A 72,089-nucleotide genomic window follows, 5' to 3' on the forward strand; every position below is an offset into this window, starting at 1 on the left:
GGTCAATGACAATGCTCTCACTGATTTTACAATCAAGTGCCTCCAGCTTCTCGACATTCTCAATCATGTGAAAAATGTGTGGGCTAACCGGTTGGCCCTTCTGGAGTTTCGCATCAAAGAAGCGACAGGTATGCTCATAAGTAACGATTCTCGGTGCTTTTGAGAACTCTTTAGTGAGCGTGGTGAAAATCTTGTTTTCACCTTGAGCAATGAAGCGTCTCTGCAAATTGGTTTCCATTACAAAGATGAGTACGTTCTTTATCGCACCCGCTTCCATAACGAAGTCACTATAAGCAATTGACTCGTTGACTCCTGCATTGGGGCCTGGGTTGACCGGTATTGGCTCAGTTAAGTACTTGAGCTTACCGTCAGCAATGGCAGCATTCCGTAGTGCCGCCTCCCAGTCCGCAACGTTGGACCCATCATTCTTCAGTCGCGTGGACTGATTCATGTGGTCCATGAAAGCTTTTAGCCAGGACTCGCGTCCAAGTGTGGCACTAGGCATTGGGATTGCGTTATTTCCAGCCATTTAGTTGTAACAGTATTATCAAAATATACGTGTTCTACACTGCGAGAATAAAAATAATAAGCATGTGCATCGTTTATAATTTTAAGTCTAATGAACTACTGTCATAACGCGAAGACTCAAAACATTTATACAATTGACCTCCCTTAAGAATTATATAAATGATCCCAAGACTCAATTATCTGCAAATTGATAAGCTTAACTTTTAGCTAATTCTACCCTTAGAATTCTTGGTCGACAAATTTCTGTAAATTCTATGTTTAGTCCATCATAATCACGAGAAACTCTTCGGACGATGATGTTGAGGTAAACTAAGTCAACACAACTACTTACCCAACGTAGAAGGGGTCATATTATGCCTACTGACGAAGAAGGGATTCATAGTTGTTTGCCCTTATAAAGACTAGTCTCAATTTCCGTTTTAGAGGAAGATCCCATCAACTTTATTTTAATTCATTTTAAGTGAACTAATATCTAGCATGCGTGAATGAATAAACTAAGATGATGGCTTAAAAACATGTGACATCTGTATGTCTATGAAAACTGACATACAACCTATATGTGTCAATTTTCATGCATTTTAGTAGTAGTTGGTTTGGTTTTAGGAGGAAAATGATGCATTAACTAGCATGTGAATGAATAGCAATAAGAATGAAAACGTAAAAACAATAAAAAGGTCCTAGTGTGGCCTATCCTATCAAAATGCACATAAATACAAGTTTGGAATCCATCCTTGGACCCGAGAATCTTGTCTTGATGTTCCATCTTGATCCATATAGCGGGAGTGAGCTCCAATCTCCATCTTTAGTCGTCTTTGAAAATTACAATAAATAAATTTACATAATAAACCTATTTATTACATTCTAATTTCAAAACCCAAAACTAAAGGAAAAATAAAGGAGATTCGAGATCTCATAATTACATAAAAATTATGTTTCCTTCATTACGAAAATATAATTAACTAAGGCCACACTAAGTATTACAAATTACAACTGATTGCAAAAATACGTAAATTAAATTCATTCAATCGATTCATTCAACTAAAATGAAATGCATCAACTAAAAATAAATTAAACATACATGACACAATTCCTTAATTATGTTGATTAATTTATCCAAACCACCTATTTAAAATTAAATTAAGTGACAATTCCTCAATTAATCACATTAATTTCAATCTCAATTCATATTAAACTTGTAATATGAATTTAATCCGTCAAAATTTTAAACTGCTCTAAAATAATATGGTATCTTTAAATTGTGAACCGTTTCACAATAACTAATTGGCCAAAATCAAAACAAAAAAAAAAAAATCTAGTTTTTTATTTGGTCTCGGCTGAACAAATAAACAAAAAATTTTTTTTTTTTTAAAAATTCCCAGCTGCTCACGGCTGGAATAAAAAAAACAGCCCAATTTGTTTTTTTTTTCAATTCGGCAATTAGGCAAAAAACAAAAAAAAATCCTTTCCAATTTTTTTCTTTCGGCATTTCAGAAAAAAGCAACAAATAAAACACAATTTTTTTTTTCTCACGGCAAACCCTAAAAATTAAGCCGTCAATTTTTTTCCTTTTGCGGCAAAAAGCCCTTATTCAAAGATTTGATGAAGAAAATGTTTACAGTTGCTATTATAACATGATTTAGCAAATGAATTAACAAACATGATTAATCGTATATGCTAAAAATATATAGCAAAAACAAATTCTTATATCATTGACATGACGATTCTATTTGCATTTTAACTTAATCTGCATTAAATCAAAATCTACCAATTCTTCATATGATAATTTTAACTGATTAAAACAATGATATGAAAAATGAAATTGGAAATAAATCATGAAACAAAAGAAAAAAAAAACGAAAAACAGTCCGAAAAAAAAAAACCTCTCAGCAAAAAAAAAAAAAATTCAGCCGAAATTTTTTTTTTTTTTCGAAATTCCATATGTTGTTTACATACAATTTTATGAAAATCATCAAAATAAAAAATCGTTGCCTTTGCTCTGATACCACTTGTGAGAGTTATCTGTATGAATCCCTTTATATTCAAGGATTATAACGAATTTTATGAAGATGATCACTAGTCATAAAATAAAATTACATAAACAAAATTAATGGATTAAGAGATAACCTTCGGTCCTAGCAATTACGGCCTATGAAAAATATCGCAATGATATTCTCCTATCAGTTGCACCCAAGATGATATGAGATATGCCCTTTGATTGTGCTAGAATCGATCCAAATTTTCTGTAAAAATTTAGGTTATTTTTGTGTTTTCTGATGAGAGGAGAGATTAGGTTAAAAGAGAATTAGGTTAAACGAAATGATCTCCCTTTGCCTCTTATTGTAACCGAAAAATGGGAGTGAATAAGGGAGATATTATCTTCCCTAATTCGGCCCATATCACCGAAATAAGGAGTATTATTTCCTTAGTTTCGGTTATTCCAAAAATGTATAAAATGTGTTAAATTGTCATCTAGTGAGGATCGAACCCATGACCTCTTGGTTTGTGTACCCTCACTATTACCACTATGACACATTCATCTTGTTGATATTAAATATAACCGATTACATTTAATTACGAATTAACAGATTAATTCGTCCAAGCTAACATTACATACATTTAATTAAATATAACTTTTTATATTCAATTTACGAATTGACAGTTAATTCGTCTCAACTAATATTATTTAATCTTCATTAAATAATTGTCTCATCAACACATTGACTAACTGTTTAGTCATATTAGGCATCAATGTGATCATATTTCTATAACCACATCTCTCAAACACATCCTATAGGTGTGACCTTTAGGGACCAGTTGATCACCGCCATCTGTATGATAATAACGTCAAACTTTCTAGCAAGGCAACTGTTATTAGGTAATCGTTAATCAACTGATTAAAATACGAAGTATACCCTTGTGAACCTATAAGCGATTTACAAATGTTATCACACTAATTTGTGGAGGACACAAGCTCCAACAGCTTTCACAATACCATCTTATGAATTAACCTGTTATTGACTTATTATGCTCCTAGCATATACTTCATCACGGCGTGTGCGGCATACATGATCATTCTAATGGCGGAATCATTAGCAAATGATTTCATGTGATCAACAACTTAACAGGTTCAGTGAACGACCATGACTCCATCATAGTAATTCCACTTTTATCACCATGAATAACCTATTCAACCTTGTTGATTTTAAACAGATTTAAAATATCTTATTATCATAAGACACTTAACTTTATGCCAATACTCTCTCACATAAATTCAGAAATCTTAGAATATATCGCACCTTTTCCTAGTCTCCCAATCACACTTTCACAGAAGAGAGCATTGGTACATTATTCTCAATAAGTAATATGTTATCAACATATAAGACATGGAAAAATAATTCTAACTCCCACTTAAATTCATGTATAAACATGATTCTTCAATCATGTGAACGATACCATTCTCTATTATCACATGAACGAAAAGTATAATCCTTTAATGATTGCTTAAGACCATTCTGGGATCACTTAAGAAAGCTACACATAATAGGTTAGGATTCTTAGATCTTTATCTAAGGTTTTGTGTTCGAAACACATTCCTTTTCTAAATTCCCATTTCAGAAAAGCGAGTTTTAATTATCACTTGCCATTTATCATCAAATGAAATATGGCAATTCCAACCATAATTTATTTTGATCAACATCTTCATGTCGATCTATGCTAACATTTACTCTAAAGTTCTATTCACTTTAAGGAGACCCTTGCCTTTAAGTAAATCTACTCTTTGAGTAACAATATTTGGATTGTAATGCTATGGCTCGTATGTAACAAAGTCGATTTAGGACAATACCATTACTTTCGCAAAGCAATATTTTAACAAGACATGTGTGCTAAACTCCCACGGAACTATACTCCCACTCTATCTTTATAGATTATAGATCCATTACTTTCACAAAGTAACACATTAACTATAAGACATGTTTGTGATGATCTAATCTTATCCCACTCTATCTCTTATATCTCATAGAAATACCTCTATCTTCTTAAAAGATAGCTTTGTTAGTTATAAACATTCATGTGGTGGAGTATGAGAAGTTTTTCTAGACTAACGCATTAGCTCATAAAAGACCAGCCCTATCACGACAGTTTGATTCATGTGATATGCGAGTCTTATCCATGTCATCTGTTGAATAGACTCTCTATTTCAGGTATCTCCTGGGTGGTTTTCCAAAATAACATGTCCATTTTGGATTGCTAATTCCCAAAAGTGAGTTTGACAACTCAAATCGACTCATGTCCATGTAATGAACAAACTAGAAATCTTAAGCCCTCCCTTAACTCGTATGGAGTCTTATAAATGGTGTGGCAAATTGGTAAATTAAATTATCCTATATAGAGTTCAATAGCTCATCAGAACTTTATAAATGATTTTACATAAGTAAGCTGTTACTTTTAGTAACAATAGCATAAGGAGAATCAAATACATAACTTATGGACTTATAATGATCTAATCATTATAATTGTCAATTTGATCAATTTAACTCGATAATATTACGTTTCTCTATGCAAGTAGTGTATGAAGATAAATTTTAGAACAAACGATATGATAAAGCAAGTGACTTGGGTTGCAAACCAAGTCACCAATATCCAAAATACAACCCTTGTTTAAAGGATACAAACAAATTTCCAAGTCACACGAGGAAATCAAAATAGTCCTAAAATCTCAAAATACAACATGAAAATAATGACAAAGCAATATAAAGCCAAGCTTCCATAGATCTAGCTCCTTGCCTTTATCTTTGCTAGGATGCCCTTATTATAATAAAAAGTGTAATCATCACAACTTGTATCAAAATACCAAAGTTGAGATCGAAACATAAAAGATAGGGATAGTTATATACCTACAGGAATAACCTTTCCAGCCTTAATATCGCCAAGATATTTCGAACAATTTCTCTTCCAATGTCCAACCCCACAACAATAGTGGCACTTGTCCCCGGATGAGACACTGTACTTGGGCTTGGAGGAACTAGCTTCACAAGCTTTTCCATTGTTCTTATAGGGAGTTCGCTTCTTTCCCTTGTTCCCACTTTTCTTGAAAGTTCCCTTGCTCTTATGATTGACATTGAGCACATCCTTGGTGGAGCTAACACTTAGCCCCATGTTCCTTTCGGCTTGCACAAGCATTTTGTGCAACTCATCAAGAGAAACTTTCTTGTCTTGCATATTAAAATTCACCCTGAATTGAACATATGCTTTGACTTTGTTTAGGGAATAAAGAATCCGATCAATGACGAGTTCCTCGGGAATCTCCACCTTATGCATTTTAAGGTCTCAACATGCTCCATCAACTTGAGCACATGAGGGCTAACTTTTTTGGCCCTCCTTAATGTTGATATCCAAGAATGTGGATGCCGCTTCATATTGTATAATCCTAGGAGCTCATGAAAACATGTTCACAAGTATCATGTAGCTCTAATGAGCGGTGCTAATCTTTATCGCACTTCTTTGGAGTTCGCCCTCCATTGCAAAGATCAACACATTTTCGATCGCGGCCGACTCCTTTTGGTAAACCTCGTAGGCTTGTCTAGCGGCGGTGGTGGACCTAACATTAGGTTCGGCTGGAGATGCCTTGGTAAGGTAACGAAGCTTGTCGTCACCTTCCGCGGCCAAGCGAAGTTGCGTGTCCCAATCGGCAAAATTGGACCCATTCTTTTCTAACTTACAACGATCCATGAAGGATCGGAGCCATGATAAATTGGTGAGTGTATTTGAACTAGTGGATGCGGATGTGATTGGAGTTGCCATTGTAATTGAGAAAATGATTTTGACTACAAAATAGGAAGTGAAGTAATTAATGAACATCTAACGTTTTGACAATACTTATAAACATTTTAAACAAGTTTTAAGCATTTATATAGTGACCTCTACCCAACTATTATAAATGATTCCGAGATCCAAATTTATATTAACTTGGGCACGGTGAGCCGATTCATCCCTTATCAATATAACTCAGTCGACTAACTCTTAATCGATTCTACTTCTGGAAATATCGGTCGATAAAATTACTCTAATATTTATCTTTAGCCCGGAACACAAGAGACTACGTTCACGAATACTTCCGTTGAGCTCAATCCAAATTTCGAGGTAATAACATTGTATTACCCACTTACCCAACGTAACAAGTTTAGTACCCCGGTGAGCCGAGCATACATCCTCATGAAATTGGGACTCATGGTTTCTACTATTTGGTAAGGCTAGTTCTCAATTATTATTTAGTGAGAGGTCATGTCAATTTATTATCTATCACGTTTTAAGTGAACTAAAGCGGTGAACTACAATAATTATAATTGACACGGTCGATGATTCGATATGAAATGCATGTGTTGTTATGACGATTTGGCAATGCATGTAACATATTAAAAGAAATGCAAAGCAATAATAATAAATTCGTAGTATGGCCTTCCTGAAATAGAAAATCTAATAATCTATTACATATTCGGAAACCAACACCTTTGGTCCCTTGAATCTTTAAGTGGTTATTCCTATTATACCATAATTACAAATAATAATAAAAAATACAAAGCTATTCCTATTATACATTTGTAATATGAAAAACTAGTAAAGATAAAAGTGATACGAGATCACATTAAATTACAACCGAATCAATGTTCCCTTTCATTACGGGTAATATCGATTAAAACTAAGGCCATACTAAGATAAAATTACATAATTCAAAATTATATAAATAGAAGACATTCAACAATTGGAATATGCATCATTATAGTATGTATCTATCATGCCAAATTATGTGTCAAATCGCCCTATTTAACTTATATCAATTATATAACCCGATTTTATGGAAATGCGTGATAATAACTTCTTAAAATCACAAATTAACACTTAAATCACATTTAAGCGCAAGTTAATTATCCTAACACTCGTAGGACTCAAAAATTAGTCATCACTCAATTTTTGACAATAATTTAACTTGATTTAATTTTATGCTCATTTTTTACCTTAAAATCATAACATTTATGAAATAAATCCAAATTAAATTACAATAATTTTAAAATTTGAATTTTAATTTTTTGAACATTCTGGAATAATTCAATGACACTCATAATGTTAAAAATCATGGTTAAAATTTTCGAATTAATTTCGAGAAAATATAGTTGCAATTTATCGATTTTATCTCATAAAACATCTAAAGTATCCAAAAATTAATTCAATCAATTTTACAACTTTAGAACTGATAAGTGGGATATTTATGAAACGTAAAATAATTTTCTCATGCCATGAAATTCGTTTTAGCTATTTATGCTAAAATAGTAACTATTTATGCCATTTTTACACTAAAACTTCATAAATCATGTTAAATGAGATTATTTCATCTCAAAATTTACATACACTATTTAAATCATACATGTAACAACATATTAAATTCCATGGTCTGGTTCTAAGTTTAACTATTTTTAACCATTTTACCTCTTTTAATCCATTTGTATCTCATAAAACTCATAAATCATGCAATAATAATCAAATTAATTCTAGATTTTACACACAACTTGTAAAATATGCATGTTAGTTCATATAAAATTTTCAAGGTCAGAAACTAAGTTTAGCCATTTTTAGTCATTTAACCTCCATTTATTCCATTTTTATCCCATAAAAATCATAAATCATGAAATATTAATCACATTAATATAAACTTTTACATGCAATATATAAAATATTCATGTGAGGTCATACTAAAAGATCACGGCCATTAGTGATATTTAACTATATTTAGAGAATAAAAGTCCATTTTACTCATAAAAATGCAATAAAATTACTAAAAATCATTAAAATGAGCAATAAATTACCATAAATCATAAAAATGACCTAAAAATATTTTAGGACCAGAATATATAACATGCATTATGATTTCTTTATTACTCTTATAAATCACAAATTTTTAGTTTTATATGTTAACAAATTAACTCGGAAAAATAATAACTGATTATGCATGCAACATCCTATGCTGTGTTACCATTTGTTAGGTTCATATACCTATTATTAGACTCCTCTAATAGTGAACCAATTAACTTCTTAATTATTTGTTTTTTAGATCTAGTGCATGCATAACAAAATAAGAGATTTATAAGAAAAACAATGTCCCTGAGATTGTATATGGGTTCGAAATTATGGGCACAAAATAAGGTCACCTTCCTTATTTGTTCTTAATCTTAAAATGTTGGATGATCCTCCAAAAATCCCAATGTAGAGATTCTCCTTTGATTGCACCCAAGACTTATCCCTTAAAAATAATAAATTAATTAACTAGATTAGTGTATTATTGTTCCTTAAAATGTATTCTAATATTGTTATTATTACTACACTAGTAACCTTATTTTGATATTAGAATTGATGAACAATTACTTGTATTTCTAAAATTTATTTAGAGAAAACTAGAGAGAATAAGGAGCAAAGCTTTTGCATGTAGATATGAATAGTAGTGTATAAAGAGAACAAAGTTCTCTTAATAAAAAGAGGAGGAGCCGGATGGAGCAAGGGCTAGGTGCCAAAAATTGGCGTCTTGCTTTATGCTTTTTCTCTTCACAAGATCATAGGAGTGTAAGCTAGTAGGTATAGGCACCATTATTTATCATTTTATCACATAAAATAAAATAGCCACAACCCACTAATACTCCTTCCATTTCGGTCCTCTTAACATAAAATGGACTACCATTTTATTTTGTCAATTTGTCATTTGTCACACAATTTGTCACATGTAGTATGTTACATGTTATTAATTAATTTAATGCATATTTATCAAATAAATATCATTTTATAACTTAATTAAATTATATACAACAAATTGACTAGTGATACTTGATCAAATAAATAAAATGGGTCATATAATTATAATTCACAACATCTTGTAATTATAATTAACCATTCATTCTTATCTTTATTGTTTTATAAACAATAAACAATTTTAGTAATAAAGCATTTCAATTACTAAAATAAATCTTATATAATCCCATTACAATAAGATATAAATATTTTCTCTCACCAATTGAATTGTTCATTTTTAAGGAATTGATTAACTTGTATCATAATACAATTAATTAATTTGTCTATTAAGGGAATTGTCATTTAGGTGTGACCTTAAGGGATCAACTGACCACCACCGTCAAACGACAGTAATGTCAAACTCTAGTTAGCCAATCATTACCGATTAATGATGATCAGTTGGCTATATAATGAATCATCCCTTACGTATTCTTAATATGAGATTTAAACATGTGATCGCACTATTGTTGAGGACACATATTCCAACATTTTGCCAGGTATATACACTCCTAGTCGGTGGGCCGGCTGGGAGACACCTCTCCTTAAATTTGCAATTTCTTTCTCAATCTTCCAGGAACTTCCCAGCCGGTCTGGGGACCGGCGGCCGGCACCCCGGCTGGGAGTACACTTCTTCTTTCTTTTCCCAAATTTCTTCTAAAAGTTACAGCTAACTCCCAGCTGGTACATGGAACGGCTGTCGGTACCCCGGTTGGGAGTGCACTTACTCACATTTTCTACAAAATGCCCCTAATTTCATTTCACTTCATCAATTGGCCTCGATTTGCGTGTTTCCGTCTTTCTAAACCGACTCATCAAGTCGGGAAAAGGCCACTTGAAGGTTATACACTTGTTCATCATCAAATCCCAATTCCTTCACGATGACACCCCGTCATCAACCAAATTTCCATGTACAATGGATCCAAAATTCTCATTTACCTATCTAAATGAATGCTATGTACAATTGGTGGTTATTGTGGAACTCCACCAAACCATTTCTTGTGCAAATTTGAGATTACTCATCCCCCAAGGATGTGGGGTTTTCCCATTTAAACTCACCTCGGGTCTCGATGGTTTAAACCTCATAAAAGTACTTCACCCGGTGTCCATTTACCTTGAAGCATTCACCCTTGCTATTCTTTAATTCAAATGATCCATATGGAAACACGGTCACTACTTCAAAGGGTCCCGACCATCGGGACCTCAACTTCCCGTGAAATAATTGGATCCGAGAGTTGAAGAGTAGTACCTTGTCTCCTACAACGATTTCCTTCCTTGTGATCTTCGAGTCATGTCATTGCTTGTTCCGCTTCTTGTAGAGCTCGGAAATTTTATAGGCATCCATCCTCAACTCGTCAAGTTCATTGAGTTGAAGGAACCGCTTGTTCCCCGCGGCATCCAAATCATAGTTGAGCTCCTTGAGTGCCGATCTTGTTCGATGCTCCAACTTAAGAGGTAAATGGCAAGACTTGCCATAGACTAAACGGTAAGGAGTAGTGCCAATTGGGGTCTTGTAAGAGGTTCTTATAGCCCATAACAAGTCATTGAGTTTAGCACTCGAATCTTTTCTAGACTTGTTCACAACCCGCTCCAAAAGAGCCTTGCTTTGACGATTTGATACTTCTACTTGTCCGTTGGTTTGGGGGTGGTAAGCAAGAGCTACTTTGTGTCGGACGCCGTACTTTTTGAGTAGAGAGTAGATGGTGCGGTTGATGAAATGGGACCCACCATCATTTATAACGGCCCGAGGCACTCCGAAGCGGGGGAAAATGTAGTCCTTGAATAGCTTGGTCACCACTTTTGAATCATTGGTAGGGGAGGCTATAGCTTCTATCCATTTGGAAACGTAATCCACCGCAATCAATATATATTGGTTGCCAAATGATGATGGAAACAATCCCATGAAATCCACGCCCCATACATCGAAGAGCTCTACTTCCAAAATGTTGTTCAAAAGCATTTCATCTCCCCTTCCAATATTACCCCTTCTTTGACAAGAATTGCATGAGTGAACCATGGCATAGGAATCTTTGAATAGGGAGGGCCAATAGAATCCACAATTAAGGACCCGGGCTTGGGTCCTTGAGGTGGACAAATACCCTCCATATTTTGTGGAATGGCAAGCTTGGAGGATTGCTTGACCTTCTTCTTTAGTGACACATCTTCGATAAATCCCATCATTGCATCTTCTATATAGGAAAGGATCTTCCCATACATATCTCCTAGACTCATATCTTTGCTTATTCCTAGCTTGGTTGTCAAGTTCTTCCGGGATAAAATTAGAGCTAAAATATTTAGCAATATCCGCATACCAAGGGTGGGAGCGCGTGATAGCTAAGATAGTGTCATCGGGCAACCACTCATCACTGGGGATTCCAACATCAATATCCCCTCGGTATTCTCTAGTCAACCTTGATAGGTCATCCGCAACAAGATTCTCGGACCCCGGTTTATCCTTGATTGTGACAAGAAACTCTTGCAACAACAATACCCAACGGATCAATCTCGGCTTAGCATCCTTCTTGATCATAAGTTGCTTGATGGCGGTGTGATTCGTGTAGACAATGACTTTCGAACACAAGAGGTAAGGCCGGAACTTCTCAAAAGCATCCACCACCGCCAACATTTATTTCACCGTGGTGGTGTAGTTGCATTGAGCATTGTATAAGGTCTTGCTTATATATGCGATCACATGGAGCTTCTTATCATGTCTTTGGCCCAAGACCGCCCCCAATGCAAAGAAAATTGGATCACACATCAATTCGAAGGGGAGGTCCCAATTGGGTGGTTGCACTATTTGAGCCGACACCAAGGCTTGCTTGAACCTACAAAAACTTTCAACAAAAGATTGATCAAATATGAAGGGAGTGTCCTTAGCCAAAAGTGAGGTTAGGGGTTTAGCGATTTTTGCAAAATCTTTGATAAAACCTCGATAAAACCCCGCATGGCCTAAGAAACTCCTCACACCCTTGACATTGGTGGGTGGGGAAATTTCTCAATCACCTATACTTTTGCTTTTTCCACTTGGATCCCCTCCTTAGAAATCACATGTCCTAGAACTACTCCCTTTTGTACCATAAAATGGCACTTCTCCCAATTCAATTTCAAGTTATATCGGATGCAAGTTTGGAGAACAAGGGAGAGATTCTTTAGGCAATCATCAAATAAGGTGCCATGGACACTAAAATCATCCATGAACACCTCCATAGACTTCTTAATAAACTCAGAAAAGATAGACGTCATGGCACGTTGAAATGTCCCGGGAGCATTGCAAAGGCCAAACGGCATTCTCTGATATGCGAAGACACCGTAAGGACAAGTAAAAGTAGTCTTTGCTTGATCATCCGGGTTGATGGGTATTTGGAAAAACCCGGAATAACCGTCAAGAAAGAAAAAATACTCATGGTTTTCAAGTCTCTCGAGCATTTGGTCAATGAAAGGTAAGGGGAAATGATCTTTGATTGAGGCGGAATTAAGCTTCCTATAATCAATACACATTCTCCATCCCGTGACCGGTCGGGTGGAGATGAGTTCACCATCCTCATTCTTAACCACGGTCATACGGCCATTTTTGGGGATGATTTGAACCTGTCTAACCCAATCGCCCCCGGAGATTGAGTAGATAATTCTAGCCTCAAGCAACTTATCAACTTCCTTCCTTACCACCTCCTTCAATTTCTCATTTAAACATCTCATAGGTTGGGCGGAAGGAGTGAATCCATCCTCAAGTGTGATGCGGTGCATGCACACTCGGGGATCGATTCCCGTGAGATCATCAAGTCTATACCCAATGGCTTTCTTGTTTTCCGTAAGAACTTTCAAGAGTTTTTCTTTTTTCTGAAGCAAATAGGTCTGCATTGATGGGGAAGGAGTGTGCCTTATTGAGATAGGCATACTCAAGGGAAGGGGGCAAAGGTTTGAGATCTTCCTGAGGAGGGTTCGGACCCTCAACTTCATCCAAGATAGTTGGTAGAACTTCATAGTCTTCCTCCAAATGCTCCCCCCGAGCACTTGTCCTTAGATTCTTCAATAACTTCTTCAAACATGTCTATGGAATAGACACTTTCAAACATAGATTGTGACATGGCCCCGGTCAAAGGGAATTCAACAACATTTTCTCCCATCTTGAAGGTGAGTTTCCCCTCCTTGACACTAATATTAACATCTCCGGTTTCTAGGAAAGGTCTTCCTAGTATGATTAGTGTTTGTCGATCCTCCAGAATGTCAAGTACAATGAAATCCGCCGGGATATAGAAGTTGCCAATCTTGACCGGCACATCCTCAATCACACCCATCGGTCTTTGTACCGATCTATCGACAAGTTGCAATGTCATGGAGGTGGGAATCATGTCATGTAACCCAACTTTCCTTGCGATGAGAAGAAGTAAAATGCTAACACTAGCACCAAGATCACAAAGGGCCCTTTTAATGCTCATATTACCCACCGTGCACGGGATGGAAAAACTACCCGGATCTTGTAATTTCTCTGGCATGGGATTGAGTAAGATTGCTGGTCGTGTTCCCTCGTGGGGTTTAGTTTTCAGTACATGTCGTTAGGAGCACCTAGACCAAAACATAATTTATAACTTCACCAACAACTCTACAATTAGTAAAGAGGCAAGTAAAGGTCGGATCCCAAGGGACGGGAATTGAGATGAGATTTCTATTGCAACTAGTGGTGTCTAAGGGTGTCATAATTGGGGTTTGAAGTAGAAGATCACTAAACTAAATAGCAATGAAAGTAAACAAGCAAGATGGATTAAAAGGGATGTAAACAATTGATAAAAGGCACTAGGGTGTCATGGGGTCATAGGGGATTCATGGGAATCAATCATACAAAGATATTCTCAAGTTATAAGCAAGCAATTATTGTTGGGATGGATCGAGTTGGTTTATATCTTACAATCCTAGGAAAGTTTGGGTCCCGGAGCCGAATCGATTAGATTGTACAACACCTACAAGTCGACTTAATCTTCCCAACTCAACAATATGCATGGTCAAATGAGACTCGAGTTGGTTTATGTCTTACAAGTCTCATTGAAAAGATAGGTGATGGGTAAAAAATGCAAGGATTCATAGGCTCACATTTCACCAAACATAACATGTGCATAAGTTGAGATCACAACAAGCAAGCAAATAAACTATGAAAACATATTAATTTAAGCATGAATCATTCCCCATGTTTCTTTCCCCTAATTACCCATTAACCCTAGCTAAGGAAACTACTCACTCATTATCATGTTGAACATGCTAGCAAGATTGTCAATCATACCAACAAAGTGAAACATGATGAATAAATGAAAGTGATTAACAATAATTAAAAAGAGATTAAGAGAATTATACCTACTAATGATTCCAATAATAAAGCAAAGAATAAAAGAAGTACTTGATGCTTGATTGGAAGGTTGTCAATCTCCCAATAATAACCCAAATAATCTTCAATTACCCAAAATAAAGGATGAACAAGAGAGAGATTAAGGAAATAAAACTTGTATTAAAACTTGATTAAATGTTGATTACAAGATTCAAGAGAGATTTGATTGATATTAACTACTCTAAAGATTGCTAAGAAGAACATGCTCTTCTAATTAGACTAATGAGGTATTTATAGCGGGGATTAGGTGCATGAATTAGGGTTAACTAAGGGCTTAAATGACGATTAAGTCCCTTGTTGAGGAATCGCCGGTCTCTAGAAAAAGATGTGCATCCTTCCTTGAAGCTTGTAGAAGACAAAATGGGACTGTCTGGGAATCCGGGCGTCTGTAGCACGGGACGGGCGGATTTGGCAGCTCCTGGACGAGTGTCCAAAGGGTGAAGACGGGCGTCTTCTGGAGGTTTTGCCCGGGCGTCTTCAGGGGAAGACGCTCGGATTGTGGGGTGGTGGACGGGCGTCTTCTAGGCAATCCGTACGAATTGTCAGGCAGTCTCGTTCCTTCTTCTTTTCTTCCTTTTTCTTCATTAAATCCTTGAGGATTTCCTCGGGGATGCAAGGATCTTTTCTCATCATTGCCCATCTACTATAGTATGTTCAAAGGCCTTCTAATCTTGTCTCTCCTTGATGCTTGGTCATTGAATTCAATCAATTTAGCCTCATTTTGCCATGAAAATGCAAGGTTTGCACTCCTTTCCTACCAAGGACACAAAACCTCAAAGAATATGCAAAACAAAGAACTAAAGACAATAAATGACCCAAATATGCACTAAAAAGCATGGGAACAAGGCTAATTCAGGGACTAAATATTCTCTAATTATGGTCACATCAAATATCCCAAAAGCGAACCTTTGCTCGTCCCGAGTAAAGAGGTGACAAAGACTAGGACCATTATTTAAACTAACCTAATAACATAGCCGATATGAGACAATTAGCGGGTCTCACTCCGCCCCTTCAACTCACAACAAGACAACCATGAGGTAGGATGCCTTCTTGCAAGGCAAGCTGGGTCTTGCCAAAATGGCGACACATCCAAACATTAATCACACAAAACAAGTAATGGATGCATCTACAAAAGAATAGCCACTTTCCTCATCTAAGTGGCGGAAATTATCTACAAGGGAGGCAATACAAGGGTACACACTCTTTCATAGATGCAATTTCTTCAAACTAATAAGCCTAGAAGGATACCAATAAATCACCTCTAAATTGTGTCAAGCTAGGGTACCTTTGTCCTCAATCGTTAAATGCTTTTGTCAAGAATATACTCCCTATGGCGTTAGAAACACTGGAGGATCGCGGAATTCCCCCTCTTGCCTAGACAAGAAGAAGGGTCATCCCCTCTCTACCATGCACAAAAGTGGATACGATGGATAAAGGGATCGATAGTATTTGAGTTTCATTTGGGAGTTTGCTTTTGTTGTTGTTTTTCCCCCCAATTTCTTGTGGCATTTGACATTTGAGAACACTTTCTTGCCATTTCTTTTTGATTGTTGGCATTTCAACACTTGACAACTTTCAACTTTTCTTTGTATTTCTTTTGAACATTTCCAAAGTCACTCCATATGTAGTGAGGGTGGCTTATATTTGAAACTTTAGGAGTTCTATTTTTGCTCCTCTTTTCATTTGATGCATTTTTTTGCAAACTTTCTTTCACTTTTCATTTCATTGAACTCAAATTGATTTCTTTTTGTGCCCATTCCCTTTGATGACAAAAATGTGGTAGAACATGGATGATGGATGGATGCATGGTTTCAAGGGTCACCTTGGAATAAACGGTAGCCAAGGAGTTATCACACCACAAGGTACTCTTGACTAGGCCTTAATCCATGGGTCAAAGGATACTAGCATGACACATCCTAGGGTGTTTTACAAGTATTCTAACAAGCAAAGTTTTAAGAAGAAAAAGCATGTACTAGGGCCTATATACACTTGTCAAGCTTCCCAAGTAGACGGTTTCACAAAATTTTTCTAACATGCAAACTACATGCCATGATGCAACTAACATATATACATCATAATGCAAATGATTCTACCAACTAATATGCCATATAAACTAAATGCAAGTCCTAAATTCACATTGTTATACCGCATCAATAAAAATAAAGCCACATAGTCATTAACATAAAGAGGAAAAAGGAGATTGGAAAGATCATACCATGCGGTCTTCATTATCCTCATGTCTCGGATGAGGCATAGTCAATAAATGTGAACAAGGATAGAACAAACACAATATATACAACAATATATACATGATTATACTACAAAGGAAATGAACTTGTTTTTGGATTTTCAAATTTTTGTGGTTTTTCGAATTTTTTTTATTTTTTTGGATTTTTGAATAAAAGTTCAGTTAGAATTCCCCATCCCCACACTAATATGGGCATTGTCCTCAATGGCCAAAATGATGGGAAATTATGCAAACATGATGCATGATTTCTACACTAAATGCAAGCTACAGTAATCTACACTACATGATGCATGGGTTTTTGTTTATGACGGAGAGCGTAATTTAGATTACCTCCCGTTGCGTATGCATGTACTTACCCAAACCAAGATAGACATTATTTCTAATGTCCTAAAGTTGGGGTAGTTCATGCACACAAGATGCAATGCATGAAACTAAATTGTTATTTTGGATTTTCAAAAGTGGGAACAATGAAATAAGAACACCTCCACTACTACAAATCCCTTACATTGATGACGCATTTGCATTGACGCTTTCATAGAGCGTCGACCTCATAATTAACCCTCTTATTTAATATTTTGGAAGACCGCCTATATACGAGTAAAGAAAGGCGCAATTTTCTAAATTTCACTTAAAATCCCACTAATAACCCGTCCACTAGTCAGTATACACTACATTATTTGGTCATTTTTCTCAAAGAAAATACCTTAACCTTGAAAATTCTTCTTCGATCATCATCAAAGATGACTAAATCTATCAATCAATTCTAGTTCTTCAACTCACAAAGTTACAATCTTTCTATAACATATCATAGGTACGGTTCTACTTTTCATTCATTTTCTAAATCGTTTTTGTTTTGATTGTATGTATTCTTCTATAATTTGTTAGTGTATTAATCCAAGATTTGTGAATATGTGTAGTCTTTCCTAATCAATCGATTGGTTTATTTTGCTATTCGATTTATTAAGTTGTTCTTTAAATTGGAATTGTCTTGTATAATTGACTTTTTATCACTGATAAGATCGTAGCTTTATCAATAATAGTGTTTCGACTATTATTTTCAATTGGGGGATTTGTTTCGTTTAGGTTTTTCTAATTTTTGCATTCGTAATGGTTTTGATTGCACACAAACAATTAATCAGGTGAGGGTGGCGTTAATGGATATTTGAAGCTTTTGATGAGGTTTGTCTAATACTTCTTGTCTGAAAATGGATGATCTTGTTAATGAAAACAAATTTACCTTATATTTTGGTGCACAGCTACTGCTTATGAAACGTGGAAGACGAATGATGTACGGAGGAAAGCTTGGACTTCACTCACCCACCAAGATAAAATACTTTCAGGTCATATTTCTTTCAATTTTTAGGCCCTTTTCCATTATATAGTTTAGTGTTTAGTGGGTTTATGACCGGAAAGTGGCGTGATATCAATTGCTATCAAACCTTACTTCTGACCATGGCTTAACTAAATTGTTCCTTCTATCTAAAGGTTGCTCAATACTTTCCTTGATGTAATTTTCGGGCTAAATTCGAAATGGCCTTATTATTGATTCAAGTCCGCCGACACCAAATCATTTTGAGAACAAGGTTATGTTGTTTTGAAATGGTCTCTTTGTTTTCGTTATATGGAAATAACATAGGGCAAGGCTCCTACAATGTGAGCAATATGCTGAAAATTTGGTCTAACTTTGTGATTCTCAAGGAATAAATGGAGTTCCTCCAATACGTAATGGCTATAATCCCAGCACTTGAATGCTTGGGTTACTATCCCTGCCATTGAAGCGAAAATTGGTGATGACTTCGCAAAAATCTATATAAACTCCAACTAGTTCAGGTAATTTCTATTGAGTTTGCCTCCGAGATATTATTGCAGTTTTTACGAAATGTTATGTTTGCTTATAAGTTATAACCAATATGTTTCATGTTAATCGTTCATGAACCTGAAGAGATGTAGAAGCTTCGATAGAGGAATTGAGTATACCACCACCTGGAACACAACCTCTACAATTTGATACCAAATTCTCTCAGGATATTGTATCGCAGTTTCAGCTTTGCCTTAAGAAACAAACTCTTGTGCACTGCCGATGTCCACAATACAATGCTGTGATATTCTTTTTAGCTACCATCTGTGCATTACTTGTTTGCTTCATATTTTGGAACATCGGCTTTAAAAGGTACCTTCCTCACTCAAATATTACATGTGCATATAAATTTCATTTTCGACCATACTTTTGTGCTTTCATTGAGATTTTATAGATAACAGTTTATTTGCGTTAACTTGTTAAGTTTGTTCCTTTACGAAGGGACACAATCATTAGCGTAGTTACGATAGTGGGAGCTCTTCATTCTGCTTGCTTGTTTTTGGGAGTCAGCATTGTTTCTTCGGTTCGACCTGTAGTTTCTATTGAGAGAACATGTTTTTACAGAGAAAAGGCAGCTGGAATGTATTCTCCATTTGCCTATGCTACAGCTCAGGTATACATCTACTCTAATAATCAATTTCTGTGATTTTGCGTGTCCATGTAAGTATGATGACTAGTTCAGCATCATTTTTATGTAATTTGAAAGTCTCTGTTTGATAGATAAGTGCGAATGTCGGAACTTATGATTAAGACATATTCATTATGTTGTTTGTAACAAGCTCTTATTGAAATTCCATACATAGTCGTCCAAAGTCCAAATTTCCTGTATGGCATCATTACATATTTCATGATCGGTTTTGAGAGGACTATAAGTAAGTTCACTAGTTATTCATATGTCTGCCATGTCACTCCTCTCAGTCTATCAAGAATGTAACTGGTGCTTCTCATTGACATTCAACTTTTTAGTTTAACAAAGTTCATCAAATATTTTGTAGGAAAATTTCTGATGTATGTTCTCTTCATGTTTCTTACATTCATCTACTTCACCTTTTACGGAATGATGGCGGGTGGTTTCACTCCTAATCAACCTTTTGCTGCCGTAGTTTCTTCTGCAATTTACTCACTTTGGAATCTTCTATCGAGTTTCCTCCTTCCTAAGAGGGTAAGTCCCTTATCTGTTACTACTAGTACAACTGCTACAACATAATCTGCTTCAGTTGTTTTCTGAATTATTCTGAATTATTCTGAATTTTTAAGTACTGTAAGCTCTATCTTTGCACACAAACAAAAACAAATCCAATTTGGAGAGAATCTTCAATTAGACCATCAGTGGGCCAGACTACTATTTCTCCCCAAACCAATAATTTGAAGTCAAAATCTTCATTATTGCCCTTTGCAATTGTTAAAAGTCATTATAGATTTCACACTCTTCTTATTTACTAAATTTGGATTCTTGTTTTTTGTCTTAATTAACAAGATAATAATTCTGAATTGTTTATTTGACTATCTTCTTTACTTATCATTTTCAAGGATCATTTTGTGATACCTGATGGAGAATTATTTGACCAAGCAATTCTCAAGCACATGGGTAAATCCGTGAGGTAATATAGACAACACTTGAAGAAGATGCTTTCTAAACCAACGACTAAGACCAAAGAACAGATATATGAAGCAGTGTCTGGTGGACATCCTCATCCTAGTTGGATTCATTTGGTTGGTTATTGGTATTCCGACAAGGGAACGGTACACCTCAAATTTAAAACATGAAACAAAGTGTTATTCTCGCATGCTTAATTTCAAATTTTATACTTTTTTAGTGAAAATGTCTATAATATTTCATACAGAGATTGTCTGAATGCGAAACATGTCTATAATATTTCATACGAACTGATTTCCTATAATTTCCATCTTTTAAACAACTTCTCATGTATATTCATTTTGAAATGTATTATATGCTAACCTTTTTAATATTGTTGTCTGACCAACAGGAAGAAAAGAATAAAAGAGAAGCAAGTGTTTTTGAGATTTTCAAGCAAACTCATCGTAAGAATAATGGAACATTTGTAAAAGACCCGGTGACAGAGGATTTCTTGGTAAGCATGTCCTCTTTCCTTGTTTTCTTTTATCCTTTCTATACAACCTGTAGTGCGATGAGTGTAACGACCTATTGAAAAAATCCAAGTGCGATGAGAGTAACGTCCGATTGAAAAAAATGACAGCACAATTTGCTCAAATACTGGACGTCTTTAGTACTGGAAAAGCTACGACTGAATTTATAGACATGTCAAAATCAGTCTTGAACATGAACATGGCTAGTACACATGTATGCTTGTTTTTGTTACTTCCCTGTTATATTTGATAGGGGTTTTATTACTTGTGTCATCTATTGCTATTTTCCTGTATCGTGTTGGATTGATTGGGATCATTTGTAGAGCTATTCTGTCTGTTTGTTGAACTCACCCAACCTCTAGGAATCGATGTTGAATCACCAGGCCATCTAATGGTGTCAAGGCTAACAACTGAAGTAGCATGTTTGCCACTGTCAGCTGGCTTAACTAGTGCGCTGGATTGTGTCCAATATCCGATTCCATGCTTTCCACCATTCCTAATGTTTATGAACTGAAAAGTCGAGTCTTGAATCTCCCCATCGGAAAGAGTGAAACTACCACTCAAACCTCTAAATCTCAAGTGTAACAGTTTCTTCAACAACTTAGGGGGTGGGGCCAACCTGTGAGACTCCCATTGTAGCAATATAAGAAGTTAGCTTCAGTGCCAGCTCTCTAATAGGTAAAATTAATATTATCAACTCATTCGATAACTCTAACTAGAGCAATAGTAGCATCATAAGCCCAAAATCCATAAACATTTAGCGTTGCTTCCATCAAAGTTGGGTTATTTTTCTGCTGGAATTTTGATTTCCATGTGACGGTATAATTTTGGAGCTAATCAAATATATTCATGTAAATTATTGTTTTATGATATTCCTGCCTTCAGTGTAAATGCATGTACTAATCAAATATATTCATATAAATTATATTATGTTTTCCCTGTTATAGGTTTCAGATTCGTCAGATGGTGAAGATGAGCCTTCATTTGTTGATTGAAGCCCCTTTGGCAATGCGCCTACATGATTGAAGCCCCTTTGGCAATGCGCCTACTTGATTGAAGCCTCTACGACGTTCAAACTATTAAGTGTCCTAGTTTAGCTAGTTACTATAATTATTTACGGTTTTTTTGGACAACTTTATGTTGGATTTTACTATCATCCAGATCCATATTGCTTTTTTGATTTTGTCGTACTAGAGTACTAGTTTATATTAGTTAAATTGTCAATGCTAGTATTTGTGACGGAGACGATATATGTATCAGGTGTATGATTATTTATAAAAGTACGTGGGTACTATTTCATTATATATATATATATATATTTCATTATGTTTGTTCATGATTTAGTAATAGCTAGTACGTAGTACTACTAGCTTATAGGTCTATTTATTCTCTACGATTTTATCAAGAAATCAAATTCATAAAAATATAAAAGCCGAAATTATACTGTGACAATAAGAAGCGTTAATATATAAATTATTGACGCCAGATTCTGTCTCATCAAGTGACACATAAAAGCGTCAATAATCACTGAAGACGCTTAAAAGCGTCAAATTTGTTGACAAAAAAAGCGCCAATAGTCACTGAAGACGCTTAAAAGCGTCAAATTTGTTGACAAAAAAAAAGAATCAATAGTCCATGAAGACGCTAAAAAGCGTCATATTTGTCGACCAAAAAAAGCATCAATAAACAAAAAACTGACGCTTTAAAGTGTCGAAAAACGTTTGAAAAAGCGTCATAAATGCACGGTATGTGTAGTACTTCTCAATGGGGCCGAGGTGTTAGTCCTCTTTGTTTCTAGGACTCTCCAACCATGATTAAGATAAAATAAATAAAACAAAGAAAGAAGTAGACAAACCTCAAGAGGGTAGGAGCCTCCAAAGCTTGCTAATCTTCCACCATATCATCATTGTCATCATCTTCCTCAATCGAAGTGGACTCATCTCCACTTCCCTCTTCACTTCCTTGCTCACTTCCTTCCTTCATCATCATCTTCTTCTTCTTCATTAGCCTCTTCATCAATGCTATCATCAACAACCTCATCACCGACAACCTCATCGTTACCCGAAAACTCACCCTTAGATGCACTTGGAAAGAAGACTTCCCTATCTGCCCAACTAGGCAAAGGACATGAAGGATCAAGTAGTCCTTGCCTAGCTAAATGAAGGAGGGGTGGATATTGGGCTAAGTATGCATCTTCCCGATCCTTAAAAGCTTGTTTGTGCATCTCTTGCATAAGTAGAGTCATGTAGTCATTGCTTGCTTTAACACCTTCGGGTTTGAACTCTTGATACTTGAATGGATAGGGTGGTGTGACAATGGAGGAGGAGGGCATTTCAATTTAACCCCTTTGTTGACGGATGATGTATTCGGCTTCTTTTGAGAGGAGAAGAAGGTAGTTGGTCCGATGGACACTCAAACGGCATTTCTTGGAAGGCAAAGTGAAAGATCTAGCCTCATTGGTGAGCCACCCATATTTGGTGTCAAGCGGGTTATGAGTGACCCACTTGTACTTGTTAATCATGGCATCCATGTCAATGAGATGACCCCCCTTTTTCGCCACATACTTGCTATCCTTGTTGAAATTCGGATCAAAGTACTTAGCCAAAAGAGTGACTAGACCTCCTGATACCCGTCGTTGTGAGTACCAAAAATAAAATTTATAATTCCTATTAAAACTAACCTAGGCTAGTGGTAACAGGGTCGAACCACAAGGAGGCGAATGTAATTAAAAGTTGTCTAAATTTAGTCTAAGGTAACAAGTGTGGGGGTTGATTTGATTTGGTCTATAGCTAATAACAATAAAGATAATAAACTAAAGAAATATATTAAATCAAATATAAATAAGGGTACTAGGATGGTCGGTTCACTATAGTTTTCGGCAAAGAAACTAAGTCGGTCTAAATCAAACACATGAGGCGGGAAAACAAGAGGTACTCTCGGTCCACTCTTTACAGATAGCATCTTTCGATCTCGCTATAAGTCCCTAATATCACTAATACTGACTCTCGTCCTGAAAAGTGACTAATAATCTAAACTTTACCTATCTTTCGATCTCAGCATAGTTTACTCATTTTAATTGGTGATCTAACAACTGCCCCTATCTCTCGATCTAATGGGTCAGTCACATCCAAAACATTCAGCTAGTCGTGTGCACTCGATTCGTCGAATAAAGAATTAAAACAATTAGAACGAAGGTAAAACCTCACGTGGCTAGTCGATCGACCAGGTATGGCGGTCGATCGACTGACACGCGATTTTAGTCCATATTAATTCTACGCCGCCTAATCCTACAGTTCCCCTACATCCTAGCACAAGAAATTTAGCTACTCATACTGAAATTAAAGGCAACAATGAAATTGGCTAAATAAACTACAGAATTCATGATTAATACGGTAAAATAAACAATTAACATAAGACGGCAATTCGGCTTTGGGGAAACTGATCTAGCAATTCTACAACTACGAATGAATGCAAAATAACTGAATAAAACCAGAGAATACCGAGTGTATTGCGAAGGAAAAGAACAAAGTCGAATGCCAAAGTGAATTGTATTTAATACCGAAATAATCCTTGAACCCTAATTAATATTCTAAAAACTGATGAAACTGAATGTAAAACTTGATGATTTTTCTGAATGTTCTAGGTTACGTTATATAGAAAATATACGTAACACTTATTATCAAAACCTAAACACAATGGGCTTGTTTTTCCTCGATCTTCTTATTCACGTCTGATTAGCGTCTTGGTCGATCGATCATTGGGATCGGTCGATCGATCGCTTCTTCAAAGGTGTCTGAGCTTCGTAGTCGTGGGTTGGTCGATCGACTAAGGGGGCCAGTCGATCGACTGCTTTAGCTGGTAATCTGCTTTTAACTTCTCGTGGATTTGTCTTTTGGGCCTTGGAATGCGCACCAAGCTCGTTCCTTGAGTAAGTACTTCACGTCAAATTCAATGCAGGATACTCGGGGACGGTTTTAGCTCGATTTCTGCTGGATTCTTCACATTTCTGCAATAATGTACAAAAACACGAAAGTAGACGGAAATAGGGGAAATGGTAGCTTAAACTACACAAATGAGCTCTGAAATGCGTGTAAAACAGGATGTAAAACATCATATAAAAGACACACATCAAACTTCCCCAAACCAAATCCTTGCTTGTCCCCAAGCAAGAACTAGACTCGATCTAATTACCTAATGGAACGAGTTCAATCTCAGAGCGAATTACAACATGTAAAACCTAAACCATTTTAATGCAATAACCAACAATCAATTAGCAATTATGAATCATGCAACCGAGTTATGAAGTCGTTAAAAACTGCTGAACCATCAACTATAGAGACTTATCAAATTGGAATCTCACGGGTCGCTCATATCACACATAAGCACAGGTGAATATATGTAAAAAGATAGAAAGAATTAATTTTGTAGAGACTCTCACCTAACTACGACCTATAAGAACATGCCTGCAATATAATATGAAAGTAATCTCTATGACCGTACATATGCATTCCATCCAACAAATGACCATGACACATGCCGAGGAAATATGGATATGTGAGGTATGGGTAAGAAGAGGCAAAACATTTACGGGAAAGTGGAGGTACAGGTGATCAAGCTAGTACCAAAACGGAACCATATGACAACATCCTTCTTCTTGCTCAAAATTCAATCGATACGGTGCTATAGCAAGCACAAAACTCACAATCTCCATTATAACAGTAATCAACCAACTCCTCATAAGATACTAATGCAACATGGGAGCAAAAATCGCAATAAGATAAGGATTTGAATATGTGAATTGATTCCTTTCTTCTTTTTCTCGGATCCCAGTCGATCGACCAGAATTGGCAGTCGATCGACCGTTTTGAACAGTACAGAACTCTTTTTTTCTTTCTTTCTCGAATCATTTTTTTTTCTCTTTTTTTTCTTTCTTCTTTTCTATTTCTTTCTTTCCTTCTTTTCATTTTCCCAACAACATCTCGATCGAGCAAATACCACCAAAAACGAAGTAACAATCCCAAAAACGTAAACTACTAGCTTGACAAGGGCAGGCTATATGTAGGATGTAGTTAACGGGACAAAAAAGGTTGTTTTGGCAGTGTGAAACTTATGGGTAAAATGAGAAAAGGAGACCTCTACCACATGTGTCAACTAACCACGAACCCGAATGCATACAGGTATTAAGCAGATCAAATTTATATTTATGCATATTTGTGTAACATGTCTCATAAGGAGTACTACTCACATTCCTAGATAAACTGGTCATAGATGACACCAGTTATAAGCTCTAAACCTTAGAAAATATGATGTAGCTTGCCAAAATTCTAAGTCAAGTCTCAAGTTCAGCAAATAATTTACCGAAAACTCGTCGATATGCATTTATGATTCTACTAATAACATGTTAATCAGCAAGGCTTAGGCAAAAACAGATGCAAAAGCAATGTCATCATTGAAATACTACCGTTCCAACTCAACCTATATGCTAAAATAAACGTGCAAATTTTTGAATTTTGATAAAAATTTTCAATTTTTTTTGGAATTTTCTTTATATATGAGAGAAATTAAATAAACAATGCAAAACAAAATGTAAACGTGAATGCAAGCAAATGATATGCGATGCAAAACCCTTCCCCAAACCAAATCGCACAATGTCCCCATTGTGCAAAATCATGTAATGAAAGAAAAGGAAAAACGGGAATTTGCGAGAAAATAGATAAATATGACAAGAAGTATAACTTGGGAACTCACAAGACTTAAACGCAGCAAAAGGAAACCTCCCCAAACCAGCGTGAGCTAGGAGGTTTCAGTAGCTAGCAGTGCTACCAATAAGGACCTGAAAAGACAAAAGAATCACGCATAAGTCCGAGAAAACAATTTAGAAGCGATATTTTGTGCATAATTGAGAAAAATAGAAGAAATAAATAATGACGGAAGATAATGGTGGAGTAGAAAACTCCCTCAATTCCGCAAATCGACCAAACATAGCAGGGGAGAGATCGTTAACCAAAGATAACAAAGGCAGGCGGTCGATCGACCACATCACTCAGTCGATCGACCAAGGTGAAAGGAACAGTAGCTCCTGGAAACTGCAGACCAGTCGATCGACTGGAAATACTGCTGTAACTTCTGATTTCTTCGTATTTGCTCAATCACTTGAGCTAATGAGGTCTACAAACCTGCAATTGCACAATAATACGCGCCCAAAAATTGCGCAAAACCCAAAGTAACCATCTAAGGAGTTTAAAAACCTAAGCAAACGTAAACGGCGAAGTTTCGCGCACACAAAACAATAAATAAAAAGGTTCAATGAAAGCAAATAAAATGTAAATGTTTTAAAGAAGTTTCAATCAATTAATAGTTGATCAAGAACGGCCATGGAATGGCCCATTTGACTGGCTTCTGGCTACAAGAAGTAGCCTGAATAGTGCTCATCTTCTCAGCTGCACTCTCACTTCCATCGTCTGCAAGACTTAACGGGTCAACATGTCGGACATCATCCCAAGCAATCACCTCTTCGGACTCGTCGGAATCCAGATCAGACTCCGTTGCTTTGACCGGCTCATCTTTAACCTCCTCATCAGTGCCATAGCTAAGGCAACCAAGACCGCCTCGTGAAATGATCGGCTCCTTCACAGCTGGAGCAACATACGACCCTTTCTTCCCCAAACCAACTCCTGCAATATCAGAAATAGACAAATCTTCCTCCAATTTTCTCCCAATCTGGGGCGGAGGGGTTACGATAGGAATAGGAATAGAGACAGGCATATCAGGAAGCACAAAGTAGGATTTCTTTTCAGAAACCGTATTGCAAGTCACAGGCCACATGGCGTCTTTCTTCTTAGCAGGATGGGCAAAAACAATGGAATGTTTTCCTACTTTGAAGGTCAAGGTTCCCGAGCTTACATCTATGACTGCACCAGCAGTGTGCAGAATGGTCGACCTAGTATGATAGGAATATGGGCATCCTCAGGCATATCAAGTACAACGAAGTCTACAGGGAAGAAGAACTTCCTTATTTGCACGGGAATGTCTTCTAAGACTCCTATAGGCTAGACCGCAGATCGGTCAGCCATCTGTACTGTCATGTCGGTCACTGCGAACCTTGTTAATTTGAGCTTTCTAGCAAGACTCAAGGGCATTACACTTATACTGGCTCCTAAGTCACATAATGCCTTCTCAATCGAAAAGGTACCAATGCTACAAGGAACGGAGAAGCTACCTGGGTCTTCTAGTTTGTGGGGTGCAGTGTGGGTTAGATAAGAACACGACTCTTTAGTAAGTGCGACAGTATGCACAGTTTCAAGTGACCGCTTTTTAGATAAAATTTGTTTCATGAATTTAGTATAAGCGGGTACTTGGTTTACTAATTCGAGAAAAGGAACTTGTACATTCAATCTACGAATAACTTTTTCAAATTTATTGAAAGATACCTGTTCCTTCGTTGGCACTAGTTGCTCTGGATATGGGGCTGTAAGAAGTAACTTAGCCCTCTCCTCTAAATCTCGCATGCCGACATCCGTGGACTTAGGCTGGAAGTCCACTACCTTCTCCTTATCAAGCTTGACCCTCTTCGACCGTCTCAAATATGAACCATTGATCGACATTGGGTCGCATTTGAACCGGAATGCACCCATCAGCAGTCGGGTCCGGCCTCAATATTTTGGGGATCAGAATTCGAAACAAATGATCCCTCAAGTTATCGGGTATTGGAGGACGAAAAGGTTCACTATCAACAGCAATCTCAGTCGATCGACCGGTTAGGGGGCCGATCGACCGCTTCAACAGCAGAAGCAATCGTTTGTTGCACCTCGCCGATCGACCAGGGTATATCATCGATCGATCGACATACCCGCAGACGCCTTTTTCTTTCCTTTGTTCGTTCCAGCTTTGTTTTGACTTGTTCCGCTTATCTTTTCGTGGGCATCCTCAATCATTGCAGGCCCCTCCAGGGTGGACCCGCTCCTCAAAGTGATGGCATTAATGGTCTCTTTTTGGTCCGTCTTAGTCGGTAAGTGTCCCAGAGCTCGAGTGGTATTCTTGCTAGCAAATTGAGCAATTTGGCTCTCTAACAGTTTTATTCCGGCCTCTCTAGCTTGGGACTCCTTTTGCAGCATATTCTTCAACTCAGCAAACTCGGAATTTTGGGTTTATTGCTGCTGCGGCACATAGGGAGGTTTTTGGTACTGTTGTTGCTTATGAGGAGGCACATAAGTCTGCTGCTGCTGCTGTGGAGGTTGAGTCAGATTCAGGACATTCTGGCTACTCCACCTCAAGTTGGGATGGACATTTAGCTCATAGTACGTGTTTGTCTGCCTGTAATGTTTAAAGGCAGCACAAGACTCAAAGGGACTAGGACAATTTTCTGAGACATGTCCCTCAGCTCCACATCTTCTACAGACGAAAGGACCATCTGAAACAGCATTCACATGATACATCCCTCCTTTAGAAGCTCCTCCCAACTCGTATTTGTCAAACCTCGCCGTGAGAGCCTCTAATACAGCTACAAAAGGGGATTCAACACTCCTCTTCTGATTGCCTCTCGAATTCCCATATTCATCTTTATGGGTGGCTAAGTCATCAATGATCTTACACCCCTTAGTCTCTTCCATATTCTCAGCAAATTGGCCATTGGCTGCAGCATCCAAGATAGCCCTCTGATCGTCACACAGCCCGTTATAGAACTGATTGCAAAGACTCCATTTTTCGAACCCATGGTGCGGAATGGTTCGCACCAGCTTCTTGAAACGGACCCATGCTTCATGAAAGTTCTCATCAGGTCCATGTTTAAATCTCGTGATCTGAGCTCTAATGGCATTCGTCTTCGAGGCAGAGAAGTATTTCTTATAGAATGCCAAGGCCAAAGATTTCCAGTCGGTGATCCCATGAGCAGCTCGATCTAGATCTCTGTACCACTCCCTTGCAGCATCACGGAGTGAGAATATAAACATAGTCTCCTTTATCTGGTCCTGGGTCACACCGGTCGGCGGGGGTATAGAGCAGCAATAATAGATAAATATCTCCATATGCTTGGCTGCATCTTCATTTGCAGCTCCCCCGAACTGGTTCCTCTCAACTAAGTTGATATAGGAAGGCTTCGGTTCGAATTTCCTATCATCTACAGGTAATTCGAACCCCTTTTATAGATTTGCAGTTGTCGGCTCAGAATGACTTGCTATAGTTGCTTCTTCAGCCATGATTGGAATGTCTGGAGAAGTGACTGTCTCAGCTGAAGAAGTAGAAGCAGGAGATTTAGGTGGATCTTCTTCGAACAGTTCGTTCTCGTAGTAACTAGACAGAGTACTCAGCTCTTCCTCTGTCGGTAATACCCTTGATGATCGTCTCAACTCACGCAAGGTCTTCTCAATCTCAGGATTGAAAGGTACTAATTCACCACCCTGTGACCTGAGCATAAGAAGAAACTACAAAAAGAATATGAGAATAGTTTAAGGAACGAATGTCGCTTAAACTAAGAAACATACTAAATAAAACAACTAAAAATTAGAAAATTGCCTCCCCGGCAAAGGCACCAAATTTGATACCCGTCGTTGTGAGTACCAAAAATAAAATTTATAATTCCTATTAAAACTAACCTAGGCTAGTGGTAACAGGGTCGAACCACAAGGAGGCGAATGTAATTAAAAGTTGTCTAAATTTAGTCTAAGGTAAAAAGTGTGGGGGTTGGTTTGATTTGGTCTATAGCTAATAACAACAAAGATAATAAACTAAAGAAATATATTAAATCAAATATAAAGAAGGGTACTAGGATGGTCGGTTCACTATAGTTTCAAATGGGCAAAAGAAACTAAGTCGGTCTAAATCAAACACATGAGGCGGGAAAACAAGAGGTCCTCTCGGTCCACTCTTTACAGATAGCATCTTTCGATCTCGCTATAAGTCCCTAATATCACTAATACTGACTCTCGTCCTGAAAAGTGACTAATAATCTAAACTTTACCTATCTTTCGATCTCAGCATAGTTTAGTCATTTTGATTGGTGATCTAACAACTGCCCCTATCTCTCGATCTAATGGGCAGTCACATCCTAAACATTCAACTAGTCGTGTGCACTCGATTCGTCGAATAAAGAATTAAAACAATTAAAACGAAGGTAAAACCTCACGTGGCGATCGATCGACTGTATGGCGGTCGATCGACTGACACGCGATTTCTGTCCATATTAATTCTACGCCGCCTAATCCTACAGTTCCCCTACATCCTAGCATAAGCAATTTAGCTACTCATACTGAAATTAAAGGCAACAATGAAATTGGCTAAATAAACTACAGAATTCATGATTAATACGGTAAAATAAACAATTAACATAAGACGGCAATTTGGCTTTGGGGAAACTGATCTAGCAATTCAACAACTACGAATGAATGCAAAATAACTGAATAAAACCAGAGAATACCGTGTGAATTGCGAAGGAAAAGAACAAAGTCGAATGCCAAAGTGAATTGTATTTAATACTGAAATAATCCTTGAACCCTAATTAATATTCTAAAAACTGATGAAACTGAATGTAAAACTTTATGATTTTTCTGAGTGTTCTAGGTTACGTTATATAGAAAATATACGTAACACTTATTATCAAAACCTAAACACAATGGGCTTGTTTTTCCTCGATCTTCTTATTCACGTCTGATTAGCGTCTTGGTCGATCGACTGCTGGGACCGGTCGATCGACTGCTCTTCAGTTTACAGTAGCTTCTGTAGTCGTGGGTTGGTCGATCTACTAAGGGGGCCAGTCGATCGACTGCTTTAGCTGGTAATCCGCTTTTAACTTCTCGTGGATTTGTCTTTTGGGCCTTGGAATGCGCACCAAGCTCGTTCCTTGAGTAAGTACTTCACGTCAAATGCAATGCAGGATACTCGGGGACGGTTTTAGCTAGATTTCGGCTGGATTCTTCAGATTTCTGCAATAATGCACAAAAAGACGAAAGTAGACGGAAATAGGGGAAATGGTAGCTTAAGCTACACAAATGAGCTCTGAAATGCGTGTAAAACAGGATGTAAAACATCATATAGAAGACACGCATCACTTCCATTTACAATAAAAGTGGTGCCTTGCTTTCCATAATCAACGTTTAGCCATCTTTCCACCAAAAGCCTTAGAGAATTGTAAGGCTTGGTGAATTCCCTTCCAATATTTAAGGCCGACTCAAGTAGAACACAATCGAGCTTGGTAAAGTGGTTAGTGTCTTTTCTTGCAATGATAGTATTTCCGATGACCTTGTGCCCCACTCTAATGCCCGGATGGTGGACTAATAGAGCGCGACTAGCATGATAGTTCTCAAATTTCCTCCCGGAAATCGCCTCCCAAAGAGGAGCGGGGTCATACTTTTCGGGATTCTTGTAATAACTAGGTGAATCACTAAGACCCAATGCTTCACCCAATTCATCAAAGGTGATGCGCCTACTCACATTGGCAAGGCAGAACTCAATGTTTTCTCTTGTTTCTACCTTAGTAACATTCAAAGAACTCAAGAATTCTAAGGTAAGTGAGGGGTATGTCAATTCTCTTGTAGCAAACAATTTTCCCAACCCCATGGCTTCTAAGAAGGCTTTCGTTTGTTCAAGGACACCCAATTTGTTTAAGGCATCTTCACATATGAATTTGCTGGATAGAAAGGATATTCTAGCATACTTGGAAAATGTATCCCTATGGGAGTTAGAAATGAAAATTACCTCCAGATAGTTTGATAATTGAGCAATTTCCGGATTTGTTGATGTTGTTGCTTCCAAGGGAGGTTGTTGTTGTTGAACTTCCAAGTTTGAACTAGCTACCACCATAGTCAATGAGGCTTTCTTTGCTTGAAGTCATTTTTGTCTTGTTGAGAGTGCCTTTGCCTTAGGTGCCTTTGTTGATCCTTTTGTCCTTGCCATTGATGAAAATACAAAGAAAAGAGTGAAAATCTTCAATTTCCATGTATACCCAAATCGATTTTAAGATGAAAGGCTTTGCCTTTATAATTCAAAAATCGACTCAAAGGTTGAAGATTTTGGTGCTTGGTTTGATTTTTGTTGGAAGAGGAGTGATTAATTGTTGTAAAAAGGAAGTTTGGATTTGATTTTGTTGAATTTGGTTGAGGAAATCTTGTTTTGGTGATGGAGAGGATGAGGGTTTTGAGTTTTGGGGCTTATGGGTAGTGTTTTGGATGAAGGAATGAAGAAATGAATGTGGGATGGGGTATTTAAAATACCCGAAAATTTCAAAAACTGCAGGGGAAGACGGGCGTCTTTCCTTCGGGACGCTCGGATTCTGGCTTTTTTTTGGTTCAGGATTCTCGCCTAAAGATAGGCGTCTTTCAGCAAAGACGATCGGATTCTTTGATTGCAGGACGAGCGTCTTCTGCTGAAGACGGGCGGATTCTCAGACAGTGAGCTTTCTTGTTTTTCACAGCCAAAAAGACGGGCGTCTTTCCTTCGAAGACGGGCGGATATCTGAAGACGAGTGTCTTCTCTACCAGGACGCTCGGATTCTTCAACAGTCCCAAAATTTCAAATTTTCAGCTCAGATGGACGGGTGAATTTTGACAAAGACGGGCGTCTTTCCTGAACATGAGCGGATTCCCATGAAGACGCTCGGATTCTCCCTGTTTTACCCGGATTTAGTTCCATCCGTGCACTTGCATATCCCGTGTCATTTTTTAATTTTCAAATCCCGTGTTCTTCATTGTAGGGGCACTACTAAGGCATGAATAGCCTAGGCAATTGCTATCCCCACACTAAGCTAAAGCATTACACATCAATTAAATAATTAGTCCCTCCCTCACTTCTCTCAAAAATGTTAATTATCTTGATCAAAGCATAAAAATCCAAAAATGACAAAAAATGCAATGTAAGAATTAAATGTGAGTTAAGGAGTTAGAAATATTTACAAATGGTGGTTTAGGGAGGACTCCACCAAACTCTCATCCTTAGTGAGATGTCATGGGGGCATGTCTAAGGTGTTGTTGATGTTGCTCAACACCTTGAAAAAGTAGTCAAAAGCTTGTTCATTATCATGATAAAGATCTTCAATAGACCTTTGCCCTTGTTGTCCTTCATGTCGGTCTTTATCGATAGCATTACCAATATAGGGATTGAAAATCCTTTCAAACTCATCGTCCCAAAGACCACAAACTTGATATACTTGATCACTAAAGATCTCTTGAGTTGATAGAGACAACTCTCCCACTTTCTTGTCTTGGCCAATGAGGCCATCCTCTTCATTGCTTGACTTTGGTGAGCTTTTCAAGCTCTCTTTGTTATATAATTCACTTGCTCTTTGAATGGAGCATCTTCAATTTTCTTCTTCCATTGGAATTCCGACTTCTTTCTATCATCCTTCCGGCTATAATGATCAACCATAAAACATGGTTCATGCAAACGGGGAGCTCTCATGGTCTTGTCAAGATTGAAAGTTATGCTCTCATCTCCCACTTCTAGAGTGAGCTCTCCCTGCTTCACATCAATCACCGCACCCGCGGTGTGTAAGAAAGGTCTTCCTAGAATGATTAGAATGTTGGAGTCTTCTTCCATGTCAACAATGACAAAGTCCACCGGGATGAAAAATTTCCCAACTCTTACGGGAACATCTTCCCATATCCCTAATGGTGTCTTCGTCGATCTATCGGCCATTTGGAGTGTGATATTGGTGCATTTAAGCTCTCCCATCCCCAACCTTTTACTCACCGAGTACGGCATAACACTCATACTAGCCCCTAGATCACATAAGGCTTTGTTGATCGTGGTTTCGCCAATGGTACACGGTATTGAGAAGCTTCCCGGATCTTTGAGTTTTGGAGGTGAACTCCCTTGAACTATTGCACTACTCACCTTAGTGAAGGCGATAGTCTCAAGCTTACGGATCGACTTCTTCTTTGTGAGGATGTCTTTCATGTATTTTGCATAGGCCGACATGTGATTGATTAATTCCGTGAAAGGAATCGAGACTTCCAAATTCTTCACAATTTCAATAAATTTTCCAAGTTGGTCATCAAATTTGGGCATGGCTTGACGACTCGGAAAAGGAAGTCTAATCACAATGGGCTCCTTCTCCTTGACCTTGTCTTCATTTTTCTTTAAAATTTCTTCTTTTGATGGTTCTCCATCCTTGTAATTTTGCACAATTTCTTCCTTATCACTAGCTTCCACAACTTCATCCTCAACTTGCTTCTTCGGTGCTTCATACTTTGTACCACTCCTCAAGTGAATGGCACTAACCGTTTCATGTCTTGGGGGATTACTTTGAGGTGGTAATTGGCCCCTTTTGTCTTTGTGAGCTTGAAGATGCTAGTTGATTCAATTGGGTTTCCAACATTTTGGTGTGAGCTAGGATGTTATTGATGGTGATTTCCTTTGCTTGACTATCTTTTTGCATTTGAGTGAAAAACTCTTGTTGATTATTTTTCATTTGGAGGACCTCTTTTTGAACATCAAAACCTTGGTCATTTTGTTGATTGTATGGAGTTTGATTTTGGTAACCTTGGTTTTGGTTGTAAAAGGGTCTTTGATTTTGGTTTCTCATGGGAGGTGGGGTGTATGTTGGTTGAGGGTTTTGAACATTTTGGCTTTTGTATGAGAGATTTGGATGGAATTTAGTGTTTTCATTGTAATAGTTTGAATAAGGGGTGCCACTCTTGTATGCTTGGAAAGCATTCACTTGGTCATTTGTTCCCCTACATTCACTTTGGTCATGTCCCAAAGTTCCACAATTCTCACATATCCCACTTGGGATTGATGAAGATGCCGTCATGGCATTAACATGATGCTTTGGTGATTTTGAGGCTTCGTCAAGTCTAGACATAGCTTTTTCAAACTTCAAATTGATGGTATCAATGTGAGCACTAAGTTGAGCACCCAATTGAGTAATGGAGTCCACTTCATGATTTCCTCCTCTAGTAGCCTTACGAGGTCTACTATATTGTGAGTTATGGACCCCCATTTCCTCAATTTTGTTCCAAGTTTGATTGTCATCAACTTCGGTGAACATTCCATTTGATCCCATGTTGAGAATGTTCCTTGAATCTTCATAAAGACCGTTCCAAAATTGTTGTACCAAGAGCCACTCGCTAAGTCCATAGTGAGGACATGAGCGACAAATTCCTTTGAATCGCTCCCAAGCTTCATACAAGGATTCTTTATCTCTTTGCTTAAAGCCCGTAAATTAAGCTCTTAGCATGTTAGTCTTTTCCGGTGGATAGAACTTTTTCTAGAAACCTAGAGCCAACTTCTTCCAAGAATCAATTCCGAGAGTAGCCTTATCAAGGCCTTTCAACCATTGTTTCGCGATGCCAATTAGAGAAAAAGGAAATAAGACCCATCGAATTTGGTCTTGGGTTACACCGGTTTGAGAAATTGCATCACCATAGTCGCAAAAAGTCTCCATATGAGAATGAGGGTCTTCACTTGGCATCCCCCCAAATTGGCTTCTTTCGACTAATTGAATAAATGCGGATTTGGCAATAAAATTTCCGGTTAGATGTTGTGGTGTGGGAGTACCATTGGGTAGGTTCTCCTCGGTGGGTATGGAATGTGATGAAAACTTAGGCATTGTGGGTTGATTTTGTGTTGGATTTTGTGTTGGGTTCTCCTTACCTTCTCTTGAAAAAGGGTTGATGAACTCAATAGTATTTGGATGAATATCTACAACCTCACCAATACCTCTCAAAGCTTTCCTAGCAAGTCTTCTATTGGTTGTCAAAGTTCTTTCAATTTCGTGATCAAAGGGTAACAAGTCACCTTGTGACCTTCTAGACATGCAAAATATCAAACAACTCGAAAATAATTAGAACAAACCTTGAGGAGTTTTACTTCCCCAAGGAAAAGAAAGACACAACTAATAACAATGTAAGAAAATCTAAATCAAGTTAACACCGTCCCCGGCAACGGCGCCATTTTTGGTCGTGTTCCCTCGTGGGGTTTAGTTTTCAGTACTTGTAGTTAGGAGCACCTAGACCAAAACACAATTTATAACTTCACCAACAACTCTACAATTAGTAAAGAGGCAAGTAAAGGTCGGATCCCAAGGGAAGGGAATTGAGATGGGATTTCTATTGCAACTAGTGGTGTCTAAGGGTTTCACAATTGGGGTTTGAAGTAGAAGATCACTAAACTAAATAGCAATGAAAGTAAACAAGCAAGATGGATTAAAAGGGATGTAAACAATTGATAAAAGGCACTAGGGTGTCATGGGGTCATAGGGGATTCATAGGAATCGATCATACAAACATATTCTCAAGTTATAAGCAAGCAATTATTGTTGTGATGGATCGAGTTGGTTTATATCTTACAATCCTAGGAAAGTTTGGGTCCCGGAGCCAAATCGATTAGATTGTACAACACCTACAAGTCGACTTAATCTTCCCTACTCAACAATATGCATGGTCTAATGAGACTCGAGTTGGTTTATGTCTTACAAGTCTCATTGAAAAGATAGGTGATGGGTAAAAAATGCAAGGATTCATAGGCTCACATTTCATCAAACATAACATGTGCATAAGTTGAGATCACAACAAGCAAGCAAATAAATTATGAAAGCATATTAATTTAAGCATGAATCATTCCCCATGTTGGTTTCCCCTAATTACCCATTAACCCTAGCTAAGGAAACTACTCACTCATTATCATGTTGAACATGCTAGCAAGGTTGTCAATCATACCAACAAAGTGAAACATGATGAATAAATGAAAGTGATTAACAATAATTAAAAAGGGATTAAGAGAATTATACCTACTAATGATTCCAATAATAAAGCAAAGAATAAAAGAAGTACTTGATGGTTGATTGGAAGGTTGTCAATCTCCCAATAATAACCCAAATAATCTTCAATTACCCAAAATAAAGGATGAACAAGAGAGAGATTAAGGAAATAAAACTTGTATGAAAACTTGATTAAATGTTTATTACAAGAGTCAAGAGAGATTTGATTGATATTAACTACTCTAAAGATTGCTAAGAAGAACATGCTCTTCTAATTAGACTAATGGGGTATATATAGTGGAGATTAGGTGCATGAATTAGGGTTAACTAAGGGCTTAAATAACGATTAAGTCCATTGTTGAGGAATCGTCGGTCTCTAGGGAGACTCCGGTCTCTAGGGAGACTCCGGTCTCTAAAAAAAGATGTGCATCCTTCCTTGAAGCTTGTAGAAGACGAAATGGGACTGTCTGGGAATACGGGCGTCTTTAGCACGGGATGGGCGGATTTGGCAGCTCCTGGACGGGCGTCCAAAGGGTGAAGACGGGCGTCTTCTGGAGGTTCTGCCCAGGCGTCTTCAGGGGAAGACGCTCGGATTGTGGGGTGGTGGACGGGTGTCGTCTAGGCAATCCGCACGGATTGTCAGGCAGTCTCGTTCCTTCTTCTTTTATTCCTTTTTCTTCATAAAATCCTTGAGGATTTCCTCGGGGATGCAAGGATCTTTTCTCATCATTGCCCATCTACTATAGTATGTTCAAAGGCCTTTTAATCTTGTCTCTCTTTGATGCTTGGTCTTTGAAATCAATCAATTTAGCCTCATTTTGCCATGAAAACGCAAGGTTTGCAATCCTTTCCTACCAAGGACACAAAACCTCAAAGAATATGAAAAACAAAGAACTAAAGACAATAAATGACTCAAATATGCACTAAAAAGCATGGGAACAAGGCTAATTCGGTGACTAAATATGTTCTAATTATGGTCACATCAATTGCACTACATTCTCCTCTAAGAGAGACTAGACCATGTCCTCCAATACTTCTCTTCTTGGTCAACACATCCTTCAAGACTTTTGTGTAGAGCGGCATTTGTGTCACTACCTCGGTGAAAGGTAGTGAAACTTCAACCTTCTTCAACATATCCAAGGATTTGGAGAGTTCCTCTCCTCATTCATGACTCTACTTCTATTAGGAAATGGGATTGGAGGGTTAATGGTCTTTTCGGGAGTTGAGGCTTGCTTGGTGTTATTTATTTTATTTGCTTCTTTTCCTTTCCCTTGGTATTTTTCAACCACTCTTTCTTGGTCACTTTCAACCACTATCTCCTCCAAAATAAAGTGATCATCATCCTCAACATAGTTACTCACCTTCCCCTTTTTAGTGTTGTCCACACTACTTGTTGGCAAGGGAGGTGGACTCTCCTCCCCATCTCTCATGACATCTCTCTTTATCTTTGATTCATAATCCTTGTAGGGGTCCTCCAAGTCTTTCCCACGTCTCAAGGTTACCACATGAGCTTGTTGGTGTGGTGTTGGTCCATCCCTAGGATGAGAGCCTTGAGGAGGCAATGAGTGAGGAGCCCTTTGTGAAGAGGAAAGGTTTTGGTTGGCCATATATGAGTCAAATGTCCTTTGATGTGCTTGGACATTTGAAAGTTCTGTCTTCAAGGCTTTGAATTTATTGTAAACCTTGGCATTCATGTCCCTTAGCAATTTCTCAAGAGAAGAGGTGGGGTTGGGTGGTTCTATGTATTGTTGTTGATTTTGTGGAGGTTGGTAGGAATTTTGTTGTTGTTGATACCCTTGTTGGTATCCTTGTTGTTGGTTGAATGGTTGTTGAGATTGTTGGTTTGATTGGTTGTTTTGTTGTTGGTATGGAGGGTTTTGGTTGCGGTTGCGGTAGTTATCTCTTTGATGAGGTGGGTCATAGTTGGGATTATCATGTTGTCTTTGGCCTCGGTAGTTGGAGCCTTGGCCTTGGTTTTGATTGTGTTGCCTAGAATTTTCGGGCTGTGGTGGGGGCATGTATTGAGGTTGTTGATGTTTGGGGTCTAATGGTTGCCCCGCATATGAAAGTTTTGGATCTTGATTAGGGAAGGCGCGGTAGAAGGACTCTTGACGTTGGTAGGAGACCATCAGTGCACCTTGCCCTTGAAGAGCAAAGCACTCTTGTTGATCGTCTTGAGTAATAGATGAACAATACTCAATGGTGTGCCCCACACCGCCACAATAATCGCAAATCATTTGAGAAGGAGAGTGCATAGGAGGAGACCTAGGTTCTTGGACGTAATAAACCTTTGAATGGCTAGGTCCACCTTCATTGGCATGTTTCGAGTCTCCATGCTTCTTTGCCAATTTGAACTCTTCAAATTCCTTTGTGAAAGCATCCAATTTCGCCATATACTTCGTCTCTATCTTGGAAGGTCCATCACTTTTGTAGTCCACATCTCTAGCATAACTACTCTCCATCTCTGAAATGTTTTGAATCATTTCCGTGATTTGAGCGTTTTTCATTCCATCAAAGTTTCCACCCGATGCCGCCAAGATCATGTCCCAGAACCTTTGCTCAAAAGTTTGGAAAAAGGTTTGGGTGATCATCCATTTCGGGGTACCATGGTCTGGACAAGATGCTAGAAGGTCTCTAAAATGCTCCCAAGCTTCACTTAGAGTCTCCATTGGTCTTTGTTTGAAAGAATCTCATGACGAATTCTCGCAGTCTTAGAAGGTAGGTAGAACTTGTTGATGAAGGCCTTGGATAAAGCTTCTCAAGTAGTGAACGTGCCCGGTTCATGGGAATTTAACCATTTCTTAGCGTTATCCTTTAAAGTGATGGGGAAGAGCATCAAGAGAATTTGATCCTCTGTCACACCGTTATGCTTAATGGAACCCGCTTTCTCCTTGAAGGATGGAAGATGTTGGTGTGCTTGATTCTTCATCCCATGGAAAGTGTCTTGTTCCATGTAGTTGTTTACATGATGCCGGATTTCAAATGCATTAGGAGCAAGAGCTCCATAGTTGATAGCCGAACATGCACGATTGGGGTCCGGTCTATTGTAATAGCCCATTGGTTGGTCCGCTATGTCTTCGTTTATGAGATTGTTTCGCGGAGATTCGGTTTTGTTTGTATGGTTAGAATGTTGTGAATGGCTTGGTGAATTTTGTGGTGAATCAATGGGAGAGTTTTGAGGTGGAGAGTTGTGTGAAATGTGAAGTAGTGAAAGGGTGGAGGAAGAGGGTGGTTGGGTAAAATGATCAATTGTGGAATTTTAGGTGATTGGTGGGTTAAGAGTTGGTGGAGATCTTCGAATTGCCGAAAGAGCTTATCTTCTTCATACCTGGAGTGTCCTCTCGATCTCGTGATCAAGTGGGAGAAGAGGTCTGATATAGCACCTATTCATGCACTTAACAAAAGATCAAATAGTCCTAATACAAGAGTTGCACTAGGACAAAAGGGAGGAAACAAACAAGCAAGCAACAAATAAAAGAACTAAGCCTAGATGAAATTAACTAATCCTATCCAATATTGCGGTCCTCGGCAACGGCGCCAAAAAATTGTTACGAGTTTTTTTATACTCCTCTCGCAAGTGAACAATTGCTCGTTGTAATATGCAAAAGGGACAAAAATTGTGGCACTAGGATTACTTGTTTATAAGCTAGTTTAGTTCGGTCTAAAAAGGAGGTGGTTTGAGTTCTAAACTAATGATTAAAAAATAAACCAAAGCAAGTAGGAATTAAACAACGATTAAGATGGTTTAAAACGATGATTAAGAAAGACTAGGAAGGTCAAGTTCACCCAAGTAGCATGGAGAGGGGAAATAGGCATGGACTAATAGTTATATAGGTTGTTACAACATGTAGAGTCTAATCTCTCGATGTAAATTCTACACTTAAGCCAAGATTAACTGACTTACTCATTCAATTAATCTAACTCAATACTTGTTATCAAATCCCAGTTACTACTCAAGTTACTGACTCAAATAGTACATAGATTGTTAGAATAATTACTCAACTTACTCACTTTGAAAATTCTACAAAAACCTTATGTGAATAACAAGTAGTAAATGTAAACAACCCAAGAATTACCATTAATCCATGCCAAAAGCCTCTCCTTAATACTACAAGGGATTCCCCTACATCCTAGTAAGGCACTACTCACACATGCTCATGATGACATAAACAAAAGGTGAAGCATTTAGCATAAAACAAGCAAAGGGAAACTTGTTTGCAAATTCTATTAAATAAACAATTCAATATGTAAACAAATGAAAGATGAACAATAATAGAGAGGAGATTATACATATAATGAAGACAAAGTTGCAACCTTTGATTAAATAGAAGAATAATCTTCACCAATCTCCAATTAACAACCCAATTCTAAATGTAAACAATTGAACAATACTAATTCGAAGCTAATATAAGAAGTAATTAATGATTGATAAAGGAAAGATTAAATTTTTGATTAAGGGTTTGCATAAGGTTAAGGAAATAATTTCAGATCTAGGGTATGTTTTACAAATGATTAAGGGAGGGGGTATTTATAGGTTGCACCACAATTAGGGTGAAATTACAATTGGGCTTCAAAATGCGGAAGAGTACTCCCAGCCGGTGGACCGGCTGCCGGTGGCTGGCCAGGCTGGGTGTTCGCTGGAAGAAAATTATGAATTCGAAGTCATCAGGTGTCCTTGACCGGTGGGCCGGCTGCCGGTGGTCCACCGGCTAGGAGTACATTGACTTCTCCTTTTCTTGGTTGACTTCTGAACATCACCTTGCACTCCCAGCCGGTGGGCCGGCTGCCTGTGCCTGACCCAGCTAGGAGTTATCTGGAACTTTTCTTTACTTTTTTCCTTTCATCTTGTTCTCCCAGTCGGGTGGCCGGCTGCCGGTGGCATGACCGGCTGGGAGTTCCTTGTAACTTTCTTCCTATGTTACTTGCTAAATATGTTGGGGGAGTCCCAGCCGGCTGACCGGCTGCTGGCCTACCGGCTGGGAGCTCATCTCTGCATATCTTCCTCCTTCTTCCACACTTAGTCTATCAAACCGTCTCCTTTGCTCCGATTGCTGCATCCCCGCCTCAAAACCTGCAAGAGGGGCAATATCATAGACTAGGGAATCGGGGTACAAAATGCAAGGAAAGACGTATAAAACCGACTTAATTTGAGTCGAAAAGTATGAAAATAAAGGAGGAAGATGGTGCAAATGAATCCTATATCAGCTATGATTGAGCAAGAGGTGATTTCTGGTATATGTGGTGCGCAAGGACATGATCCCATCACTTGCATGGCATAAATAGAGAGAGTCCGTGTTTATCAACAATACAAGCAAGGAATCCCATTCTCTCAGTTTTATGAAGAGGTAGCCATATCTAGTACCTCTATTCCTATTGATTCACTGCTGCAATAAGACGAATATTCTTCCACGAATATAGAAATAGCAGAGCTGAAATCCTTGGTGCTGTCTTTGGCACTCCAAGTCCAGAAAAATGCGGAAGAAAATTAGGGGTCTATGAAGAAATTGCAGGATCAAATCACTCAATTTGCATCTGAGCAATTGAACCAAGCAAATCAATTACCTCTTTGTGACCCAATTAACGCAATCAATCTCCGAAGTGGTCTTATCTATGATGGAACAAAAATGCCGAAAAATGCTGATATACTTGTTGAAGAAATTCCGGAAACTGTTTTGGAAGAACAAAATGACGACGTCGCTGCTGAACATCGTCCAAGTCCTCGATCGAGTGAATCTGGTCCTCGATCGAGTGGGTTATCCTCTGAAAGTCCTCGATCGAGTGATCTAGGTTCTCGATCGAAGAGTGCCCAATTTGATGATCTCGATCGAGAGGTTTGCATTCCTCGATCGAGTAGTCCCCATGAAGAAAGTTCTCGATCGAGTGATGAAGTTACTCGATCGAGTACTGGTAGCAGTGGAGACGCTGTTTCGAAGTCTAAACATGTTGCTGGGTCATCTTCCTCTGCTGCGGAGATGCCACGTTTAGACAAAGGCAAAAAAAAAGTCGCAGACCCAGATCAACTTCCTTATCTGGGACGTCGAAAAGATGTTAAGGTTGAGCGACAGTACGGTAAATTCATGGATGTGGTCAAGAATATTCAGGTGACCGTTCCTCTGACCGAACTAATTACCAGGTACCTTCTTATGCAAAATTTATGAAAGATATTTTGACACGTAAGAGAGAGCTTAGTGAGTTCGAGACTGTTGCATTTATGGAATAGTCTAGTAACTTAACCCTTAATAAAGCTCCACCTAAAATGAAAGACCCGGGTAGTTTCTTTATTACCTGTATCATAGGAAATGAAGTGATAGATAAGGCTCTCTGTGATTTAGGAGCCAGTGTCAGCGTCATGCCCTCCTCTGTTTGCAAGAAGCTTAATATGGGTCACCTTAAAATGACTAATATCACCCTCCAGATGGCTAATAGATCGGTTAGACGACCCCTATGTATCCTAGAAGACGTGCCTGTCAAAGTAGGCAAGTTCTTTATACCAGTATATTTCTTTGTCTTAGACATAGCTAAGGATACTCGGACCCCAATTATAATAGGAAGACCATTCCTGTGTACAGCTGGGGCCATTATTGATGTCAAACAAGGGCGTTTGACACTTTTAGTTGGGGATAACGCTATCACTTTCAGTTTGCCTGGTACACTTGCTAGACCAATGACAGAGGATACTTGTTATTGAATTGATATCGTTGATGAGTCTGTCTATGAGTTCTGGTCGGATTCCTTGATTAAGGATCCACTAGAATCTTTGATGTTGTTAGATGAGCGTGTAGATAACCCGGAAAACAATGACGCTATGTTGGATATTCTTCAAGCTTCAATAGTTGAGCGTGAACTCACCGACGCTGAAGGAGAGAGGGTGGAACAATTGGTAAACACTCTTTGCGCTATGGAGTTAAAGTTACCTGAGCGTAAGCCTCTTCCTTCTCATCTCAAATATGCATTCTTAGAAGAAACTGGGCAGTATCCAGTCATTGTTTGTGCCAAATTGGATGATAAGCAACTTACCACTTTGTTAGATATTCTTAAGAAAAACAGGAAAGCAATGGGTTATTCATTGGATGGCATTCAGGGCATCAGTCCTGATATTTATATGCACAGGATTGAGTTAGAGGAAGATCACAAACCTTTCAGACAAGGTCAGCGCAGACTGAACCAAAAGATTCAGGATGTTGTGATGGCTGAGGTAATGAAGATACTCGATGCAAGTATTATGTAATCTTTTGGTCATTCTAAATGGGTGAGTCCATTTCAGGTGGTTCCTAAGAAACGAGGGACTACTGTGGTTAAGAATGACAAAAATGAATTGATACCTACTAGAGTTGTGACTTGTTGGCGAATATGCAGAGTACAGACAGCTAAATGCCGCCACAAAGAAAGATCATTTTTCCCTTCCTTTCATTGATCAGATGGTAGAAAGATTAGCCTCTCATAAGTTTTTCTATTATCTAGATGTATACTCAGGATTCTTTCAGATCCCTATTCATTCGGTTGATCTGGAAAAGACTACTTTCACTTGTCCTCAGGGTGTTTTTGCTTATCGTAGAATGCCTTTTGGTTTGTGTAATGCCCCTGCCACCTTTCAAAGGTGCATGATGGGGATATTTTCTGAGCATATAGAGTCTATTATGGAGGTCTTTATGGACAATTTTAGCGTCTATGGGAGTGATTTTGATAACTGCGTGTCTAACCTTGATAAAATGTTGCAGCGCTGCATTAAGGTTAATCTTGTGCTAAACTGGGAGAAGTGCCATTTTGTGGTCAACGAGGGAGTTGTCTTAGGGCACTTAGTTTCTGATAGGGGCATTGAGGTGGATAAGGCAAAGGTGCAAGTGATTCAGCAATTACCTCCTCCTGTTAATGTTAAAGGAGTGAGGAGTTTCCTTGGACATGCTGGCTTTTATCGCCGGTTCATCAAGGACTTTTCTAAGATTGCTAAACCACTTACACAATTGTTACTTAAGGATGCTCCCTTTGTTTTTACTGAGGAGTGTATTTCTGCTTTTAATAGGTTGAAGCAGGCATTGATTTCAGCACCGATTATCAAGCCTCCTAACTGGGAGTTGCCATTCGAGATTATGTCTGATGCTAGTGATTATGCACTAGGAGCGGTGTTAGGTCAGTGGAAAGACAAAGCTTTGAGCGCAATTTACTATGCAAGCCGAACTCTGGATGAGGATCAAGTAAAGTATACTACCACTGAGAAGGACTTGTTAGTTGTGGCATATGCTTTGGAAAAATTTCGCTCTTATTTGATAGGTTCGAAAGTTACTTTTTTTACGGACCACGCAGCGCTAAGACACCTTCTTGCTAAGAAGGAAGCTAAGCCGTGATTGTTGAGATGGATACTCCTCCTCCAGGAATTTGATCTGCAAATCAAAGATGAGACGGGCGCCGAGAATGTAGCAGCTGATCACCTGTTACGATTACCGCAGCAGGAGGGAGAGGATCCTTTACCTATTGATGATTCTTTTCTCGATGATTCTTTATTTGCAGTTGATACCAGTACTAACCATGATCCATGGTATGCAGATTTGGCTAACTATGTTGTCAGTGGCGAGCTGCCACCCGACCTGTCTTATCAGCAGAGGAAGCGATTTCTTTACAATGCAAAGCAATATTACTGAAATGACCCTTATTTATTTAAGGAGTGTGCAGACGGTCTTTACGACGGTGTATTCCGCAGTGTGTGACCAAAGCAATCCTAGAAGGTTGTCATCCTTCCTCTTATGGTGGTAACCACGGTCCGTCGCGAACCGTGGCTAAGGTACTTCAATCTGGTTTTTTCTAGCCTACTTTGTTTGCAGATGTTAAAGGGTTTGTTTCAGCCTGTGATGCTTGCCAGCGCTCCGGGAATATTTATAAGAGACTTCAGATGCCTCAAAACGGCATTCTAGAGGTCGAGGTTTTTGATGTCTGAGGCATTGATTTCCTAGGACCCTTCCCGTGTAGTAAAGGTAACAGGTATATATTGGTACCTGTAAACTATGTGTCTAAATGGGTGGAAGCTATTGCTTCACCTAATTGGGATGCCAAGATCGTGATTAAAATGTTTAAAAAGATTATTTTTCCCCGATTTGGTGTTCCTAGGGTCGTCATTAGTGATGGGGGAATGCATTTTAAATAAAAGAAACTCATAGCTATTCTGTCTAAAGTCGGTGTCCAACATCGTCGCGGTTTGGGGTATTATCCCCAAACTAGTGGGCAGGTTGAGGTCTTCAATAGGGAACTAAAAGAGATTTTATCTAAAGTTGTCTCTAAATCATGGAAGGATTGGAGTCTTAAATTGGATGACACATTATGGGCATATCAGACTGCCTTTAAAACACCGATTGGTGCATCACCATATCGGTTGGTTTATGGGAAGTCTTATCATTTACCTGTTGAACTAGAATGCAAAGCTTGGTGGTATATTCGTGAATTAAATTATGATCCTAAGTTGTTTGGTCAGAACAGTTTATTGTAGCTAGATGAGCTGGAAGAGTTTAGGCTAAATGCCTATGATAGCTCGCGCATCTACAAAGAGAAAACGAAGAGATGGCACGACAAAAGGATCATACCTCGAGAATTCCATGTCGGGCACAAGGTGTTGCTGTTTAATGCCCGACTGCGCTTGTTTCCTGGTAAGTTGAAGTCCATTTGGAAGGGCCCTTATATAGTGACTGCTGTCACTAAATTTGGGTCCGTTGAATTAGAGAATTCCGAGGGCAAAAGATTTAAAGTATGATGGTCAATATGTGAAGTATTACTAAGACGCAAATGACTTTGTTGGAAAGGTTTAAGTCTTCCACTTCGATAATCCAGATGAGCCAGATAATTGAAGTCAAATGGTCGTGCTGGATCTCTTAAACTTGCGTCCTCCGGGAGGCAACTCGGCTTCTAATTTGTTGTACTTTTGTTACAACTTTTAGTTAGTTTTATAGGATTTTGTTGTTAGTTTTCTAAATAATAGGCTGAACGATTGAACTTGTTTTGTTACTTCCGTAGGTTGTTTATTGCGTTTTTGCAGGAACATTACGTGAACTCCTGGATCGAGCACTTTTGCTGCCAACTCTCCTCGATCGAACACCTCCTTTCCTCGATCGTGTACCAATAAAAGCCGACATCTCGATCGAGAGCCTCACTTCCTCGATCGAACACTTTCTCAAGTCCCATCCATTCGATCGAATGCCTTATATCTCGATCGAGTACTGCTGCTTTGCCTCGTGTCTTGCGAAGTTATCACGGGGCTGTTTACGACCTTCCATGTTGTTGGCTGGTTTGGGGAGGTCGTTAATTCGCGTCATCTTGTAAGTTTTCCGAGCTTACACACTTCTTTCCTCTTCAATTTGCATTTCCTTTCCCTATTTTTGGTATAATGAGGGCATTATAAGGTTTGGTTTGAGGAGGGTATGCATCCATATCCGTGTCTGCACGTTGTTTTTATTGCATTTCAGTTTGCACGTTTATTTTCGCATGCACTGTTGTTTTAATTCAAAAAAGTCTCATAAAATTCAAAATTTCTGGTTTAATTTTGCATATAGGTTGAGTCGGAACGTTGAGACTTCTCTGGCTACTTTGAGTCTTTTACCTTTGCCTTGCACATTTTTAACATTTTTGTTGGCATTGTAATGTGCATAATCTACGAGTTTTTGGTTTAAATTTATCCGAACGAATAGACTTGACTATAATTTTGGCAATCCACATATACATTATAAGGTTTAGAGCTTGATAAACTGGTGACATTTAAGACCAGATTCCATTAGGATGTGAGTAGTACTCTCTATAAGACATGTAACATCAATTTGAACGAGCATAACATTCTTTTCATAGTACCTGTATTCATTCGATTTGCGGTGGTGACACACGTGGAGAGATAACTTACAACCCTTCTTTAATTACTACCCATTAACTTCACATTAGCCAAATTTGCCTTTTGACCCTCTAACTACATCCAAATTTAGCATGCCTTGTCAAGCTAGTTGAGTGGTTTTTGTGGGTATGTTGTTATCCATGTCAGATTTGGTTCGTTTTGAAAGATTTGAAGTTGGTAGTATGAATTGAAAAAGAAGAAAAATGAAATGAATAAGTTGAAAAAGAAATATGAAAGAAAGAATAAAAAATAATGATGAAAAAAAAAACCATATGGAAAAAGATCGTTGAATAATACTCCCATGCTTATCATTACTTTTCATGGGGAGTCTTTTGTTGGTGTGCGTGATGTTTTGCCACAATGGCACGGCTTTATTTTTTGAATTGAGTAGTGAAGCGGAATGAGTTTACTATTTGGTTATGGTTGTACTAGCTTGGCTTTACCTCCACTTATCCTAATTTATTTTGCCCCTTCTTACCCAATTACCTCACCTCACATTACATGTAAGTCCTCGGCGTGTTGGAGTAGTGTCCTCCACAATGAGTGCGTTTACAAATTAAATCTCGTAAAAGGAATATCAGGGATTTATTTATTTATTTGTCAGCTGGTCATCGTTAATCGGTAATGATTGGCTTACTAGAGTTTGACATTACTGTCGTGTGATGGCGGTGATCAGCTGATCCCTTTAGGTCACACTTATAGGATGACGCCCAAATAGAATAAATTAATTGTTTATATGAGATACTAGATAATCAATTCCTTGAATTATTTGACTCTTAGTTAGTCACATAAATGTATTATTTGATGACGGGTTACGAACTCGGGACAAAGAGATTTATTATTTAATTATGAGATATTTAAATAATAAATGATTAGAATTTATTAATTAATTGTTAATTAATTAATTTTATACGATATGTGTATATGTTTTGAGGTACATTCAATTAGCTATTAAATTTTACAACAAGTTGTAAAATTAGCTAAATGGGTTAATATTGACACATTGTATGTTGATAAAATGGTCTTATGATTACTTAATGGTTAAGTAGTTATTGGTAATTAATTTATATTATTTAAGTGTTAAATAATTAAATTAATATTTAATTATGTAAGATAATTAAATATATGACTAATAAGCATTTGTGGAGCAAATGTCGAAAACCGAAATGGTCCAAATACAGTCCAATTGTTCCGGTTTTTTAGAGGACTACATGTGTCCATTAAGTGGCAAATTCCACTACATTTTGTTCCCCATATTTGGCTATAAATACCCATCTCTTCACCTCATTTTCTTAGTTGAAAAATTTTGAAGAAAATTTGGTCCTTTATTTGTGTTTTTTAGGTTTTCATCATCACCAAAAAGACCAATATTTCTTCTTATTTTCTTCATCATTTTTCCTCTTAAAACACATATAAAAACTTACTAATAATATTATCAAAGTAATAATATTAATTAGTACATCAAATATACAATTACAAAGTTACTACTATTATTAACTAGTTATTAATTTTAGTAGTTTTTGGGTTGATTCTTGGGTGCCACCAAAGGAGATTACCTATATTGGTAATTGGTGTTATTGGAGGATCATCCTTATTGCATTAGCACAAGAACAACATCAAGGAAGGAGTCCTTGAGTTGTGCCCATTTTGCCTTATAACAATGTAAGGAATTTTTGTCTTAAGATGGTTTTAGACCATCTCTTTTATACATTCTTTTGCATGCATGTAGATTTAGACCACTTTTAATTAACTTGTAATTTTAATATCATAAGATGAGTATTAATACGGTCTAAATAACTAACAAGTGGTATCAGAGCATTGTTAAATACATGCATGTTTTCTTAAGACGATTTTAGTAATTTATGAGATAAATTAATAAAATTGATATTATGTTACTAAAATTCGTTTTATCACATAATATAGTCTTGCATGTAAATAATCTGGTCTTAGGATGATATGGGACGAAAATTTGATTTTTGTTAAATTTTTCCACTTTTTATAACTTAAAATGGCATAAAATTGAGTAAAAATGCATTAAAATTAATTAAGAGTTAATTAAATTGGGTTGCATGTTAATTTTATGCATATTTATTTATAAATAACCACATGCATGTTCTATTTATGAGAAAAATAGAAAATTTAAATTAATGTGATTAATTTAGGTTGTTTATTAATTTTTATTTGATAAAAATGGGTAAATAATGGTTATTTTGTAAATAAATATTGATTTAATTTTAGGGCTAGAAATTTCTGAATTTTTAGCTCCTGGAAATTGTTCCAAAATGTATAAAATTTTATTTTAAGTCATTTCAATTTTTATGGTTTGATTTAGAATTAAATCGTAAAAATTATCGCTTAACCGATTAAATTGTGAAATCTTTTTAAATAAATTTTAAAAACAAAAATTTTCACTTGCATGGCATTTTTCGTGTAAGACCAGAATGTTCATGGTTTTGAAATTTATTTTTCCAAGAATTTTTATATTAAATGGAATTTTTGTATGATAATTGTGAATTATAATATCATTTTTTGTCACAATTGTATTTTAATTCCCATATAAATTCAAGATCATTGTTGAGAATAATTATTTTGATATTAGACCAGATTAATATGATGAGTAAGTCTTAAAATTGTTTTAAGAATTGATTATGAATTTTTATTGGTAAAAATTCCGTCAAGACAAGCTCAAATGATCATTGTTGGTAAGTTAGACGATTTGGCATGTCATTTTCCATAATGCATTTTATTATTCATTTAGATGAATGGTTTTTAGAATTATAATTATGTAAATTTTCCTAATATGGCCATAGGTAGAAGTTGGTATTTCCCGAAATGTAAGGGAATATCGACTTCTTTTGTAATTAATTGCGATTTCGTATCGCCTAATTTGTAATTAATTAATAGTTTTTATTTTAATTTTATTACAAATTGTATAATAGGTTATTGTTATGTAATTTAATTATTAGTAATTAGATGAAGCATCTAAAGACGGAGTTTTCATGAAGACGGTGTTTTCGGAAAGGCGTTCCGAAATCCTAAAGAAGGAGGCCTATTTATGAAGACTCAAGGGACCAAGGAGTTGGTTTCCGAAGTGTAATAATTTTAGTTAATTATATTAACTAGGTGGCCATATTAGGACTTGTTTGTTTTAATTCTTTTATGCATTCATGCCAAATCGTCACTACATGTTTTATTTTTTTGTTATCGATTTAATTGTCTAGCATTCACCAATTTAGTTCACTTAAAAGTGATAGACAATTAATTTGATAAGATCTCTCACATTTGTTTAAAATTGAGATTAAGCCTTACCAAATAATAGCACCTATGAATCCCTTCTTCATTCGAGGTAGGTTAGGATCACCGAGGTACACTCTTTTTACGTTGGGTAAGTAGGGTAATAAAAGTTATTACGCGTGAAAATTGGTTGGACTCAACGGGATAAATATGGGTTGAATCGGTCCACCGTGCCCATATTTATTCTGGGGCTAAAAGATAGATTTTAAGAAAATCCGTCAACCAAGAGTTCTAGTAGTAGAATCAGTCAAAGTTGTTGACTCACCAAATTTATATAAATATGGGTTGAATCGGTCCACCGTGCCCGTGTTTATATAAAATTGGATCTTGGAATCATTTATATAATTCACTGGGAGATCATTATATAAATGGGAACTTGTTAAATAGTTTCACAAGTTAAATATTTCTAGACGATAAATGTTAATCTTTCCTTTATTTCCTTTGTAGTAATCACGATGACTTCTACTAGTGAAACCGCCACAATAAATAGAGATTCATGGCTACGTTCTTTTATGGACAAATATGTTTTAAAAGCCGACGGTAGTAATTTTAAATATTGGGAAGAACAACTTCGATTAGCTGCCGCAGGTGATGGCAAATTACGTTACTTTGTCGATCCCTCTCCCCCTTCGCCTAGTACTAGAGCCACTGCCGATGTAAGGGAGGCTTTTTCAAATTATCAAAAGGAATCCGCTGCAATAAAAAATGTTTTGATTTTTTCAATGGATCCTGCTTTACAAAGGCAATGTGTCAAGTTTCGTGATGCACATGAAGTATTCTCGAGGCTTTCAACTATGTTTTCTCAAGCCCCGAGAATAATAATTCGATGACACATTGTTCGTTTCTTTGAGGCTAACCTCAAAGATGGTCAACCTGTAAGTTCACACGTACTTAAAATGATTGAGTACGTGGAAACTTTAGAGGGGTTGGGATGCAAGATCCCCGACGAACTTGTGGTGAACCGAGTGCTCCACTCTCTCTCGCACGTCAAGGGATTTACCCAATTTAGGGTAAATTACAATATGACGAACATGAAAAAGAGTTTACATGAGCTCCATTCTCTGCTTGTGCAAGCAGAGAAGGACATGGGATTGAGTGGGAGTTCAAGGAAAGATGTGCTTGCGATTAACGTGAAGGGGAAGAAGCAGTTTAAGAGAAACGCAGGTAAGAAGCCCGTTCAGGTGGAGGGCAAAGGTAAAGCAATTGCGAATTGCTCTACCAAGCCTAAATCCATAAAGGGTAATCCTCTTAAAGATACTTATAATTATTGTAATAACAAGGGACATTGGAGACGTAATTGTACTATAAAAGCTGGCATTGTGAAGCCGACATGTAATTTCTCAACTGAATCTTTTATGATAGACATAAATTATGCTTCAAATACAACTTGGGTATTAGATACTGGTTGTGGTTCTCACTTGTGCAATCATTTGCAGGGCCTAAAAAGCATAAGAAAGCTAAACAAAGGTGATGTTGATCTCCGAAAGGGAAACGGGTCTAAAGTAGCTGTCGTCTCAGTAGGAACTTATGTACTTAGTTTAGCTTCGGGTTTGGAGTTGCATCTTAATAATTGTTATTTTGTACCAACGCTATCTAGGAATATAATATCCGTATCTGTGTTAGACACAAAAGGGTTTTCTTTTGTAATTAAAGACAAGTGTTGTACTTTTTCCCTTAATGAGATTGTATATAGTCAAGCTATTTCAATCAATGGTATTTATATTCTAGATACTTGCAACGATGTTTATCATTTAGATAATAAAAGACTCAAAACAGGTGATCCTGATCTATCTTATTTATAGCATTGTCGATTAGGACACATCAACGAGAAGCGCATTAAAAGACTAGTGTCGACTGGTGTAATTAAACCTTTTGATTTCGAATCATTTGGTACATGCGAATCTTGTCTTCTTGGCAAGATGACTCGTTCACCTTTTCTAGGAAAAGGATCTCGAGCTAGTGAGTTATTGGGTTTAATACACACCGATGTGTGTGGCCCAATGACAGTCACTGCTAGAGGTAATTATGACTATTTCATTACTTTTACCGATGACATGAGTAGATATGGGTATATCTACTTAATGAGATATAAAAGTGAAGCTTTTGATAAGTTCAAAGAGTTTCAGAATGAAGTAGAAAACCAATTAAATAAGAAGATTAAAGCATTACGATCAGATCGTGGTGGGGAATACTTAAGCAATGAATTTAAAGATCACCTTATAAACTGCGGTATTGTATCTCAGTTAACTCCTCCTGGCACACCACAATTAAATGGTGTGGCTGAAAGGAGGAATCGAACTTTATTAGATATGGTTCGATCGATGATGAGTCAAACAAAATTACCTAAGTCATTTCGGGGTTTTGCCATTTTATCATTGTACAATCACTTAATAAAAGTCCCACTAAAGCAATCGACAAAACTCCGTATGAGATATGGAAAGGAAAGTCCGAATCTGCGATACATGAAAGTATGGGGTTGTGATGCTTATGTCAAGAGCAAGTCTGACGATAAGCTTGCACCTCGTTCTGAAAAGTGTATTTTTGTAGGCTACCCTAAGGAAACTTGTGGATATTACTTCTACAATAGTAACGAGAACAAAGCGTTTGTGGCTCGTGAAGCTGTCTTTCTAGAAAAAGATTTTATTTCTAGAAGACAGAGTGAGAGAAAATTTGAACTTGACGAAGTTCAAGAGCCACAAACTGATATGACAATACAGGAAGATGTTCCTTCTACGTCTGAATCGGTTATTTTTCCTTCTGAACCTAGGAGGTCGAAAGGGTTAGTCGCCACCGATAGATACCTTGGTATTATCGAGGAAGATGGTGACTATGAGGTTTTACTTTTAGAAAGTGATGAACCCAAGACCTATAAAGAAGCTATTATGAGTTCTGACTCTAAGCTATGGCTCGAAGCCATGCAATCCGAAATGGATTCCATGTACGATAATCAGGTATGGGTCCTGGTTGACTTACCTAAAGATGTTCGACCTCTTCAGTGTAAGTGGATATTCAAGATTAAAATAGGCATGGATGGACATAAAGATGTCTACAAAGCTAGATTGGTTGGAAAAGGTTTCACTCAGGTTCGTGGTTTACACTATGATGAAACTTTAGCACCAGTTGCTATGCTTAGATCTGTTCGGATAATGTTAGCGATTGCTGCATTTCATGATTATGAGATATGGCAAATGGATGTCAAACCCGCTTTTCCGAACGGGTTTTTCGGAAGAGGAAGTGTTCATGACACAACCTGAGGGTTTTGTGGATCCTAAGAATCCTAACAAAGTATGCAAACTTAAGAGATCCATTTATGGTCTTAAGCAAGCGTCAAGGAGTTGGAATCATCGTTTTGATCATGTTATTAAACAGAATGGTTTTTCTCGAAGTGTTGAGGAACCATGTTTATACATGAAGTTTAGTGGGAGTAAAGTTGTTTTCTTACTTCTTTATGTGGACGACATATTACTCATTGGGAATGATGTTGATATGCTTGCTTCTGTTAAGAAGTGGTTGGGAAATCACTTCCAAATGAAAGATTTGGGAGAAGCTCAGCGCATCTTGGGTATCCGGATCTATAGGGATAGATCCAAAAGGATATTAGCATTGAGTCAAGAAGCCTATATCGATAAGATTCTTGACCGATTCAATATGAAAAACTCCAAGAGAGGTTTTCTACCTATGGGCAGTGGGATCACTTTGAGTAAGTCACAGTGTCCTACTGAGCCTAAGGATATTGAACGCATGAAATCGATTCCCTATGCTTCCGCTGTTGGATCGATCATGTATGCTATGATGTGTTCTCGTCCTGATGTCTCGTATGCTTTGAGTATGACGAGTCGTTTTCAGAAAATTCCAGGTGAGAGTCACTGGATAGCCGTCAAGAATATTCTGAAGTACTTGAGAAGGATTAAAGATTCATTATTAGTGTTTGGAGGAGAATCTGAATTACGTATAAGAGGTTATACGGATGCCAGTTTCCAAACCGATAGGGATGATTTGAAATCCCAGGCTGGTTTTGTCTTTTTGTTGAACGGAGGGGCGGTTTCTTGGAGAAGTTTCAAGGAGTCTCAGGATCGCTGATTCTACAACGGAAGCCGAGTACATTGCGACCTACGAAGGCCGCAAAGGAAGTGTTTGGATTAGGCAATTTTTAGAGGGACTGAAAGTAGTTCCGACCGCCGAGGATCCTATCACTTTGTATTATGATAACAGTGGGGCTATTTTTCAAGCAAAAGAGCCCAAGTCTAGTAACAAGTCTAGACATATACTTAGGAAATTTCATGTAATTAGAGATTTAATCGAAAGGAAAGAAATTACAGTTTGTAAGGTTGGGACAGCTGACAACATCGCTGATCCTTTAACCAAACCTTTGTCTCAAGCTAAACATGATAGGCATGTAGTTTCGATGGGGTTGAGACGAATGCCGAATCGTTGTAAATTATATGATATGTAATAATCAAATATTGTATTTATTATTTCATATGTGATAAGTTGCATTTATCGTTATATTGATTTTATGTCCAATTTATATACTTTGTTTTCTCCAAATAGGTTGTAAAGACAATGTTGAACCCTATTAAGTGAACTGGATTAACATTGTATTTTGTCCCTAGTTACTTAATGAGGTGACGTCTCGGAGTGACTAGATTGTGAGGCGATAGATGACAGGTTCGACTGTCATATGGTCATAGTGATGACTGGTCGATTACATAGGCATATTGTGAGATAATTTGTCGGACAGTGACCGTTTATAGAGTCCTTTTGTGGCTAGGTCGTGGCGAGGACTTCTATTTATTCCTTCGAGTCAATTCTTTAGACTGGTGACTAATTGTCTGAGTTGGTACGGTTTTCCGATGGCTTTGGTTTTTGTTCTAGGTCGCACCGTAAAGGAGACCGGATGAGCATTTTTTCGGGTCATTGTGATCTCAGATCGAATGAAGAAAATAGGTCAACAGGATTGTCCTTATAAGTCATATTTTATCTCAAGGCCACTCGAGGAGAGATGACTGTGAATGCGTGGCCACGCTCGGATGAGATCTATAGTAGATTATCCGGTCAGACAGTCATTCTCCTGATCGAGGAAACCACTTTATGATATGATCACGTGCAAGAACGACCTGGAATACATCTTGCATTGAGTGGGAGATATTATTGGACAAGAGAATTGGTAACGCACACTTGTGTCAGACAAGTGGGAGATTATTGGAGTAGTGTCCTCCACAATGAGTGCGTTTACAAATTAAATCTCGTAAAAGGAATATCAGGGATTTATTTATTTATTTGTCAGCTGGTCATCGTTAATCGGTAATGATTGGCTGACTAGAGTTTGACATTACTGTCGTGTGACGGCGGTGATCAGCTGATCCCTTTAGGTCACACTTATAGGATGACGACCAAATAGAATAAATTAATTGTTTGTATGAGATACTAGATAATCAATTCCTTGTATTATTTGACTCTTAGTTAGTCACATAAATGTATTATTTGATGACGGGTTACGAACTCGGGACAAAGAGATTTATTATTTAATTATGAGATATTTAAATAATAAATGATTAGAATTTATTAATTAATTGTTAATTAATTAATTTTATACGATATGTGTATATGTTTTGAGGTACATTCAATTAGCTATTAAATTTTACAACAAGTTGTAAAATTAGCTAAATGGGTTAATATTGACACATTGTATGTTGATAAAATGGTCTTATGATTACTTAATGGTTAAGTAGTTATTGGTAGTTAATTTATATTATTTAAGTGTTAAATAATTAAATTAATATTTAGTTATGTAAGATAATTAAATATAAGACTAATAAGCATTTGTGGGGCAAATGTCGAAAACCGAAATGGACCAAATACAGTCCAATTGTTCCGGTTTTTTAGAGGACTACATGTGTCCATTAAGTGGCAAATTCCACTACATTTTGTTCCCCATATTTGGCTATAAATACCCATCTCTTCACCTCATTTTCTTAGTTGAAAAAATTTGAAGAAAATTTGGTCCTTTATTTGTGTTTTGGCCGGTTTTCATCATTACCAAAAAGACCAATATTTCTTCTTATTTTCTTCATCATTTTTCCTCTTAAAACACATATAAAAACTTACTAATAATATTATCAAAGTAATAATATTAATTAGTACATCAAATATACAATTACAAGGTTACTACTATTATTAACTAGTTATTAATTTTAGTAGTTTTTGGGTTGATTCTTGGGTGCCACCAAAGGAGATTACCTATATTGGTAATTGGTGTTATTGGAGGATCATCCTTATTGCATTAGCACAAGAACAACATCACGGAAGGAGTCCTTGAGTTGTGCCCATTTTGCCTTATAACAATGTAAGGAATTTTTGTCTTAAGATGGTTTTAGACCATCTCTTTTATACATTCTTTTGCATGCATGTAGATTTAGACCACTTTTAATTAACTTGTAATTTTAATATCATAAGATGAGTATTAATATGGTCTAAATAACTAACACGGCGTGTGTCTTGGTCCTGATTGGTTGGAATGCATATGTACGGTCGGTAGAAATCGGTTTCATGTTAGTTTGCATGCATGTTCTTATAGGTCGAGTTACGTGAGCGTCTTTACTTCTTTCTATCTTATGCAATTGTACTCACCTTGTGCTTAATTTGTGTGTTGAGCGACCTGTGAGAGTCAAATATATATGAGTCTTGTAAGGTCGGCGATTCGGTAATTTAAAACATTGATTTAACTCGTTTGCACTTGACCCTTCGCTACTTTGTTAGTTGTTGCATTAAATTGACTTGGGTGGACGATTTCTAGCTGGTAAGTTGGTCCCGTTCCATTAGTTCCTTTAGATGCATTTATATTTTGTTTAGGGACAAGCAAAGGTTTGGTTTGGGGAGGTTTGATGCGTGTATTTTATATATGGTTTTTACCCTACATTTACACGTATTTCTATGTTATTTATGTGGCATCTAGCTACAAATGTACCCCGAATAGTCTACTTTGGTTTGTCTTGTATTAATAACAGGTATCAACCGGAAAGGAGCAAAGTCGAGCCTGAACCTGTCCCAATCGCATGCATTTTGGAGAAGGGAGAATCGAAGCTTGGAATCTGGATGCGTGAAGTGGCTTCAGAATGCGTTTTGAGTTCATCCGCGTTAACACAACTCGATCGACTAAGTTGGCTGCTAAAAACTGGCCGATCGAATACTTTATCCTGCTGAAGATCCTCGATCGAGTAACTATTGTCCTCGATCGAGAGGGGCATTTTCTGGGTTCCTCGATCGAGCACTTATTGTCCTCGATCGAGATGTTTGGTCTGGACTTTGCTCGAACAAGTGGTTTCTTTCAACTCGATCCAGTAGTTTCTACCGTGAGGATATTTACTACGCAAGGATATTCTATTTTCTATCTTATAATATATAGGATGACGGCAATAGAACAATGATCACTTCTTTTACCTTTAACTTTTGGATCTGAAACTTTCATCTCATCTCTTCCCTTTTGCACCTTACTCTTTAGACCTAAAACCTACATTGCTTTGGAACTCCTTTGTAATCGGTATTTCTGATCTTCAATTTCCTTACTAATTATTATTGAAATATTTATTTCTTGTTCTATTCATCCTTTCTCCTTTACTCTTTCTCTTGTTTTACTAAACAATTTATTCATCATGTTTAGTTTATTTGTTGTGGTTGTTGTTACTATTTTCTCAACATGAATTATGCATAGCTAATCTTCTAGGCTAGGACATATGGGAGCCATGTTAATTATGGGGATTATGAATAGATGATTAGGGTTTGGTACGAATTGGGTCTGTGTTGTTAATCATTGCATTTAATAGCAATTAGTTTCTTGAGTCGACGCATTTAGCTAATTGATTTGGTACACCTTGACCTAGATCGAGAGATTGGAAGGAGTAAGGCTTGCAGTGAACATAAGGGCATTTTAATGAGGGTGAAAGCTAATTTAGTAATGTTTTAGGGCGAATGGCGGATCGAGAGGACCTTTTCATTACCCTGCAGACCGAGTTTATGCTGACCAATGACCCTAGATTAGACTCCTAGAAAACCATGGTGAACCGATTGTCCTAGCTAATTCTCTCCATCTCTCAACTTCCTTAAAGTTTAATCCTTGTTCCCTCTCTCCTCTCTTCCCTTATACCTTTGTAAATTAGAACCAAAACAATCATAACCCCCAAGAAACAGTTACTCAAGCAGACCTAGTTAGCATACAAACTTCCCATCTCCCTGTGGATACGATACCTAACTTGCCTCTGCTGCATTAGTTAGAGCCGATTGGTTTTATTTTTGATAAGGTTGTGACAACCGTGTCACACTACTTATATGGAGCAACCTTTAAAGTGCTCTCCGATCACAAGAGTTTGAAATACATTTATACCCAAAAGGAGTTGAACATGAGACAAAGAAGATGGATTGAACTCATTGGGGATTATTACATGGAGATAGTGTACCATGAAGGGAAAGCCCACGTGGTGGCTGATGCCTTGAGTAGGAAGTCGGTGCACTCCTTGTGCACCGCCTTATCCATGCTAAGATTAAAGGAAGAAGGGAAGAATATGGGTATTTATATGATAATAAAAGGGGAGGCAATCGGGGACTTAACTTTAGTACCCGAGTTGTACGATGAAATTCGGGAGAAGAAAGCAAGTGATGTGAAGATCCAAGAGTGGAAAGGAGTGTAAGGGAGGGGTGAGCCCTCAAGGTTTGAGTTCCATGGGGACGGAAGCCTTAGATTCAAAGGGAGGTGGTGCATACCAAATGATGAAGAACTTAGGAAAAAGATCATGAATGAAGCTCATAACACACCTTACTCGGTCCAACTGGGTGGTGATAAATTGTATAAGGACCTTAAGAAGACCTTTTGGTGGTCAAACATGAAGAGGGAAGTGGCGGAATTTATGGCAAGATACTTGACTTGCCAAAGGGTGAAAGGAGAACACAAGAGACCAAGGGAAAGTTCAACCACTAGAGGTGCCGGAATGGAAGTAGGAGTCAATATCTATGAATTTCATAGTGGGGTTACCCAGACTCAAATGGGGAACAACATGATTTAGGTCATTCTAGATAGGCTAACCAAATCAGCTCATTTCATTGCAGTGAAAGACACTTGGAGCAAGGTGGAATTTTCAAATGCACATTGTAAATATGTGGTCAAGCTTTATGGATTTCCAAAGGATATTGTGTCAGACCGCGATTCGCGATTCATTTCAAGGTTTTGGCAAGAGCTTCAAAGCTCTTTGGGTACTCAACTGAAGATGAGTACGGCTTTCCACCCAGCAACGGATGGGAAAACGGAGAGAACCATCCAAACCTTAGAAGACATGTTGATAGCTTGCATCTTGGAATTTGGGGGCTCTTGGGAAGGTAGGCTACATTTGATCGAATTTTCTAACAACAATAGCTACTATGCTAGCATTGGCATGGCACCATTTGAATCATTGTATGGGAGGAAGTGTCGAAGTCCAATATGTTGGGAGGATAGCACCAAAGCCATTTTGTTGGGTCCTCAAATGATCCAAGACATGATTGACCAAGTCCATGTAATCCGAGAGAAGATGAGGGCGGCACAAGATAGGCAAAAGAGTTATGCCGACTTGAGGAGAAGTAACATTGAATTTGCGGTGGGAGATAAGGTGTTACTCAATTTTTCACCCATGAGGGGAGTAATGAGATTTGGGAAAAGAGGCAAGTTGAGGCAAAAGTTCGTTAGGCCTTATGAGATATTAAGTAGAGTCGGGGAAGTGGCCTACCGTTTAGCACTTCCCCAGGCCTTGGACCGGGTTCAAAACGTCTTTCATGTGTCTCAATTGCGTAAATACATTAGTGACCCTTCAAATGTGATTCAGGCAAAAACGATCGAGTTAGATGATGCTTTAAGTTATGTGGAAACGCCCAAGGAGATCCTAGACCGGAAAGTAAGGAAGACAAGGCGTGGTGAGCCGGTGTTGGTAGAAGTATTGTGGTCTAACCATCTAGTAGAGGAGGCCACATGGGAGGCCGAGGAAACCATGAAAGAATGATACCCTCACCTTTTCGCACAGGTATGAGTTTAGTCACGAGGTCGTAACCGTGTTTCTAGAGGGGTAGGGCATATTACACAATTACAAGAAGTTCAAGTTTTCCTTCTTTCTTGGTCATACCATACTAGGCGCGTGTTGTTTTGACCTACCGCCATTCACCCTTAGGGCATTAAGGGATATAGAACTTTTTGGTAATTATAGTGTCATGTGTGAACTTTGGGGATGAAGTTCTTTCTAAGGGGGGAAGATTGTAATACCTCGCATTTTATAAGACCGTACTCGAACAAGTAGACATTCTACTCGATCGAGTAGACAGTCCACTCGACCGAGTGGAACTTGGGAAGTGGCTGGAAGCTGATGAAACTTGGTCACTCGACCGAGTGGTTGTTCACTCGACCGAGTGGAGCCCAACTCGATCGTGTGGACCAGGCATGATACCCGTCGTTGTGAGTACCAAAAATAATATTTATATTTCCTATTAAAACTAACCTAGGCTAGTGGTAACAGGGTCGAACCACAAGGAGGCGAAATTAATAATTGTCTAATTCTAGTCTAAGGTAACGAATGTGGGGGTTGAATTGATTTGGTCTATAGCTAAAGGCAATAAAGATAATAAACTAAATAGACGGATAAAAAAAATATTAAAAAGGGGTGCAAGGATGGTCGGTTCAGTATAGTTTCAAGGCAAAAAGATACTAAGTAGGTCTAAATCAAACACATGAGGCGGGAAAACAAGAGGTCCTCTCGGTCCACTCTTAACAAGTAACATCTTTCGATCTCGCTACAAGTCCCTAATATCACTAGTACTCGACTCTCGTCCGAAAAGTGACTAAAAACCTAAACTTTACCTATCTTTCGATCTCAGCATAGTTTAGTCATTTTAATTGATGGTCAATCAACCTTCCTTATCTTTCGATCTAATGGGTCAGTCAAATCCTAAACATTCAACTAGTCGCGTGCACTCGATTCGTCAAATATAGAAATTAAAACAATTAAAACGAAGGTAACACCTCACGTGGTCAGTCGATCGACCAGGTTTGGCAGTCGATCGACTGACACGGGATTTCTGTCTACTATTCTAATGCCGCCTAATCCTACAGATTCCCTACATCCTAGCACGAATAATTTAGCTACTCATGACTATAGTGGAAACAACAATAATATTAAGGATTAAAACTACGGAATTCATGCTTAAAACGATTAGGCAAATAAATAACATAAAATGATAAAATTGGCTTTTGAAACCTAACTAGCAATTTTTATCCTATCAACGCAATAAAGATGAATTGAAATAGAACAGAAAGAATACCGAAATTGCAGAGGAATTGTAACGGAATGATTATAAGTACGAACGAAAATCCGATGCAAACCAATATTCCGAACCCTAATTATTTGATATTCTAAAACTGATAAAAACTGAATGTAAAACTTGATTGAAAACTGAATGTCTATTCTCAAAACTCAAGCTGCGTTATAAAGGAAAAGTCGCCAGCTATTATTTCTAAACCTAATATATCATGGGCTTGCTAATTCTCGATCTTCTAATTCACGCCGAGTTAGCGTCTTGGTCGATCGATCATTGGGACCGGTCGATCGATCGGTCTATGCTGAACAAGAGCTCGGAACCGTGAGTTGGTCGATCGACTGAAGGCAGTGGTCGATCGACCGAAGTAGCTGACACTTGACTTCTAATTTCTCGTGTATTTGTCTTTTGGGCCTTGAAATGCACACTAAGCTCGTTCCTTAAGTGATTACTTCACGTCAAATGCAATGCAAGATACTCGGGGACGGATTTGGCTCAAAATCTACTCATTTCCGCATAAATCTGCAATATTACATAAAAATACGAAAGTAGACGAAATGGGGCAAATAGTAGCCTTAAACTACATAAATGAGCTCTGAAATGCGTGTAAAATAGGGTGTAAAACATCATATAAATGACACGCATCAAACTTTGCCAAACCAAACCCTTGCTTATCCTCAAGCAAGAACTAGACTCGATCTAATGACCTATTGGAACGAGTTCAATCTCAGAGCGAATTGCAACATGTAAAGCCTAAGCCATTTTAATGAAACAACTAACAATTAATTAGCAATATGAATCATGCAAACGAATTATGAAGTCGTTAAAAACTGCTGAACCGTCGACTATAGAGACTTATCAAATTGGACTCTCGTGGGTCGCTCATATCACACATAAGCACAGGTGAATATATAAGAGGATAGAAAGAATTCATTTTGTAAAGACTCTCACCTAACTACGACCTATAAGAACATGCCTGCAATAAAATATGAAAGTAATCACTATAACCGTACATATGCATTCCAACCGAACTAATGACCATGACACATGTCGAGGTGTATATGGATATGTGAGGTATGGGTAAGAAGAGGCAAAACATTTATGGAAAAGTGAAGGTACAGGTGATCAAGCTAGTACCAAAACGGAACCATATGGCAACATCCAACTTCTTGCTCAAATTCAATCGAAGCAGTGCTATAGCAAGCACCAAACTCACATTCTCCGTAATAAATCAACTCCCCATAAAAATATAAATGAAACATGGGAGCAAAAATCGCCATTTGATAAAGGCTTGAATTATGCGAATTGATTCTTTTCTTTCTCGGGCTTTGGTCGATCGACCAAGTAGAGCGGTCGATCGACCGCTGAAACAGTACAGCACTTTCTTTTTGTTTTTTCGAAATAATATTTTCTCTCTACTTTTTTTCTTGTTTCTTTCTTTCCTTTTTCATTTTCCAATCCTCATCTCAACAGAGCATATGCCACCAAAAACGAGTAACAAACCCAAAAACTAAACCACTAGCTTGACAACGGCAGGCTAAATGTAGGATGTAGTAAACGGGACAAAAGGCTATTTTTGGCAGTGTGGAGCTTATGGGTAAAAATGAGAAAAGGGAAACCTCTACCACATGTGTCAACAAACCACAAACCGAATGCATACAGGCATTAAGAAGATTAAGTTCATATTTATGCATATTGATGTAACATGTCTCATAAGGAGAACTACTCACAATCCTAGATAAACCGGTCATGAATGTCACCAATTATAGACTCTAAATCTCAGAATAAACAAGTAGCTTGCCAAATATCTAAGTCAAGTCTCAAGTCCAGCAAGAATGTAACGAAAAATCGTAGTTATGCACTTATACGATTCTACTAATAACATGCCAATTAGCAAGGCTTAGGCAATAAAACAGATGCAAATGCAATGTCATCATTGAAATACTACCGTTCCGACTCAACCTATATGCTAAAATAAACCTGCAAATTTTTGAATTTTGATGAAATTTTTCAATTTTTTTGAATTTTATATATATGAGAAATGAAATAAACAATGCAAAACAAAATGTAAACGTGAATGCAAGCAAATGATATGCGACGCAAAACCCTTCCCCAAACCAAATCGCACAATGTCCCCATTGTGCAAAATCATGTAATGAAGAAAAGAGAAACGTGAATTTGCGATAAAATAAAGAAATAGGACAAGAAGTGGAACTCGGGAACTCACAAGACTTTAAGCGCAGCAAAAGGAAACCTCCCCAAACCAGCGTGAGCTAGGAGGTTTCAGTAGCCAGCAGTGCTACCAATAAGTACCCGAAAAGACAAAAGAACCACGCATAAGTCCCAGAAAACAATTTTGAAGCGGTAATTATGTGCACAATTTAGAAAATGGAAGAAATCAGAAATATGACGGAAAATAAAGTGGAGTAGAAAACTCCCTTAATTCCGCAAATCGACCAAACACAGCAGGGGAGAGGTCGTGAACAGTCAAGAATGCGAGGCGATCGATCGACCACATATCCCAGTCGATCGACCAGAGTGAACAGGAACAGAAGCTCCTGGAACTGTGCAGCCAGTCGATCGACTATACAGATCTGTCGATCGACTGAAAATACTGCTGTAACTTCTGATTTCTTCGTATTTGCTCAATAAATTGAGCTAATGAGGTCCAAAAACCTACAAGTGCACAATAATACGCGCCCAAAATTGCACAAAACTCAAAGTAAAGTCTATAGTGCTTAAAAAAAACCTAAGCAAAATAATTAAATGCGAAGTCTCACGCACACAAAAGCACTAAAAAGGTTCAAAAGCAATAAAATGTAAATGTTTGAAGAAGTCATAATCAACTAATAGTTGATCAAGAACGGCCACGGAATGGCCCACTTGACTGGCTTCTGGCTACAAGAGGTAGCCTCAACGGTGCTCATCTTCTCAGCTGCACCCTTCCTAACTTCAACATTCGTAGAGCTCAACGGATCAACAGCTTCATCATATCCCCAATCAATGACCTCTTCTAGCTCATCAAACTCCAGGTCAGACTCTCTCACTTTGACTGGCTCATCTTCAAGCTCCTCATCCGTGCCATAGCTAAGGCAACCTAGACCGCCTCTTGAAACGACTTGCTCCTTCACAGTTGGAGCAACATAGATCTCTCTCTTCCCCAAACCAGCTCCTGCAATGTCTAAAACAGAAGAATCTTCGTCCACTTTGCTCCCAATCTGGGGCGAAGGTGTTACAACAGGAGTAGGAATAGAGACAGGCATATCAGGAAGTATAAAATAGGATTTCTTTTCAGAAACCGTATTGCAAGTGACGGCCACATGGGGTCTTTCTTCCTAGCTGTATGGGCAAAGACAATGGAATGCTTGCCTACCTTAAAGGTCAAAGTACCTGAACCAACATCAATAACTACACCAGCAGTGTCCAGGAATGGTCTACCTAGTATGATAGGTATGTGTGCATCTTCGGGCATATCAAGCACCACGAATTCAACAGGGAAGAAAAACTTTCCTATTTGCACGGGGATGTCCTCTAAGACTCCTATTGGCTGGACCGCGGAGCGATCAGCCATCTGTACTATCATATTTGTGACTGCAAACCTATTCACCTTTAACTTCCTAGCAAGACTCAAGGGCATTACACTAATACTGGCTCCTAGGTCACATAAGGCTTTCTCAATAGGAAAGGTGCCAATATTACATGGGACTGAAAAGCTTCCCGGGTCTTCTAGCTTAAGGGGTGCAGTATGGGACAAATAAGAGCATGTCTCCTCAGTTAATGCGACAGTATGCACAGTTTCAAGTGACTTCTTTTTAGACAGTAATTGCTTCATAAACTTCATATAAGCAGGCACTTGATTGACTAATTCTAGGAAAGGTACTTGTACGTTTAGACTACGAACAACATTTTCAAACTTATTAAAAGATACTTGTTCCTTCGTCGACACCAATCTCTCCGAATAGGGGGCTATAAGAAGCAACTTAGCCCTCTCCTCTAAGTCTCTCATGCCGGCGTCGGTGGATTTAGACTGAAAATCCACTACCTTCTCTTTGTTGTAGCTTGACCCTTCTTCAGACCGTCTCAAATGTGAACCGTTAATTGACATAGGGTCGTACTTTGGAACCGGAACAGACCCATCAGCAGTCGGGTCTGGCCTCAATATTTTCGGGGCAGTCGTACCCCGAAACAAATTATCCCTTAAGTTATCGGGCATTGGAGGACGAAAAGGTTCACTATCAGCAGCAATCTCAGTCGATCGACCAGTTAGGTCAGTCGATCGACTCACTTGAACAGGACCAGAAGCTATTGTTTATCGCACTTCAGTCGATCGACTGACATAACTGCTGTTCATCCTTTTCTTGTTTTTGTTCGTTCCAGCTTTCTTTTGACTCGGTTCCGCCTCATCTTTTGCAGCATCGTCCTCGACCATGACGGGCCCCTCAAGGGTAGACCCACTCCTCAAAGTGATGGCATTAAGGGTCTCTTTCTGGTCCGTCTGAGTCGGTAAGTGTCCTGGAGCTCGAGTTGTACTCTTGCTAGCCAATTGAGCAATTTGGCTCTCTAGTAGTTTCATCCCGGCCTCTCTAGCTTGGGACTCCTTTTGCAACATATTCTTCAACTCAAAGAAAGTCGAATTTTGAGATTGTTTCTTTGCGCTGCACATAGGGAGGTTTTTGAAACCGTTGTTGCTTATGAGGGGGCACATAAGTTTGTCGCTTTCGCATCGTGGAGGTTGAGTAGGATTTAAGACATTTTGACTACTCCACCTCAGATTTGGATGAACATTCGGCTCATAATAGGTATTCGTTTGCCTATAATGTTGAAAGGCATCACAAGACTCAAAGGGACTAGGACAATTTTCTGAAACTTGCCCCTCAGCTCCACATCTTTTGCAGACGAAAGGACCGTCTGACACAGCATTTACATGGTAGATTCCCCCTTTTGAAGCTCTTCCCAACTCGTATTTGTCAAATCTTGCCATGAGAGCTTCTATTGCAGCCACAGAAGGAGATTCAGCACTTCTCCTTTGATTCCCCATGAAATTCCCATACTCAGCTTTATAGGTGGCTAAGTCATCAATGATCTTCCACGCTTTACTCTCTCCAACATTCTCTGCAAATCAACCACTTGCTGCAGCATCCAGGATAGCTCTTTGATCATCATAGAGCCTATTATAGAACTGATTGCATAGGCTCCACTTCTCAAACCCATGGTGCGGTATGGTTCGCACCAATTTCTTGAAACGGACCCAAGCCTCATGAAAGTTCTCATCCGGCCCTTGTTTAAAGCTCGTGATCTGAGCTCTAATCGCATTGGTCTTCGAGGCAGAAAAGTATTTCTTGTAAAATTCCAAGGCCAACGAACTCCAGTCGGTGATCCCATTAACAGCTCGATCCAGGTCTCTATACCACTCCCTTGCAGCATCACGAAGGGAGAAAATAAACATGGTCTCCTTTATCTGGTCCGGAGTCACGCCAGTGGGTGCGGGTATGGAACAACAATAATCGATAAAGGTCTCCATGTGCTTTGTTGCATCTTCAGTTGCAGCTCCCCTGAATTGGTTTCTCTCAACCAAATTAATATAGGCAGGCTTTGGCTCGAATTTTCGGTCTTCCCCTGGTAATGCGAATCCTTTGTAAAGATTCACAGCAGTCGGCTCAGAGTGACTAGCTATGCTTGCTTCTTCAGCCATGACTGGAATTTCTGGAGAAGTGACGGTCTCAGCTGAAGAAGTGGAAACAGGAGAAGAAGGTGGATCTTCCTTAAATAGAGCGTTCTCGTAGTAACTTGACAGAGTACTCAGCTCTTCCTCTGTTGGCAATATCCTAGATGATCTTCTCAACTCACGCAAGGTCTTCTCAATCTCAGGATTGAAAGTTACTAATTCACCACCCTGTGACCTGCGCATAAGAGGAAACTACAAAAAGAATATCAGAATAGTTTAAGGAACGAATGTCCCTTAAACTAAGAAAGAGACTAAAATAAAACAACTAAAAATTAGAACAATTGCCTCCCCGGCAACGGCGCCAAAATTTGATACCCGTCGTTGTGAGTACCAAAAATAATATTTATATTTCCTATTAAAACTAACCTAGGCTAATGGTAACAGGGTCGAACCACAAGGAGGCGAATGTAATTAATAATTGTCTAATTCTAGTCTAAGGTAACGAATGTGGGGGTTGAATTGATTTGGTCTATAGCTAAAGACAATAAAGATAATAAACTAAATAGACGGATAAAACAAATATTAAAAAGGGGTGCAAGGATGGTCGGTTCACTATAGTTTCGACGGAAGCATACTAAGTAGGTCTAAATTAAACACATGAGGCGGGAAAACAAGAGGTCCTCTCGGTCCACTCTTAACAAGTAACATCTTTCGATCTCGCTACAAGTCCCTAATATCACTAGTACCGACTCTCGTCCTGAAAAGTGACTAAAAACCTAAACTTTACCTATCTTTCGATCTCAGCATAGTTTAGTCATTTTAATTGATGGTCAATCAACCTTCCCTATCTTTCGATCTAGTGGGTCAGTCAAATCCTAGACATTCAACTAGTCGCGTGCACTCGATTCGTCAAATATAGAAATTAAAACAATTAAAACGAAGGTAACACCTCACGTGGTCAGTCGATCGACCAGGTTTGGCAGTCGATCGACTGACACGCGATTTCAGTCTACTATTCTAATGCCGCCTAATTCTACAGATTCCCTACATCCTAGCACGAATAATTTAGCTACTCATGACTATGGTGGAAACAACAATAATATTAAGGATTAAAACTACGGAATTCATGCTTAAAACGATTAGGCAAATAAATAACATAAAATGATAAAATTGGCTTTTGAAACCTAACTAGCAATTTCTATCCTATCAACGCAATAAAGATGAACTGAAATAGAACAGAAAGAATACCGAAATTGCAGAGGAATTGTAACGGAATGATTAAAAGTACGAATGAAAATCCGATGCAAACCAATATTTCGAACCCTAATTATTTGATATTCTAAAACTGATAAAAACTGAATGTAAAACTTGATTGAAAACGGAATGTCTATTCTCAAAACTCAAGCTGCGTTATAAAGAAAAAGTACGTAGCTATTATTTCTAAACATAATATATCATGGGCTTGCTAATTCTCGATCTTCTAATTCACGTCTGAGTTAGCGTCTTGGTCGATCGACTGCTGGGACCGGTCGATCGACTGGTCTATGCTGAACAGTAGCTACTGGAACCCGTGGGTTGGTCGATCGACTGAAGGCAGTGGTCGATCGATCGAAGTAGCTGACACTTGACTTCTCATTTCTCGTGGATTTGTCTTTTTGGCCTTGAAATGCGTACCAAGCTCATCCCTTAAGTGAATACTTCACGTCAAATGCAATGCAAGATACTCAGGGACGGATTTGGCTCAAAATCTACTCATTTCCGCATAAATCTGCAATATTACATAAAAATACGAAATTAGACGAAATGGGGCAAATAGTAGCCTTAAACTACATAAATGAGCTCTGAAATGCGTGTAAAATAGGGTGTAAAACATCATATAAATGACACGCATCAAGGCACTCGACCGAGTGCCTGGTCATGTATAGTTTTTTTCACGAGATTTGGTTAGTGGCGTGTCGCTTTCGTGCCTTATCCTTTTCAGATTTCCCCTACCTAAAATCACTCCTAACCTGAACCTACCACTCTCTAACACTTAAAACACTCACCAACAACCATATAAATTTATCCTCTAAAAATCTAGCATCCACATTTGAATAGTTCTTGCCATCCTTCCTCCTTAGTTCATCCACATCATTTTTTAATCGATTTACACTTTGTTTCCTTAATCTTATCTTAGTAAACCTTAATATTTCCTAGTATATTATCTCATAATTAATTAGGGTTGTGGGTAATTAAGATGGGTGATTAAGGGGATTAATTAGTATGTTTATTATAGTGGATTATGATGATGAATGTAGCAATTAATTTGTGTAGGAAGGTTCATTGAGGAATATTTCTAGGTCTTCGCTTGAGGCTTTGTGAAGATAAGTTTGAGGTAGGGTTTTCTCTACTTAGCTCTAATAATATGGATGTTTGATTATGCATTTATTGTCATTAATTACACTTATCTTATGGTCATTGCATTATAACATGATTATTGGTAATTAGGGTTTGGGACATGATATTTTCTTGTGGTAATTATGCATGTGGTGAAGGGAGTAAGCATGGTTAAATGTTTCATAAATTGTTAAAATGTATTATAACATGTTTAGGGAGCAATTACATGAGAAAAGGTTGAATTAATTAAGGATTGTGCATTTATGACATATTATACCATGTGTGGCTAATTGGTTGTTCTTGTTGGTAATTAATTGTGTTGTGGTTGTAACAATTGGTGTTGGAGGATTGTGGAGTATACTTGGTTGTTGTTGTGGAGATGGAAGGCGGTTTGGAGACCGTCTTTCGCTTGAGTCACCTCTTGGAGCTTCCCACTTTAAGGGGGATGTGCACATTTAGTAGAGTTTTGGAGGGACTCGTGTGGTTGAGACACGATGTCTGCCAGGGGACTCGAGTCGCTCTCGGGCCCGGTACCACGGACGTGTTCCGAGTACATAGTGTTGTTAAGTGGTGTCATGGGCATTTCCCTAGCACCGGTGATGTGGAGTTGAGAACTTAGAGGATGATCTTATGCATTTCATTTATATGTTGGAATCATTGTTGGTTATCTTAGCATCCATCATATGATCATTTAGTCTTTCTTAGTAGCATTCATTGAGGATTTGTATTTTTAAGCTAACACTTGGGTTTTCAAATATCTGTGGTGAACCATATGGTCATTTCCGGCCATATGGAGAGTAGTGTCGAACAAGTAGCAAGCTTATACGTGGTTGGAGGCTTTTGAGGAGGGGTCTCACTTTTAGATTGTCGACACATTAGCTTATCTAGTTTTTGACTTTATGTCTCCTTTTATTCTTATGGTTGTAGTAATTGGG

The 72,089-nt window shown here is 38.0% G+C and overlaps 1 protein-coding gene and 2 non-coding genes across 3 annotated transcripts; 2 read left to right on the forward strand and 1 right to left on the reverse strand.

Moving 5' to 3' along the window:
• Positions 1-13,334: 13,334 nt before the first annotated feature.
• LOC141630417 (uncharacterized) lies at positions 13,335-13,850 on the reverse strand. Its single transcript, XM_074443241.1, has one exon. It carries the CDS (start codon positions 13,848-13,850, stop codon positions 13,335-13,337), a length of 516 nt encoding a protein of 171 aa, XP_074299342.1.
• Positions 13,851-29,652: 15,802 nt separating this feature from the next.
• Positions 29,653-29,759, forward strand: LOC141636502 (small nucleolar RNA R71). Its single transcript, XR_012541108.1, has one exon. It is a non-coding gene; the product is annotated as a small nucleolar RNA R71 (small nucleolar RNA).
• Positions 29,760-36,005: 6,246 nt separating this feature from the next.
• LOC141635088 (small nucleolar RNA R71) lies at positions 36,006-36,112 on the forward strand. The gene has a single exon (XR_012539794.1). It is a non-coding gene; the product is annotated as a small nucleolar RNA R71 (small nucleolar RNA).
• The last annotated feature ends 35,977 nt before the right edge of the window (positions 36,113-72,089 follow it).

The sequence above is a fragment of the Silene latifolia genome, chromosome Y (assembly GCF_048544455.1).
Source record: "Silene latifolia isolate original U9 population chromosome Y, ASM4854445v1, whole genome shotgun sequence".
Classification (NCBI taxonomy): domain Eukaryota; kingdom Viridiplantae; phylum Streptophyta; class Magnoliopsida; order Caryophyllales; family Caryophyllaceae; genus Silene; species Silene latifolia.

Coding starts and splice junctions, on each gene's coding strand:
- LOC141630417 (XM_074443241.1), bottom strand. CDS start 13,850: ATGCCAGAGAAATTACAAGATCCGGGTAGTTTTTCCATCCCGTGCACG.